This window comes from Aegilops tauschii, chromosome 1, assembly GCF_002575655.3.
Source record: "Aegilops tauschii subsp. strangulata cultivar AL8/78 chromosome 1, Aet v6.0, whole genome shotgun sequence".
Classification (NCBI taxonomy): domain Eukaryota; kingdom Viridiplantae; phylum Streptophyta; class Magnoliopsida; order Poales; family Poaceae; genus Aegilops; species Aegilops tauschii.
In genome coordinates, this window is record NC_053035.3 from 331,363,749 (window position 1) to 331,435,574 (window position 71,826).

The 71,826-nt window shown below is 46.8% G+C and overlaps 2 protein-coding genes and 3 long non-coding RNA genes across 6 annotated transcripts in view; 2 read left to right on the top strand and 3 right to left on the bottom strand.

Moving 5' to 3' along the window:
* Positions 1-1,178, bottom strand: part of LOC109733519 (uncharacterized) — a 2,344-nt gene extending 1,166 nt beyond the window's left edge. The window contains exons 1-3 of the long non-coding RNA XR_006662004.2: positions 755-1,178; positions 516-590; positions 1-319 (exon numbers count right to left, since the gene is read on the bottom strand). The exon at positions 1-319 is cut by the window's left edge and continues 1,166 nt beyond it. This is a non-coding gene — a long non-coding RNA (uncharacterized lncRNA). The remainder of the gene's footprint in view (positions 320-515; positions 591-754) is intronic.
* Positions 1,179-16,714: 15,536 nt separating this feature from the next.
* On the bottom strand, positions 16,715-23,620 carry LOC109733678 (uncharacterized). Of its 2 annotated transcripts, XM_073497406.1 has the most exons (10): positions 23,197-23,620; positions 22,958-23,032; positions 21,657-22,761; positions 19,081-19,236; positions 18,966-19,001; positions 18,753-18,845; positions 18,607-18,671; positions 18,084-18,534; positions 17,571-17,847; positions 16,715-17,487 (listed from the first exon to the last, which is right to left on the bottom strand). In XM_073497406.1, exons 4-10 carry the CDS (start codon positions 19,108-19,110, stop codon positions 17,168-17,170), a joined length of 1,272 nt encoding a protein of 423 aa, XP_073353507.1. In that variant the 5' UTR covers positions 19,111-19,236; positions 21,657-22,761; positions 22,958-23,032; positions 23,197-23,620; the 3' UTR covers positions 16,715-17,167. The 2 variants fall into 2 exon arrangements, with proteins under 2 accessions (XP_073353507.1, XP_073353505.1); XM_073497404.1 differs by lacking the exons at positions 22,958-23,032; positions 23,197-23,620 and having other exon boundaries at positions 18,607-18,845; positions 21,657-21,805.
* Positions 23,621-27,271: 3,651 nt separating this feature from the next.
* On the top strand, positions 27,272-28,135 carry LOC109733683 (arabinogalactan O-methyltransferase 2-like). The gene has a single exon (XM_020292910.4). The coding sequence runs from the start codon at positions 27,476-27,478 to the stop codon at positions 28,133-28,135; it is 660 nt and encodes a 219-aa protein (XP_020148499.1). The 5' UTR covers positions 27,272-27,475.
* A 10,695-nt stretch (positions 28,136-38,830) lies between these two features.
* On the top strand, positions 38,831-44,105 carry LOC120962085 (uncharacterized). Its single transcript, XR_006662007.2, has 2 exons — positions 38,831-40,720; positions 41,166-44,105. It is a non-coding gene; the product is annotated as an uncharacterized lncRNA (long non-coding RNA).
* Positions 44,106-51,781: 7,676 nt separating this feature from the next.
* Positions 51,782-53,814, bottom strand: LOC109733526 (uncharacterized). The gene is made up of 3 exons (XR_012182900.1): positions 53,077-53,814; positions 52,267-52,783; positions 51,782-52,176 (listed from the first exon to the last, which is right to left on the bottom strand). It is a non-coding gene; the product is annotated as an uncharacterized lncRNA (long non-coding RNA).
* Positions 53,815-71,826: the final 18,012 nt, after the last annotated feature.

Sequence of the window (71,826 nt, forward strand, 5' to 3'; positions counted from 1 at the left end):
AAGATCAAGCTTGGCACCACAAAAATTGAGAGGAGAACTGAATATGAATTATCCTCCATTAATCATTCATATGATCCTTAGATCATCGATCTACCAGTACTGGCAGTACATGAGTCTAAACAACATACATCTTGTGTGAGGCAAAATAAAATAAGTTTCATGAGTATCTTATGGCCATACCTGACACATAACATTATCTCACCAAATTTATCAAATCCATGGGAAGCACATTTGAAGAATAACAGGTTGAGGAAAATAAGTGCCAAACCAAATTCTTCTGAGATACTCAATTTCATGAACACAGCACTCCCACTCCTCCCTATATTTGCAGCAAGCAGTTCATGAGAAAATCAACATGCAGTAAATGAGAGGTAGTTGAAGAAATATATCAATAACTTGCGCTGAATATAGCTATCTGATATGGATGTGTCGATCCAACATGAGTTATCTCTGTCTCATGCACTGACTATTGTGTTATAGTTGAAAAAGTCAATTGTGAACCCCATAAAACTAACCACTTGTCATTGACGGGAGCAACTTGAGGCCAAAGTCGGAATCAGCTCACGTGTTCTAGCAAAGGAATATGTGATCTGAACAATGGCAGAGAGATCAGTCCTAGATTTTTTCAAGCAGAACAAATACAAAGATTGCAGAAAAAAGGTGCAGTACTTTCTGACCAGACCAAGAAGAACATTACTTTTTATGACTGTAGATGAAAATTTTACAGAATAATTTGGCAAAAGCTAGTACATACCTCTGGGGTAGCATGTTCGGCAGGGGATGTTCTTCCGGCTCAGATGTAGTACGCTTGGGCGGCGGATTTTCTTCCGGCGAACTCGGCTGAGACGATCCTGGACGACTCTTCAAAAGTTGCGATATGAAGCGATTTAATGGAGATTCCGGTCGAGGGCTCCTTCTAATGGCAGCCAAGTCCCTCTGAAATCTGGGTCGGGCACGCCATGGATTCGTGTTGCAGCACTTATCCTGGGGGAACACGGACTCCGATCCAAATCGGAGACATACGGCAGCAGGAGGTTGAAGATCGTGGTGGTGCGGGAGAAGATTGAGATGGATAGGGAGGGGAACGAGAGCAGGGCGGCGGCGCCGCCAGAGAGGAACGGGCGCGCGGCGGCGGCGCTACCGTACGCATTGAGGAGCCCGTGCTCCTGTGTCCTACACGTATTGTTTTTCTGCAGGCCCATTAAAAAAGGCCCAATCTGGAACGAAACACAAACTTTAAATTGTACTGCGGGTTAATTACCTAAAATTACAGGAGGGTTAGAACGAATCAGGTCGAACGGACGGACGAACATGATATTAGTACCACCTTGTTTATATTACGATTTTGTTCATATAAATCGTAAAAAGTATTATGACATGAGAAAAAAGCGTATTGTGACGGTGAACCCGACAAAGTCAATCCGTGCTTTATTATTATATATATTATTATTATATTATTATTATATTATTATTATTATTGTTATTAAAGTAGCAAAAGGGCCCGTGCGTTGCAACGGGGCGGCATTCAAATCAATCCATCGAGAACATAAATATCATTTGGTCAAAAAAAGAAAGAACATAAGTGGCTGGGAGCACTTAAGAAATAGTCGTGCTAATATAGACAAACTAGAGAGGAGGGGCGCCCGGAACAAAGGGAATTGTATGTCTCTAGGACACCCCTCTTTAAGATATATAGGTGGTGGTGGGGGGGGGGGGGGGGGGTTGGCCGACCTGGGGAGGAGGATTCCCTCCCCTTGGCGCACCACCAGGGAGGAGTCCTCCTCCAACTTGGTTTCGCCCCCTCCCCCCCCCCCCCCAAGCTTGTCTAACAAGATGAGAGGGCGCCACTCTCCCCTATTAGGCCTTTAGCTAATTCTATTAGACCACAACCCCTAAATAAATACTAGGAGCCTCTCAATCAATATTAGAGCCCTCTATTATTTATATTAGGTCCCCGAAAACAATTTCCGCCTATATATATATATATATATATATATATATATATATATATATATATCATTTTTCGGTATTCCCCGAAACATTTCTGGTAACCCCAAAGTGCTTCTGGTTTCTCTCGAAACTATTTCTTATGTTCCCGAAACTATTCCTAGAATATTTTCTCATAACTCTCACTCCACAAACACTCAATTAATTGTGATTCTCTTAAGCGTGTGACCGTATAGGTTCCATAAAACATAGACCTGAACAAAACTCCCTTTTGTTCAATGATCAATAGCAGAACCATGGACATCCATATTTAGCCCTACGAATACACGAATGATATTCGAGTGAACATTTGGTTATCATATGCTATTTCCTTTGCTTCATGATACTTTACAAAACCCGAGGTGAGATATATCGGTATCCTCTTCAGTCATGCTCATGCTCACTATACCAGTCCCCTTGTTACCGGTTTTGTTCTTCTTTCTCGTTGACATCTTCTGGCATCCCTGTGACACGGTCACCCATGCCTGTCCAGACGACGACGGATGCCTTCACATCGAGAGGGCCCTAATAATATATCGACGAGCAAACCCCACTCTTGAGTCATCTAGCTCCTTGTCCAATGAACCTAAAAGTTGTCATTATGATCACCGTGTTACAAATGATGTTTGAGCAACCTCAAAGTCCATCGTCCAGTATGAAGTACTATGATACTCTCATGGTCTAAAGAACTAAAGCATACGTTAACTCTTCATGTTATATCAATAGACTTGTGACGATTACATCTCAAAATATAACAAACAAGTTGGGTCAATTGAATATAATCAGTCTTCTAACACCATACTCTCAATGTTGTTTGGTACCCTTGTTACACTTGACCAAATACCCATGATCAGAAAAACATGATCACACAACACTTGAACTAGTCCTAGAGGCAAGACTAGGAATCAGATTTTACCGTTCCAGGCTATACAACATGGCAACGCGTCTAGGCTATACAAACGTGTTGATTATCAAGTTACATCAGTGAATGAATCCATGAATTGACCAACATATAGAGTAACAAGAAGCAAAATTTATGATCTCCATGATTGACGATCATGATGGCCATATTGTCTCCACTCATGCAATCACACTGCAAAACTTCATGATGAAGTTGGAGATGGTGTACCACCGATGCGCTAGGGACTTTACATTGCGTTCATGGATGATATGCATGTCATAGGGCGTGAAGATTCTTTTGCTCGTGAAATGAAGCATGCACATTTTGCCAAACGGCCCAGCCTTCGCTCATGCCTACAAAGTCTGCAGATACGGCTAACCACGCATCTCACAAAAAGTCATCATCGATCACCGAATACCCCACCATCGTGCCTGCCGGGCGTGATGACTGCCATGGATGGCGTTGGCAGGGGCCGGAGGGTACAACTACAGAGGGAACCTGGGTGGGCGACGGCGTACTCCAAAGCGGGCAGACGCGTAGGTGGGGATTGCGGATGTCCAAAGATGACTGGGCAGCTGCCAGAGAAGTACAATGACGCAGCGGATATGGCGGGTGCGAATGAAAGCAAAGGGGAGCAAGACGGAGTAAAAAAAAGTGGACCGAAAGATGGATTTTAATGAGCCAGGTTGTCAGAGTCCTACGCCGCTTCGGACTCCCGCAAAGTTCCCTCAATTGGCTTCCAGTTAGTGGAAAAACAGACAGCCAGTCTTCAACAGATCAAAGCAGGGCTGCGGTGGATGACAAAACTCGAATTTGAGAGTTCACGTTGAAGATGCCCTGAGCACGGCAAAAGACCTCGTGTCATACGGGATGGGGACGAATCCATCCAGTACCGGATCAGGCGATTTGTTTTTTCTCTCCGCACCGTGACCCTTGGTACACTCCGTGCTTATCCTCTAGAGTCGTCGCTCTCAGAAATCTACGTGTTAGGAATTAATTAGTAGATTAATTAGCACATGCTAATTAATGAATAGTCATTAGAAAAAGGTGTGTCCAACCCCGAACAGTCATGTCCCCTCTCTCTTTCTATTGTCAATACTAGCAAAAGTGCCCGTGCGTTGCAACGGGAGAAACAAATTATCACCCCTAGTGCTTCCCTCCTTGTTGCCACTTCTTTTCTTTATTATCATGTCAGTCACGATGTTCACTACACAGCGAACGTTCCACCTGAGCTTGGAACCAATACAAAATTGCATCGCCTGCATGGAAAGACCAGCGAACGGTCGCGTTTGAGATCCCGGACACATCTGCACAATCTAATGCTTGCGCCTTGTGTTTGTGTTATCCGGATTTACATGGTAATAGTTTTACCAGTCCGTGAAGGACACAAACAACCATCAAATTTAACTTTAGTTTAAAACGATCAACACCTTTTTTTGCGGGCTAACACGATCAACACAAAAAACTGTGCAGGTTATGAGTTAGAGGTCAATGATTTTTGCCTCATATCCTAGACGGGATGGCGGGTTTGATTTATTGGGCCGGGTTGCACGGATAGGTTGGCAGGGCACTGTGTTTTCTATTGGTGGAATGCTACACGGACCAACGGGGCAGAGGCCAAGTGGCCCAGGACAGATGATCGGTAGAATAGCCTAGCTCAATATGAAAAATGCCATGGACATACGAAATGGGAGGACCAATAAGATTATACCTCCATTTATATAAATATAAAAAATAGTACAGATGCCCATGGGTTACAACAGTTGAAACAATTGACATAAATTTAGCGGGGACTGTATGCGCAAATATAACGTTCAATGTGTTATAAATTTGGCGCAAATTTAGTAAGGATTATAAGTGTAAGGAAAACATGTCACACTCTGTTGCAACGAAAGAAAAAATGGCATGAATTTAGTGAGTATCAAGCACGAAAAAGACGCCACGTCGTTTTATTCATAAGATATGAATGGGGCACTACACACCTGCCATTGATATCCGCACCTCCTTCAAAAAAATCTGTAATTGCCATCTATTTACTTCCTTTCTCTTTTCTTCTTTATTTATCATGCAATTAGTGTCTATTTTATTTATCTTTGTTTCCTTATATCATGCATGTGAGGAATCCAAATTGCCGGCCTATTAATTACTCATGCGATTAATATGGCGCTCACAATAATTACAGTCTATTTCCTTTCTCCTTCCTTTTTTATTTCTCATGGCAAAATATCTATTTCCTTTCTTGCCGACTCTACATAATTACCGTCTATTTCCTTCCTCTCTCTTTTCTTTCTCCTTCCTTCTTTATTTCTCATGTAATTAGCAATTAATGTCTATTTCTTTTCTTGCTGGCCTAATTATGCATAATAGCTATTGCTCTCCCCTTCATTTGTTTCGTTAAGGACAATTCTTATTCATGCCATATTCTTTGCTTAATTTCCAAAGCAGTAGCCTGCTCCCCAATGTCTGTACCGTCGGCCACAGCAGTCGGCCGGCCTAGCACGCCCGGGCCCATTGTTTCGGCCCGAGTACGCGTGGTCTTCTATTCTTGAAAGGCCAGATGCCACCAGACGCCAACGTTAGCACACTCACGAGTCTAGCCTATTCGGTATGATGCGTTTGCACACACCTAGCAGACCAAGGATCGAATCCCTGCGTTGGCCAATTGTTTTCTCTGTTTTTTTTATATTCAAACACACGCACACACAGGATCCGGGTGGGCCAGATCTAAAAAAACGACGTCCAACAAAAGAACTGTTAACTACACATACGAAAAGGCTTATAAATAGTACCACCTCGGATAGCGAAAATAATATAGGTGAAAAACTGAAAGCGTAAATTCACAGGAAGAAAGCGTATTGTGACGGTGAACCTGACAAAGTCAATCCGTACTTTATTATTAGGGAGAGATAGCAAAAATGCCCGTGCGTTGCAACGGGAGAATGCAAGGTGCGAGAATCAAGCTAGTGGCATAAATATTGTATTGGTGCAAATACTTATCATGTATTTTTTTACCATTAAATCACTATTCTTTCTTAATTACAATATACCATGAATAATATTTACTCTCCTCCGTAGCTCAGAAATAAATGGTTCAAATTAGCGATTTAGTTCGGGAAATCAGCCAAATAAGTTAATAGTACTCCCTCTGTTTCCTTACGTTTTGGTGGTTCAAATTAAACTACCAAAACGTCATATATTTAACAATGGAGGGAGTACTTCTGAAATTATGTATAGAAAAAATTGCGCCCTTGTTGACATGTTTGTTACCACAAATTATTTTACAATGTAAGATTATACAAACAACAATATATGTCCCAGCCTTTTTCCAACAAATGACAGAGTGGAGGCCATGTACACATTGTTAAAGAATGAGAATATCAGACTTATATATGGTTGGATGGATTGTACCTACAAAAATTCCCTACAAATAAACATATCTTCTTTGCTGAATGTAACTTCACCAATCAAACCTGAAGAATCCCAGAAAAAATCAATCATAGACTTCACATGGAATCAAACTTTTTTTTTCGAAACGGAGGCATAAGATTTCCCTCATCTATTAAATAAGGAGAGAATAGAGTTAGAGTTTTACAGGACACCCCATACAAGCGACATGACAATTACTCACACAAAATTATAGTCCCTAGTTTCTTTGCGCCGGCAGTAATCCATAACTTTGCCTCTCCAATGATGGTTTGGAGGAGAATAGGTGGTGGCGCAAATTTTTGCCGAAATACCCTAGCATTTCGCTCGTTCCAAATGGTCCAAGAGGTGAGCATGATGAGAGAGGTCATGGCATGCCAATTCGGGTTTCGGTCATCGGTTCGCTTGACCCACCACTTCTTGACGGAGTCATCAAGTTGCCATTCGGTAATGTTGACGTGAGGTAGCCCAAACTTCTCGATGATAGATCTCCAAAGCCTAAGTGTGACACGACACTTGAAGAAGAGGTGTGGCCCCGTTTCTTGCCCTCTCTTGCATAGTGGACAAAGACCACAATTGACCCAACCACGCTTCTCCAATCGATCGGCAGATGAATTGATGCCTAAAACTGCTAGAACAAACATGTTCAACTGAATTGTTTTCGGCACTGGATCAACTCATAATCTTACTTATACATTAAAATGTATGATGCTTATAAACCGAGATAATTTTTTAGAGCAGCTAAAAAATAATGTACAGGGACTGCCCGTAGCATAATTGATGGTTACATGAAACATCTAAAATTTTAAGAATCAAACATGATCCAAGGAAGTGACACACATCTGCAAGTATCTAATAATAAAATCCATATGAAAGATAACCTCCACTGATTGAAAAATTGTGAGTTCCACTCCTTTGCTTCAATAGCAACGGCCACTTAGTCCAGCACATCCCCATTGTCATAGATCAGTAGAAGGCAAAAATGGATACACATCTATATGGGCCTACTCCTATCATAGTTTATACATAGCAACAAACTGAGATTACATATGGCTACATAATAAGATTCCTTTGCATCATAGTGTTCTTACTTTGAAATATGGTAGCACCAAATTGGAAGATTCTAATTTGTTAGTTTTGGCACAACGGAAAATTCAATGCATATACCTACTCAACACCAGGATCAAGCAGCAGCACGTTGAGTGAAACTAACAAATTTCAGTCACTGTCTGCTGGATTTTTTTAGCCATAAGAGTAAGGAAAGCATCTGAATAGATCTCAGTATTCAAAATTAAAATTAATAGACCTACAACATGCATGTTTATGTATAACATGTCTGCAAGCAGTATCTTTTTTGAGGATTACATCAAGACTTAGGCCGACGTCAAGGCTGCATTGTTTTCCTTCCAGAGCTGATCATGGAGTTGGTCCGGGACACCATACGCAACCACAAGGTCTCCATGAGCTTTAGAATCATTGGCTAGTTCATGAGCCAGCCCATTGTTTGTCCCTCTTGACAGTTCTGATGTGATAATGCCTAAAAATTACTCAGCGCAGATTTAATATCAACAATAATTGGGTAGGACAACGATCTGCTTACAGAATCAGCCCCTAGCTCATTTCCCCACTGCGTAGTCGATCTCCACCACCAAGGAGCCTCAGAATACGTTATACAATTCCTTCAGTCCAACTGTAATAGCGCTGGCTTCGGCCTCCTTGACAATTATTCATGCATCCAGAAATGCAAACACGCCACCAAGCTCTAGCACCTTCGCCTCCGACATGGCAATCAAGCATACTCGGAGCCCATGCAATGGGCCCCACGATGATCTTGCACCCTTGCGGCTCAACCGGCGACGTCGTCGGCGGGTCAAGGCAGCGGCAGAGCAGGCATGACACAGATGCCACGAGCTGCTTGGCCGCCTTTCCTCAAAATTCAACACAACAACAAAGAGAACTTGGCTAGAGATTGCACTTGAACACTGCAATAGAAATGATTAAAACTTTCAAGAATACAAATTTGGCTGTCCGTTACAATGGGAGATGCAGTGTATACGACGGCGAAAACAGGCAAGGAAAAAAACAGGAAATGGTTAAATGTGCTTTTACATTCTGACAGCATCCTTTTGCCCTGCATCACATATAGTAATGATGTCACAAGCATGCTCTTGACGAGAACGATTCACATGTGCTGGCGATCTGTAGAGGATGGAGAAAAGAAGGACAGAAGAGGGAGGCTTGTATCTATCAAGCATAAATATTTACTGAATAAAATCGATCTGATCCGTACCAACTTGAGCAGGATTGTCGAATAGCTTCCTCTTATATAGCATCTACATCAGAAAATCCGGCACACCAAATATATACATATGTTCAGAGATGACACAGATATCATTCTGACAATGTAAACCGTAATAAGTTACAACCTCCATTACACATGTAATTTTATCAAATTGACAAGGCAAGTTATAGGAATCGTAGCCTCAAAAATGGTATGTTCCTGTTAAGGATATAGACCTTAGAGTCACCCGCCAGGAGGGGCCGGGTTACTCGTACGGTTATTGCCAGAAGCCCGGAGCCAAGTTTCAAGAGATGGACCGAGATGGGCTGAGACCCGGATATGGCTTAAGGCTCGTAGTTATAATTATTATTATAGTAGAACTTGTAGCGTAAGGCAAGTATAGTTTAGAGTCCGGGCCGGATACTCTTATAAGCCGGCCGGGACTCTAAGGGCTACTGGGCGTCAGCCTCCTTATATAAAGGGACGACCCGACAGCGGTTTAAGGGCGACAACAATCTCATCGAGAGCCGGGCTTAGTGGTTTAACTCCTGGCGATCGTAACCCTAATCAATATCACCCCAAACTGGACGTAGGCTTTTACCTTCACTGTAAGGGGCCGAACCAGTATAAACCCTCGTGTTCCTTGTCCCGCATAACCCCTTCAAGCTTCCTAGTTGCGATGGCTCCACGACTAAGTCCTAGCTCAAGGACATCTGCCGTGACAATTCCACGACAGTTGGCGCCCACCGTGGGGCCAGCGCACGGTGGATTTGAGTTCTTGAAGGGCAGCTTCGAAGGGCTCAAGGGATACGCTGTGGGCCGGATGACCAAGAGTCCTCGCGGCAAGCTCTACATCGATGATGCGGATTGGGGCCCCGACGCCGGCTCAATTGAGTACGGGTACCGGGTCCCCTTTGGCGGAATTCATATCTTCATTGGCAAGATTGGTGAGCCGGGCCTCGAGCCGGACCTCTGCGCCGATCTCATCGAAATGGCTCAGCGTGCACAACCCGCCCGGGCCCGGCCTGCCTTAGGGCGCACCTTTGTGGGATGCATCCATGGAGGGCCCTCTGATCCATCTGGGTCTGGTGACGAGGCGGTCGCCGGCTCAGACGGCGAGTCGGCCACCGATGAATCAAACTCGTTGTACCAACTTCAAGATGGCAGGCTCATGGGTTGTTCCGACGGCGACAGTATTCCGGACCCTTTTGAGCCGCCAAGTCAGGTTGGAGTTTTTATGGCTGGTGCGCAACCTGTTCAGAACCCCGCTGCTGGATCGGGAAACTTGGTGCCTTCTCCGGCTCAGGTGCTGATGGATCTCACGGACAAGATGACGGCCCTGTTAACCACCGCGGTTGACCCGGCGAATCAAGCTCAGCATGACGCGGAGGTGGCACAGTTAAAATTGGATTTGATAAAAGCTAAAGAGGATCTTGCAGCGGAAGGGATCAGGCTGGCTGCGGAGCGGGCGGCTCTCGACGCCCGGACTCAGCTGATTCAGGCGCAGTCCTTCCAACTCACGATGGATCAGAACGCGGCCAACGAGGTCATGAGAAGGAGGCATCAGAAGGCCCAGTCTCGACTCCCACCGGTCTACGATCCACGCAATCTCTTCAACACGCCGGGTGCAGGGTCTAGTAACCCGCCAGGGGTCATTGAGCCCGGGTCTGGACCCCTTATTCAGCCACAAGTGATGGGGCCTCCCCAGGTGCCCCCTGCCCCGCCTCAGTATGTGCCAATACCCCCGGGTCATTATGATAACCCGCTGGAGAACATGGTGGCTGCGGCAGCACGACTGGCGGCTCTCCCCGTTGACGGCGACTCTCCGGCGGCCATCGAAACCCGCCGGGTCAGGGAACTCCTGCATACGGCACTGGCACAGCAAGAGGCGTACTCTTACAGCCGGGACAGGATCCACTCGACCCCTCGTCCAGGCCAGAGCCCGAGTTACAGCCGGCACATGGTCTCAGCAACCGGTTCAAGTAATGTCCGACGCCATGACCCGCCCCCTGGCCATGGCCCGGCTCATAATGGAGCCTTCTACGCAGCAGACCAAGCACGGCAAGAGGCGGAGCAGGTGCCTCAATTAACGGCTTACCAGACCCCCCCGGCTTATCCGACGACTTCCGTTGATGTGGGTATCCCTACCAGGACCGGGGGTGTCCCTTGTTTGGTGCCAGCTATCCGTAATGAACGACTACCTAAGGACTTCAAGGGCCCTAGGAAGGTGCCTAATTATACAGCTGACTTACAGCCGGCAGCCTGGATTGAGAGTTATGAGATGGCTATGGAATTGCTAGAGGTCAGCGAGGCGGCTATGGCCAAATATTTCACCATGATGTTAGATGGAACTGCCCGCACGTGGTTGAAAGGGCTACCACCGAATTCCATTGGGTCTTGGGCTGAGCTGAAAGCCCGGTTCATTCAAAACTTCAAAGACACCTGTAGGCAATCTATGTCAATTGTGGATTTGACTAACTGTAAGCAGCAGGAGGGTGAGTCCACGACCCATTGGGTTCGCCGGGTCAAGGAGATCATACATTCATCAGATAAGATGGATGCCGGCTCTGCAGTCTTAATGTTGGAACAGAACTGTCGCTTTGTGCCCCTTAAGATGAAGCTCGGGCGGCTCAAGCGCGACTGCACCGATATGGGTACCCTAATGGCGGCTCTTGTCAAGTACGCCGATTCCGATGGTACCAAGGATCCCCCTTCAGATGATGAAAGGGCAAGGAAGGGAAAGAAGAATGGCAACGGCAAGGGTCCTCAGTTTAACCCGGGGAACCAAGGAGGAGGCAAGCGTAAGGCCGATGGCAGCCTAGAGTTTGTAGCCAACGCCAACTCCCAAGGTAATAACCAGCGACGCAAGGGGAGGCCCCCTCCCCGAGGCGGCGGGTCAGGTCCAACGCTGGAGCAGCTGTTAAATGAACCTTGTCCAAGGCATGGCTCTAGAGAGAAGCCAGTGACTCATCTGTGGAAGGATTGCGCGATCATGAAGGCCTTTAAGAGCTACAATGGCCTGGGCGGCGGCTCAGGCGCCGGCGGCTTTCATGGCCCGGGCGGCGGCTCAAATTCCGGTCCTCAGAACGGTCAAGGGGGCTTTAATCAATAGTCTGGTCAGGGTCATCAACAGCAGCAGGGGGGTTATCAGACCAACCCAAAGCAGCTTAGCGGTGGACAGTATCATGTGTTCACCACTAGTTTGTGCAAACGAGATCAGAAGCTTCACAAGAGGGCTATTAATGCTGTTGAGCCGGCGGTTCCACGCTACTTGCGGTGGTCTGAGCAGCCTATAGTGTGGAGTAGGGAGGATCACCCTCCCCGGGTGGATAACCCGGGCCACTTGGCCTTAGTGGTAGCTCCTCAGGTGGGAGGTTATAAGTTCACAAAGGTACTCATGGATGGAGGTAGCAGCATCAACATCCTCTATTATGAGACTTCTCGCCGTATGGGGCTGGTTGATAAGAACCTTAGCCAGTCAAACACTATCTTCCATGGTGTGGTACCTGGTAAGTTGGCTTATCCAGTCGGCAAGATCGAATTAGAGGTGGCTTTTGGTGATGAGAACAACTACAGGGTGGAGAAATTGACCTTTGAGGTGGTCAAGATAAGAAGTCCATACCATGCTATATTTGGACGGCCGGCTTACGCCAAGTTCATGGCACGGCTGTGTTATGTGTACTTACAGCTCAAGATGCCGGGTCGCAATGGGACCATTACGGTTCACGGCAGCCGGAAAGTGGCTCTCGAGTGTGAGGAAGGTGATGCAGCTTATGCAGAGTCTGTTTGTGCAACAGAGGAGTTAAAGTTTTACAAAGACAATGTTGACCCAACAGACATGACCTCTCTAAAGAAGCCGACTACGGAGACTGAGCCGGCGATGAAATTTAAGTCGGCTGATGAAACTAAGCTTGTTGATTTTGTTCCAGGAGATTCATCTCAGCAGTTTAGTATCAGTGCCAATCTGGATCCAAAATAGGAAAGCGCGCTCATCGAGTTCATCCGTGAGAATAGGGACATCTTTGCGTGGAAGCCTTCTGACATGCCAGGTGTACCTAGAGAACTCGCTGAGCATACTCTCAATATTGATCCAAAATTTAAGCCGGTCAGACAGTTCCTTTGACGGTTTAATGAGGAGAGGCGGAAAGCCATTGGTGAAGAAGTGGCCCGGCTCTTGGCGGCCGGGTTTATTGTTGAAGTTTTTCACCCAGAATGGTTGGCTAACCCGGTGCTCGTGCTCAAGAAGAACGGCACCTGGCGGATGTGTGTGGACTACACGGATTTGAACAAGGCGTGTCCGGCTGATCCTTTTGCTCTCCCCCGTATTGATCAAATCATTGATGCTACGGCAGGTTGTGCACGCTTAAGTTTCTTGGATGCTTATTCCGGGTATCATCAGATTAAGATGGCAGTTAAGGACCAGGAGAAGACGGCGTTCATCACTCCCTTTGGAGCCTTCTGCTATGTGTCTATGCCCTTTGGACTCAAGTGTGCACAGGCGACTTACCAGCGTTGTGTACAGAATTGTCTTCATAAACAGATCGGGCGCAATGTTCACGCTTACGTGGACGATATTGTGGTTAAATCCATTAAGGAGGAAACCCTGATAGATGACTTAAGGGAAACCTTCGATAATCTCCGGGTCTACAAGATGATGCTTAACCCGGCCAAGTGTGTTTTTGGTGTTCCTGCAGGCAAACTATTGGGTTTTTTGGTTTCTGACAGAGGCATTGAGGCTAACCCGGAGAAGATCAAGGCCATCACCTCCCTAGCTAAGCCGGCGTGTATAAATGATGTTCAGCGTTTGGCGGGTCGCATCGCTGCTTTAAGCCGGTTTATAAGCCGTTTGGGTGAGAAGGCTATGCCCTTATATCAGTTGATGAAGAAAACTGATAACTTTGTCTGGAATGATGCAGCTAATACCGCTTTTGAGGATTTGAAAAAGTAACTGGCAGAACCCCCCGTCCTTGCTGCTCCGGTTGATAAGGAGCCCTTGCTACTGTATGTGGCGGCAAACGCACGAGCCGTCAGCGTGGCTATTGTGGTGGAGCGCAAGGAGGCGGGTAAGGAGCATCCGGTTCAGCGGCCGGTTTATTATGTCAGCGAGGTGCTCATTGAGTCCAAGCAGCGATACCCGCATTGGCAGAAGCTCGTATATGGTGTGTTCATGGCGAGCCGGAAGCTCAAGCATTATTTTCAGGGTCATCCCATCACTGTGGTCAGTTCTGCCCCTCTTGGTGATATTATCCAAAACAGAGAGGCTACAGGGAGAATTGCTAAGTGGGCTATAGAACTTGGACCTCATGGCCTCAAATATGTGCCACGCACTGCTGTTAAATCGCAGGCTTTGGTGGATTTCATCAATGATTGGACGGAGTCACAAGTGCCTGCACAAAAGCCAGATAACACTTATTGGACTATTCACTTTGATGGGTCCAGACAGCTGGAGGGCTCGGGGGCTGGTGTTGTATTGGCTTCCCCTAAGGGTGACAAGTTCCATTATGTGCTGCAGTTGATGTTTCCTTGCACTAACAATGCGGCTGAATACGAGGCTTTGCTCCACGGTCTTCGGGTAGCTAAGGAGATGAGCTTAAGCCGGGTAAGGTGCTTTGGTGACTCAGACTTGGTGGCTCAACAAGTATCAGGCACCTGGGATTCTAAGGATCCTCTCATGGCGGCTTATCGCCGCGAGGTTGATGCCATTGCTGGGCATTTCCAGGGATACCAAGTGGAGCACATTGATCGCAGGAAGAACGATGCGGCTGATGCTTTAAGCCGGCTAGGCTCTCAGCGAAAGCCGGTGCCGCCTAACACTTTCCTGGATGTCCTGTATAACCCCTCGGTTAAGTTGCCTACAGAGGAGGACTTGGCTATCCCTGACCCGGAGGCACGACTGGTGGCGGCTCTTCATGTCATACCAGACTGGACAATGCCATATCTGGCTTATATAACCCGGGGAGAGTTGCCTGAGGATGAAGCTTTGGCCAGGCAAGTAACCCGGCGGGTTAAGTCAATGATCGTCATCGATGGCGAGTTACATCATCGCAGTGTTTCGGGGGCTTTTCAACGTTGTATCTCCCCTGAGGAAGGCCAAGAGATCTTGCGGGAGCTCCATGAAGGGGATTGTGGTCATCATGCCGGCTCAAAATCTCTTGTAGCCAAGGCTTTCCGTCATGGTTTTTATTGGCTGACGGCTCATGCTGATGCAGAGGACTTGGTCAGTAAATATGATGGTTGCCAAAGGTTCTCACGACTGGCTCATGTGCCGGCTCAGGAGTTGAGGATGATCCCAATCACTTGGCTCTTTGCAGTCTGGGGGCTTGATATGGTTGGGCCTTTTAAACGGTCCAAGGATAAGAAGACCCACCTCTTGGTGGCAATTGACAAATTCACAAAGTGGGTGGAAGCTGAGCCAGTTAGCAAGTGCGATGCAGCCACGGCGGTTCAATTTATGAAAAAGGTGATTTTCCGCTTTGGTTTTTCGCACAGCATTATAACTGACAATGGCACCAATCTCTCCAAAGGTGCCATGGAAGAATTTTGTTAACGAGAGCATATCCGACTGGATGTTTCTTCAGTGGCTCATCCTCAATCCAATGGTCAGGCTGAGAGAGCTAACCAGGAAATTCTGAAGGGTATCAAGCCCCGGCTTTTGGTCCCTTTACAACGGACGCCGGGTTGTTGGGTGGAGGAGTTGCCTTCCGTCTTATGGAGCATCAACACTACTCCTAACAGGTCTACAGGCTTCACGCCTTTCTTCATGGTTTATGGAGCAGAAGCAGTCCTCCCCAGTGACATCCGTCACGATTCACCTCGCGTGGCGGCTTATGTTGAGACGGATAATGAACAGGCGCGTCAAGATGCTCTGGATTTGTTGGACAAACAGCGTGATGTGGCAGCAGCCCGTTCAGCGATTTACCAACAAGACCTGCGCCGTTATCATAGCCGCCGGGTCAAATCCCGGGTCTTCCAGGAAGGCGACCTTGTGCTCTGGCTCATCCAGGATCAAACAGATGCACACAAGTTATCCCCACCTTGGGAAGGGCCCTTTGTGGTCAGCAAGAACTTGCACAACGGGTCTTATTACCTCATTGATATTCGGGAGCATAAGGATTCGCGTAAATCTGAGGAAAAGACCCGTCGGCCGTGGAACATAGCTCAGCTTCGGCCTTACTACACTTGAGTTACCGGCTCTCGTAGTGTAACATATATATCTCAGCCATGTATATATTATGATAAGCAATAAAGCAGGACCTCTGTCCTTTTTTCTCCTCCAAATATGCGTGTGTTGTTTTTTACATGCCGACTTAAAGGAGGATCCGGCTTATGATCGTATTCGAATCTAGCCGTAAGCAGTAAAGTCACTTGGGGGCTTCCTGTTCAAACATGGGTCGTATTCGAACCAAAGAGAACATAGCTGTCGATACCCACTTGATTGGCAAAGTGCCGAGCTCATTGGGAAGTTGCCTTTGGTCATATTTGAATCACAGTTTAACCCCTCTGAGAACCGACGTGGATCGTATTCGAATCAGCGTCGTTAAACAATTTTAAGAATCACTTGGGGGCTTCCTGTTCAAACATGGGTCGTATTCGAACCAAAGAGAACATAGCTGTCGGTACCCTCTTGATTGGCATCGCCACACCCACTGAGGGCTATATGATCGTATCCGAATCTTAGCTTAACCCCTTGGGGCCAGGTCTCTGGTCGTATCCGAACCGGAAGCCCCTAAGTTCTTCTGCTTTTTCACAAGTTTATTCTGAGGTGTGCATGGCCGGGTCTCACTTGCCGGTTTAACTTTGGTTTACAGTGTTAGTTGCACGTCATGGGTGTCATTAAAGCAAGTAAATCAGAGTCAAGGTGTCAACCTTACTGCCCGGGTTATTTAAACCGGAAGATGCTTACAGGCTGTTAAGTGTGTCATTTTGGCTATGTTCAGAGTATAATTAAGGACCAGTCTTTTTTTTCATATTCCGGGTGATTTATCTCAAAACACCTGATTCTCAGGGCGGTAAGCCGCCTCGAGACTTGTGATTTGCCTTTTCTATGCAGATACTTACAGGCACCTTTTGAGGTTGAGAAGAACAAAGGGATGATTATGACCCGGAAAAACATCAAAGAGACAAATTCAAAGGGCTTTCGCATTCAAAAACGTGCACGATGGCACGGCAGAGATAAACTGTTGCACCTACTCTATTACAATAATTCTTCAAGTCTAAAAGATGGAACAATGTTTGATAAGCCGCCAGCTAACTTATGATGCCCGCTGAGTTGAAGTCCCCGGCTCATTCCTGTCTTCTCCTCCGGCTGATCCTAAGACCTCGAAGGTTGATGATTTCCAGTTGATGCCGCTGAGAGCTTCGAACTGGGCTTCTTCGTCAATTAACCCGGCCGGGTCAATCTCCGGGACGAAGGTGTGCTGACGAGCCGGAGGGATCAAATTGAGGGCTTCATAGCGAGGGGTTGGAATCCTCTGATTCTCCGCATCATAACCCGGCTGGTACTTGGTTAAGTCGGTGTCGTTCCCGATGAGGGTGGCCACCGGGCGTACAACCTTTACACATGCCGCGAAGTCCTTCTAGTCGAAGGCTGAGCCATCTTCCTTCAGGCTTGGGTAACCTAGGGCGATGTCTGCCGGGTCTAGCTCCGGCAGGAATGCTTTGGCCCGGCTCAGCGCGGCAATTGCTCCGGCTCTCGCGGAGGCCCGTCGTAGCTCCTGGATCCGCTGCGGCAGAACAGCGAGCCGGCGCAGGACTTCGGCCAGATGAGTTGGCACCTCGTTAGATAGGGCCACCACAGCTAAGGCACGCTGTGACCCGGTGTAGAGCTGTTCCACCAAGGTATACACGGCCTTTAACTTGGTGACCACGCTCTGGTTGAGGTTGGCACTCCTGGGACCTGCTTAACAAGATCAGATAAGCCGGTAACGAGGAAGAATCATGACATATACAGACTTGATGAAAGCCGGTGAGGCGACTTACCGAAGATAGCAGCCACCATTTGGGAAACCTGGTGTTTTAGGCCGGAGAGCTCGGCAGTCTTCTCAGCGAGAGCCTTCTCCTCCTGTTCCGCCCGGGTCACTAGTGCGGCCTTCTCTTCGACCCAGGCTTTCCTTTCAGCATCAAACACGGTCTTCAATTTTTCGTGAGTGGCGATGCTGGTTACAAACTTGGCGTTTGCCTTCCGTGTCTCCGTCTCCTGCATCTTCAGCCGGCTCTTGAGATCCGCAAGATCCGCCTCTAGTTTCTTGCCAACAGCCTGCATATATTTCCGGGTTAATTGACAGTCATTATATAAGTCCCAAGCGTTTTCCAAGCAAAGACACTTGGCACTTGGGGGCTAATGCATATTGAACGCATCTATCTACATACTGCCGGCTCAGATGAGTAAGCCGGAATCTAAGTCTACAACATATTCAAGTATAAGGCATCGACTTGGGGGCTAGCATGGCAAAGGTAACTATGCAGTAAAGTAAGAAGACAGCAGAAGGGTACCTCGGATTTTTGTTGGATCTGGTTGACCATGGCAACCTCGGCGTCCCGGCTCTTGTGGGCTTGGCTGATGTAGCCAGAGACGAGCTCTCCAATGCTCAAGTCGATGTAGCCGGAGAGGTCCAGGTTCACCCGGTGGGGCTGCAGTAACTCCCCCTTCGCGGAGCATTTGGCCAACGCGGTCGGTCTCCCCGGCTCAACGAATTCCGTCCGGGTGATTACCACGTCCGGGTCGTCTGCTGGTGGGGCTGAGCCGGAGGCCTCCGGGTTAACCGACGCTTCGGTCGTTGTCTTGTTAGTCGGGGCACGGGCCTCAGGCGCCGTGTCCATTGGAGTGGTGGCTTCGGGGGCGGAGGCAGCTGGCGGCTCTTGAGCCGTCGCCTCCGGGTCAGGCAAGTCTGGCACTCCGGCTGACCTGGTCTTCTTTGCTCTTTTGGTGAGCTTTGCCTGGGCACTGCAAAGACAGAAGTGTTAGGCGCACAAAGAATAAGTACAGATAAAGATAGTGTAAGAAGATTGTTGTTACCCAGGCGCAGTCTTGAAGGCCGGCAGATTTGACTGCATGGAGTCACCCGAAGAGGGGGAGGTCTCCTGATAATTGGAGTCAGAAGAGTTGAGTGGCTGACGGATAACACCCGCCAACGGATGAAAAGGGTACAAGTGAGAAAAAACCTCAGTGCGACGCTTCCTTGTTGCGTCGGGTAACCCGGCGGAGAGGTCGGTGTCCTTGCGGGCCCGGGTGTGACGCCGGCTTTCGTGAACCTGCTGCTTCAAAAGAAATTGAGGGTCTTGATGAGCTAATGGATGTGAAAAGCTTACTTTCCGGGTTACTCTTCGGACTTTCAGCTGTGGCAAAGGCTCCGAGTCGGAGAAAAGTGACATTACCTCTTCAACCACCAGGTTACTGGCGCCGGTGTCATCCTGTCAATAAGCAAAGTGTTGATAAGGCGGACAGCAACAAGCAACAAATATAGCAAGAATTTAAAGGTTTAAGGGTTACCTCTGACTCGGAGCTGTCGCTTAATTGCATTAGCTCCGAAGCAGTGGGTCGGCTTCCCTTCTTGCGAGGGGCGGCTTTCTTGGCGGCTTTCTTCGCCTTTCTGGCCTTCTTGGCCGCTTCATGGTCATATTTGACCCGCCAGAACTTATCATCAGCCTGAAAGATACAATGATTGATTCTTAAAACGGTTCAGATGAAGGTTATATGCAGACGAAGATAAAAGTTAAAGTCAGCGGCTTACCGCTGGGGCTGGATTGGTCTTGCAGAAGGGGGCTAGCCCGGTTCTTCCGCAGTCTGCCAGGCTCTCGTTTAGAAGAGCCTTGGTCTCTTCCTCTGCAACGTCTTCTGGAAGATCATTGCGACTGTGCCTCTGCGGGTCATCCTTTCGCCCGGTGTACTCACACATTAAGCCGGGGCGGCGGCTCAATGGGATCACCCGCCATGAGATCCAGACCCGGACCAGATCAATTCCGTTCAGACCGTTGCCTAGCAGGGCCTTGATCTTATTGATAGTTGGAAGCAGAGGTTGGTGTTCCGCTGCAGTCAGTTTGTCCGACAGCGGATGAGTCGGCTCTAGACGGGTTGGGCGAAAGCCGGGCAGCGGGTTCTCGTCAGCCGGGGACGTATCTTGGCAGTAGAACCAAGTCATATTCCAGTCCTTGGGGTGGCTTGGCGGCTCTGCGTAAGGGAACAGACAGTCCCTACGCCGCTGGATGGAGATGCCGCCTAATTCCCGACTTGGCCCGTTGGCACACTCGTTTTGGCGGTTTAAGTAGAACAGCTCTCTGAAAAGCAGTAAACTGGGCTCTTCTCCAAGGTACACTTCGCAAAAGACTTGGAAGTTGCAGATGTTGGATACGGAGTTGGGTCCTATATCCTGAGGCCGTAAGTCAAAGAAGTTGAGCACGTCCCTGAAAAACTTTGAGCCGGGTGGTGCGAAGCCCCGGCTCATGTGGTCTGCGAAGATCACTACCTCCCCGTCCCTTGGCTGTGGTCTCTCTTCCGACGGGTTAGGGGCACGTTAGGCCATGATTTCCTTCTTAGGCAAATATCCGGACTTAACGAAATTGGCCAGGGTCTCGTCGGTGACGTTGGACTTCATCCAGTTGCAAGTAATGGGAGCCTTGGGAGGCATGGTGAAGGTTGGTGGTCTATGATAAAGAGAAAAGTGTCCGGGTTAATTATAAGCCGGAGATCTATCGTTCAAACTAAGATGGCGGCTTATGAAGGGGACTAATGATATATATTCAGATACGGTGGGTTATTTAAGCCGCAGGGGGATTCAGAGTAAATTGGTTATTTACGGCTTTACTACAGTTAAGCCGGAGGATTCTACAGAGCATGGTTCTCTTTAAACCGGAAAGTTCTACGGTGCGTGTTTTCTTTAAGCCGGAAGTGTAAGCCGCCAAGATTCAATGGTTGCAGTTTTTACTAAGTGTGGTAAAACAGGTTTCGCATACTACCGTAACTTTTTTGGATCAAAATGGTCGGAGCAAAGAAAATTTTCTAGACCTAAAATGCGGACGCAGGGGAGTTCTTGAGCTTGAAGGGGATCTTATGCAGTGGAAAGAAGTGCGTTTTTCAGGTAAAATGAGTAATAAACAACTACTGCAGTAAGTCTACACATATCCAAGATCAAACAAGGGTGGCAACTACAAGAACTACTGAAGCCTGCGGACCATGGCGAAGAACACGGATGAACTATTTGAACTCTACCACAGATCTGTTCTAGCAAGGCAGAGGAGACTCACCGGAGTTCGGGAAGAGCGGAAGTCGCCGCCGTTATCTAGTCCGAGTCAGGGTGATGCAGCGGCCGGGTTGATGAAGATCAAGGGCGCGACGGCGGCGGCAGTGGCAGAGCTCGGGCAGAGGAGCGACGACGCGAGGAGGAAGAAGAGAGCGTGAGAAGAGCCTGTTGGGCCGGCCTATTTATAAGGCGAGGTCATAAGTGGGCGCGAGATTCAAGGAGACCACGGCATGGTTATCTCCCCCCACGACGCCTCGATTTTCGGAATGGCAGTAAAAGCAAAGATCCGTTGCGGATCTGGCGGAGTAAAAAACGGACTTAATGGAGAATGATGTCACGGCGGATTATCTGGAGTCTAGAGGATGACGTCACTCCGGGTTATGACTTTCACATGAATGATAATCCGGAGATTTTTTCTGTCAGAAGAGTTGAAGATTGACATGAGCCGGCTCAAATCAATCTGGGGCCTAATGTTGAGGATATAGACCTTAGAGTCACCCGCCAGGAGGGGCCGGGTTACTCGTACGGTTATTGCCAGAAGTCCGGAGCCAAGTTTCAAGAGATGGGCCAGAGATGGGCTGAGACCCGGATATGGCTTAAGGCCCGTACTTGTAGCGTAAGGCAAGTATAGTTTAGAGTCCGGGCCGGATACTCTTATAAGCCGGCCGGGACTCTAAGGGCTGCTGGGCGTCAGCCTCCTTATATAAAGGGACGACCCGACAGCGGTTTAAGGGCGACAACAATCTCATCGAGAGCCGGGCTTAGTGGTTTAACTCCTGGCGATCGTAACCCTAATCAATATCACCCCAAACTAGACATAGGCTTTTACCTTCACTGTAAGGGGTCGAACCAGTATAAACCCTCGTGTTCCTTGTCCCGCATAACCCCTTCAAGCTTCCTAGTTGCGATGGCTCCACGACTAAGTCCTAGCTCAAGGACATCTGCCGTGACAATTCCACGACAGTTCCTGTTTGAGATCTTTTATAGAATCAATAAGGTATAACGACATTAGGGATGAAGCATCAAAGATCAATTAATAAAATCAGGGATTAGGGAATCATACTTACCTTGTTAAGAATGATACTGATGGAGTTAGTGAAGGGATGTGTGGTACGCAGGCCAATGGACCCGTGCATCCTTGATGCACACATGTACGTACACGAAGGTTGCTGGGTTGATACTTGAAAGGAGATCGATTCATCTGTCAGCCGGACATACACGAACACGATTTTGTTTTGTATCTTTCGGGAAAGGCATCCTTTCTTGACTATGTATCCATTACTAAATGAAAGTTATTTTCAGATTTTTTAACTTGGAAGATCAATAATTAGCCTCGATCCATATCGAGTATGTAGCAGTCCCCTGTTTTCCTTGAAAAAGCAAGATTGCGATTGCACATTTTTTATACTCAAATAGTCAAATTAATACATTTTGTTAAGAAAAAAATCCTTTAGGTGTGCCTTTTGTTTCTCGAGGGTCCACTGGTTCTGTAGTATTTGTGTCTAATTTTTTCTAGAATTCATTTTTTACTTTTTGTGTGGTGTATATACAGTCAAACTAACTAACATATGCGTTCAATAGTGATTAGAAGGCACTTTCAGTCAGCTAGATGGATAAGATCAAGCTTGGCACCACAAAAATTGAGAGGAGAACTGAATATGAATTATCCTCCATTAATCATTCATATGATCCTTAGATCATCGATCTACCAGTACTGGCAGTACATGAGTCTAAACAACATACATCTTGTGTGAGGCAAAATAAAATAAGTTTCATGAGTATCTTATGGCCATACCTGACACATAACATTATCTCACCAAATTTATCAAATCCATGGGAAGCACATTTGAAGAATAACAGGTTGAGGAAAATAAGTGCCAAACCAAATTCTTCTGAGATACTCAATTTCATGAACACAGCACTCCCACTCCTCCCTATATTTGCAGCAAGCAGTTCATGAGAAAATCAACATGCGGTAAATGAGAGGTAGTTGAAGAAATATATCAATAACTTGCGCTGAATATAGCTATCTGATATGGATGTGTCGATCCAACATGAGTTATCTCTGTCTCATGCACTGACTATTGTGTTATAGTTGAAAAAGTCAATTGTGAACCCCATAAAACTAACCACTTGTCATTGACGGGAGCAACTTGAGGCCAAAGTCGGAATCAGCTCACGTGTTCTAGCAAAGGAAGATGTGATCTGAACAATGGCAGAGAGATCAGTCCTAGATTTTTTCAAGCAGAACAAATACAAAGATTGCAGAAAAAAGGTGCAGTACTTTCTGACCAGACCAAGAAGAACATTACTTTTTATGACTGTAGATGAAAATTTTACAGAATAATTTGGCAAAAGCTAGTACATACCTCTGGGGTAGCATGTTCGGCAGGGGATGTTCTTCCGGCTCAGATGTAGTACGCTTGGGCGGCGGATTTTCTTCCGACGAACTCGGCTGAGACGATCCTGGACGACTCTTCAAAAGTTGCGATATGAAGCGATTTAATGGAGATTCCGGTCGAGGGCTCCTTCTAATGGCAGCCAAGTCCCTCTGAAATCTGGGTCGGGCACGCCATGGATTCGTGTTGCAGCACTTATCATGGGGGAACACGGACTCCGATCCAAATCGGAGACATACGGCAGCAGGAGGTTGAAGATCGTGGTGGTGCGGGAGAAGATTGAGATGCATAGGTAGGGGAACGAGAGCAGGGCGGCGGCGCCGCCAGAGAGGAACGGGCGCGCGGCGGCGGCGGCGCTACCGTACGCATTGAGGAGCCCGTGCTCCTGTGTCCTACACGTATTGTTTTTCTGCAGGCCCATTAAAAAAGGCCCAATCTGGAACGAAACACAAACTTTGCGGGTTAATTACCTAAAATTACAGGAGGGTTAGATCGAATCAGGTCGAACGGACGGACGAACATGCTATTAGTACCACCTCGTTTATATTATGATTTTGTCCATACAAATCGTAAAAGCGTATTGTGACGGTGAACCCGACAAAGTCAATCCGTGCTTTATTATTAGGGAGAGAATCGTAAAAGCGTATTATGACATGAGAAGAAAGCGCATTGTGACGGTGAACCCGACAAAGTCAATCCGTGCTTTATTATTAGGGAGAGACTAGCAAAAGGGCCCGTGCGTTGCAACGGGGCGGCATTCAAATCAATCCATCGAGAACATAAATATCATTTGGTCAAAAAAAGAAAGAACATAAGTGGCTGGGAGCACTTAAGAAATAGTCGTGCTAATATTACACATTTAGTAATTGACTACACACAAGCTTAGAGGCCACAATTTATTCTAAAAGCCTTAGTTTAATTTAGCGATTGAAACATCTATTATCCAATGTGTAAATACAAACAATGATTATATTGCAAAGAATGTATTACTGGTACAATCCAGTAGCTTACTCAATCAAATGTTTGCCACTACTTTCCATCAGTTTTCATTAATCAAATAGTATAGCGTACAAACCCGGCATCAAAAAATAATTCAAATCTCAAGCAAATCTGCTTCACTCTCTCAATCTTATACAGACTTCCGAGTAATAGAATAGAACAAACTTGGACAAGAAAGAAGAATGTACTTAGTTAATTTGATGTAGCAGCTTCTATAGAGAAGACGATATGGGAAAACAGGAAGAACTTGAAGAAAAAAATGAAGTAAGATGCAAGTAACAACAGAAAAGAATTCGTAGCCTCAAGCAAATCTATGTCGCTCACTCAGTCCCAACTCCTCCATAAAGACTTCCGATGAACATAATAGAACAAACTCACGTGTTTTGCCATGGAACAATGGCTAGTTTCTAGAATTAGTATTTTTTTTCCTTCCCTTTCCTTATCTCCCGCTCTCCACTAATAATAAAGTGAAACTTCTTATAAAGCCAAATTGCATAGTCTGGCTTTTGAAAGGAAAAAAATACACTACAACATGAAGCGATGTTTGACACACAACCTGGCAAACAAATAAAGATTAATTTGGTCAAAACTAAGGTCAAATTCTGCCTGACTCCGTAATATGATTCTTCATACACAATTATCTTTTACTCTAATGTGTTAATGCACAACACTTAAGAAATGACTTACACAACAACAGAACCATTAATAGTGATAGCAGAAGACCTTCATTCAGTATTAAATATATGTGCACAATGATCATGTCACAAACATGCAGAAGATTGCTTGAGAAACTACATGTTGTAGATATTCCCACCACTTTTTTGGATTTGCAAAGATTCATCTATATTTAAACAGTTTAAAAATTCAAATTAACACTTCTGAAATAAAAAGTCATTTTCATAAGATCTAGAAATCTAAGATTTACACAAAGAGAAGTAACATAATTTGATATATAGGTGAAGAAATTTTGCTGGAACTATCACATTGCATCAGATGATTATGATTATACTGTGAGCAAAGTATGTAATATACTACTTACTACTGCTTGAACTTTGCGGCCATTGAGAAATATAAGCAGAGTTAAGTGCAGTTACATGTAACATGCCCGTGTGTTGCAACGGGAGAAAAACATATAATGAATACGCAAACGGAGAAACAATATATCTAAATCTCATACTAAAACGTGGAAATATGATGTAACTTACAAAGCTTATTTTTTCCGATTATCCCAAAATTAGTACCTGAATAACACATCGAATAAGGGCAACAGGTCATAGAGAAGTCAAATGAAAAACAAACTGAATTTCCTGGCCTTAATACATTGCATGGAGCTCCTTAAGAATCAGAGGGCCCTAATGTCTCATTTCCTGGATCTCCTGCAAGGCTGCAACAATCAATAGAGGCTTTTGCTTCTCTTATAGTATTGTAGTAGTCACGATAGCAGCGAAGACCACTGTGACACTAATATTATTATATCAGCCAAGATTTTAAGATTAGACAAAAAAAAGTACCTTCGGTTATTGAAGGCACAAATTATTAGTTTTGGGAATGCTTGGATTGAGAATTATATTTGTGGCCCATTGATCATGTGGATGGAATAAGATGGACATGACACACACTGAAGTAATTCTCAGGTAAATTTTGGGTAAAAAATAACTCTTAATCTTCATATAAATTAGATAGAAGGAAATATCATGAAGATGTATGCAGAATTGCAGACATATGTTCTCACTTAGCAAAATAAGCAATGCAATTCGAAGTCAACATTGGTGTCCGCCCATATTGTAGTATAACAGATAAAGTAATTCGTCTCATGTTCTAGTATTGAAATAAAGTAATCTTCAGAACTGATGTACCATCCTTATCCCATGAACTGCATTTGACAAGATAATTAGTAAAAGAACCAAGCAGATTCTTTCTGGTGAAATAAAATATATTTGCATGCTTAGACGTGTATTGAACCCTGCATGTTTAATTCAATCGTGCATCATGTTTTCTGCTAACCCTGCTACATCCCTTGTCAAAGTTTCGACTTTATTAAATCATCAGGAAAGTAGTTTAAACTCTGAAAGAGGACAGGAAGTACCACTGTTTCCACCAAAACATTAATATACGTTAGGCATAATTACGCATAAAAGAGTGAGAAAAATGGTTTCTTGTTCACTATAAAATATGAGCCTGAAAACCATTAGAGTACCAGGTTTGTGGTTTTTGACATTCAACTCCCCTTAAACATTCTGGTGCTTCTGTTTTGCTAACTGTACATGCTTTGTTTCTGTATCAGTACTGTTACATCTGTACCATGTGACATGCTTTCACTGTTCTGATGTTTCTCCTATCCTCAAGTTTATTAGTAAATTTTATTTGTACTAATAAACCCAGCAGTCATAAAAGAACTGAAAGATTGAAAGACACGTATAAAGATGATCTTATAAAACTTGTTCAAAGTTTTCCTCATGGCATCATTTTCTCTTAACTCGGTAAAATACGTTTCCAGTTGTACACATATGGTGCCAGCAGTGTGAATACTTTAAGACGGAATGATAAAATCACAAGTGCTGCAACATTTAATCCTACAAAAACAATTCAAGACATGTTTGTACTGAATATGTTGGATGTCAATACCAAGAGCATACCAATTTATCAAGAAGGGTGGTGAATTGTGAGCAGAACACGCTAGAAAGACAAAGCCTTTAAGATGTCCCTTTGAACATGAGATGCGGATCGTTTGTATTTACTGAATAGGTTCTGCTCCTGCCATTTACCTAACAAATGATTCAAGTTCCCCAGTTGCATCTAATTTTTTTAAGTAAAGATGCCAGATGTTAAGTTACTCACAGGGAATACAAATCTGCATCTCAAGCTCAAAGGTGCGGCACACAAGATTTCGTTCACTCATAGTCACACAATTTTTACAGAATTCATACAAACAATTGGTCGAATGGCACGCTCATTGAACGAGGCATTATCAAACACAATCATAAGCACAGAAGAAACTCACCTACATCTATCTCTGTGAACCAGCAAAGACATCCAAAATCCCACAACAATTCCACCATATTGCCCAATGCCATGCAACAGCCATAAAATCCCAGTCACACATATGCAGATCCGCAATTGTAATTAGCGTTCATGATCCAGGGGTCAGTGGAGAAACATCCCTGTCACATACTTCCTGAGTAGTCATTAGAGTAAATCAGTAAATCTCTTTGAATTAATTGCATACATACCTGGCCTTCATCTCTGATTGATGCGCAGGATGCACCTTGGCTGTGTCCCGGACCACCACCTCCTCGCTCTTCACCTCTGGTCCACGGACGGCCTCAACGCCAAGGAGTTCGCGCTGCTCCGCTCCATCGTGGCCGCGCGCGCGCCCAGCAGGCTGCTTGTGGTCGGCCTCTCGCCGCAGCTCCGCGCGCTCGCCGCGGTCAACTCCGAGCAGGGCGTTGCCACCGCCTCCGACAGCGCCGAGGACGCGCGGGGCGTGCTCGTTGGGCGTGGCCCCAGCAGCTCGGCGGCCGTCCATGTTTCAAGGTACCCCGACCCGGCCGGGGAGGCGTGGGCGGTGCTGCGGCGCGCGAGGTCGAGCCCGGTGTGCCGGCGCCCGACGGGGACGGTGCGCAAGTTGGGCTGCCGGCTGGTGCTGACCTACTTGCCGCGGGAGGTGCTCGACGCGAGGTGGGACGTGGTCGTCGTCAACGGGCCGAGCGGGGCAGGTCCCGGGGAGCCGGGGAGGATGGGCGCCATATACACCACGGCCGCGCGCGTGACGGGGGGCGAAGCGGTGGACGTGACGGTGCACGAGATGAACCGGACGAAGGGAAGATCTGACGCCACCGCCAATCTTCTCCACCCAGCGGCGCCATGGATGCCGACCGACGAGCGCCTCATCGCGGCTGCTGGCCGATGAGGACAGGGGAGCTCAGGTGCTGGGATGGAGACGCACCTACAGGGGGGCCGGGGACGCCGGAGGCGGAGGAGAGGCCGAGAGGGCCAGAGGCGGAGGGGAGAGCCGGACGGCCGACGAGTTCGCCAACGAGAGCCCCGCCGGAGCCGTCCCCCCTTCGACCTTCTCTGCTCGGCGGCGCAGCTCACGCGCGTATCCATGATGGCGTCCACGATGTTCGATCGGCATGGTTCAGCGGTCTCTCAGATCTCTCTACTTATAGGTGTGCCGCTCCTATCCCGATGGCTACGGAGGTGAAGGAGTCTCCGAAACGTTTTAAGGAAATTTTAGCCAGAAGTTTGGGCACGTAAAACATATAGTACCACCTCGTGTATATGTTTTTAATTCAAAGTAAAAGCGTAAACTTACGGGAAAAAGCGTATTGTGACGGTGAACCCGACAAAGTCGATCCGTGCTTTATTATTAGGGATAGACTAGTATAGTACTAGTACTAGTAAAAGGGCCCGTGCGTTGTAACGGAAAAAAAATAACACACGTTCAAGATTTTAGCAATCCAATCACCGACTTGCATATGTCTAGTTCATTCAAGCACTGGCTCTTCTGCCATAACCTCTAAGCTCATCATCGCTTCACTGTGAAGTTGAGAGAGTATCCATATCAACACATATGCCAGATTATTGCTATATCTCACCCTTAGTCTTTTTAATTTTGAGAGGCTTGTTGATTGCCTATTTGGGAACATATATAAATTGATGGGATCATATGTAAATTTGCGAAGTGGTACGCTTTTTTTGGAGTAGATGATACTTCTAATTAATAAAGAATTTTTTATGGTATCGAAAGCTGGCCAATGACCCAATAAAGAGAATAGTAAAATGGATGTGGCTGAATCATCTTCTAAAAAAAGGGATGTGGCTGAATCATAGGCAGCCCGTGGCACTGAAATAAAAGGTCGCTTTCCATTAAAAAATGAAATAAAAAACATTCTTTCTATAAAAAGGCAGCTTGTAATGCGCCCAAGCGAGGAGAGGCCGAGCTCTTCCCCGTGATGCCATCTCCGCCGCCTTCCTCTCGGCTCCAACCGGCGAGCCCAACTGTCTGCTATAACCTCGCGTGGCCGCCCTTCTCTATGCATTCTCCATTCCCTTCCTCCCTCTCCATGGTCCCCTTCTTCTCCCGTATCTCTCCTCTCTCATCTCTCTCTCCTCCCTGTTGTTCCTTATCCCTACTGCTCCTGTACAATGAAGCAATTTGATGGGTAAAGAAGCGTGTCTATCGATTGGAGAATAATTTTATTTGATCGGTGATTGATGTAAAAAAATCATATTCGGTGAGTGCTCTCCCGTGTCCAGCCCGCTCGTGTACCCATCGCATTTGCATCTGGCTGTAGACAACGATTCCATGAGCCCTCTCGCACGGACGACGAGTGTCGTCTGACCCCCACACGCATCGTTGTTTGTCCTCCGATATTATCTTTCTTCTTAACCGCCCTCATCCTCGTCTCTCCCCCCATGCCTTTTCTCCCCACACTCTTGATTCTCTCTTCCTTCTCTCCCCTTTTCCCTGTCCAGCGGGGAACTACCACCGTGCGCAGCACTCCCAGTCCCCCCTCAACGGTCGCCACTGCTTCAAGACCTTCCCCGTAGGCTCTCATTCCAGATCGGATCGGATCGAGGCCACCACCGAGCCTCCCGAGCGCCTCCTTTCTCCTTCTTCCTCCACCATATTTCTTTTTCGGTTGGCCATGAGCCAGCCAGCAGGGGAGCCTAGCCGCTGCCTTCCAGGTCGCTGGAAGCCGGCACCCGTCCCGTCGTCCCCCCTTCGACCGACGCCGATAGAGCTGCCATCGACCGTCCGGAGCCATCCCTCGCGCGGGGGGAGGGGGGGTTGTGTCTCTGCTTGCCATCGATCGTCCCAAGCCATCCCTCGCGGGCGGGACGCCTGTGTCTCTGCTTTTCCTGTGTCTCTGCCAATTATTTGGTATTCCCAAGGTTTTCCATCTGAGTCGAGGGATTTGTAACCTCCCCCTGCGTTGCAACGAAAGAAAATAAAAACACATACCTCTAGTACAATATAAGCACAACTTAAGATTCCTCCACAGGTTCATCTTATATTTCAACATTGGCCACATCCGTGTTGTCGCTTATCCTCTTTCCTGCCAACCATGGTCGTGGTGTCCACCTGATCGCAATGTGTCTGAACGTGGCCAATCCCAAGGTGATGGTCCCGGCCACTACCTAAACGCTAAACCCATACACACTTTCCGTTGAATAACATCGTCGCAAGTGAATGTCTAACAATTCTAACCTAATATCGTCGAGCTGGACATGCCCTTCCCGAGCCACGGCCTGCACCTAGTACATACACCATCTCTCATACGCCCATTCACTTTTAAATTGTATATTTGTTTTTAAAAATGCATCGACATTCTTTTTGAAATACATAAATATTTTTTAAATCACATGAATTTCTTTAATTACAAAATATTAGTAAGCATGTGAACACTTCTTAGAATTTTTTTTGCGAATAGAACACTTCTTAGAATTACATGAACAAACTTTTCTTGATAAAAAGGTGAACAAATTTCAATTGGTGTGAGCATTATTTTGATATATGAACACTATTCTTAAAACTACATAAACATTCTAAAATTCATGAACGATTTTTAAAAACTACTACATGGCATTTTTTTAAAGGCACGACCACATAAAATTAGTACATGCGTAAATTGGATTTTAGATGTGTGGCAAGTGATCAGATTACACGTCTGCACGTCTAATTTTTTTTCTTGCTATAGTGAACGGGAGGAGAGCTATTCTCAATGATTTACTCTAGTTGTGCCCTGAGCCTGTGCAATTTTCTCGTTCGTGACTACGTGGCTCAGTAAGGAAAAAAAGGGCACTACGTGGAGTGCTACACGAAGGATATTTTGCTTTGACTGGTCAAAGCCCATCGCCAAGCGAAGCAAACCGTACAGCGCCGGAGCATTGCGCGACTGCCGGCGTCCTCGCCGCGCACGATAGTTGGGCTTGATTTGCTGTGCCAGCTCATGGGCTTCGTTCGCTAGGCCTATTCTGGGTATGGAAGGAAACTGAAACTGTGACAACGAAAACTGGACGGACGAAATTTAGTACCACCTCATGTATATGTTTTAAATTCAAACTGAAAACGTAAATTGATGGAAAGAAGCATATTGTGACGGTGAACCCGACAAAGTCAATCCGTGCTTTATTATTAAGGAGAGATTAGGGAAAGATTATACTAGGAAACATGCCCGTGCGTTGCAGCGGGAGAAAACCTAAGCAACGGATGGGAAACTCATCACTCTCTCCTTAGCCCAATAAGCACCCACATCAAATACTCCAGCATGAAGAAGAATTGTGCTTTCAGTGAAAGCATCTTTGCAAAGTGGCTATTTAGTGTATGAATTGTTTAGTTCATGGTTTTTCTTGTAATCATAGCATCACATCCTAGCCATCTCTGCAAAGCGGCTACGAAATATATAAATTTTTCAGTTCACGGCTTTCCTAGTAATCAATATCACATGACATTCTAACCATGTGTTTTTTCCATCTTGATAACACTAATTCATAGAAGAAGGCATATCATTGGGTGGTATCTTATTTGATATTTGTACTCCCTCCGATCCATATTAATTGTCGCTGACTTAATACAACTACAAAATAAATATGAGAGTTTGTGTGGTATTCGGGAGTTTGTCTGTCATGGTGAATAATATGGCCAACGTCGTATGTGTAGCAACGCTCAATTTATATTTATACTTTCCCACTTTTAAAATATGATAGCCGGAAAGTAAAAAGTTTATACTGCTTGGCCCTCTTTAGTTGACACGTTGCTGCCAGTATTAGTAGCACATCCTTCACACCAACATGACCACTTCCCTGGACATTATCAACGGGCCCCGATGGGTACGCAGAGCTACGGTATAGATGGTACAGTGAAGGGGAGTGTTCCCCCCTCCCAACCCTCGTGCATGGTGAAACAGGACGCGAGCAAGATGCACCGTTGTCGCACTATCTCTCTCTCTGCTTTTCATCCCTCCCTCTCTCCTCCATATCTCATCAAGACATTGATGACATCGAAAGTTGAGGAATATTTTTTTTCAATATTTCACTCATTTTTTAAATATCATATCTGGTATGTATTTGTAAGATGTGGCATTAATATTAAACTATGACATCCAACAGCAAGTAATAATGGGTGCTCATCCGAAAAAAATGTAATCGATGCATGCATCCAGCAGCTTCCGGTCCAGCACTACATCTAGCCACAACACCCACCGCCGCCCACTACGGGCCCCCTTATCCACACACAACAGAACCCCTCAAAAAAATCCACACAACACAATCGTCTTCCTCCTCTTTTTCTACATGCACCAGACGCTCTCCCTTCTTTTCTTCTCTATCCAGGACAGCAACCCCCTGTACTGTCGCTCGATCTGGCCTCCCGCTTAGTCGCCGCCTAGTGCTCCGGATTCAGCACCCTCACGCCCGACCAACAACAGCCCCCGCGCGGTGGCCGGGGGTAGCGTCCCCATGCCGTGGTGGTGGAGTGAGCGCGGCCTCGGCTCGGCCTGCGGCGGCGGGCCCAGCGCACGGTGGCCGACAACGGTGATTGTAGACTTGGCGTTCGTCGGCCGGTTGCGGCGTGGCTGCGTGTCCTGCGAGGCGGGCCTGTGGCGGAGGCACGTGAGGCTGTCCGGCATACTCATGCTTGGTGGCTGCCTCGGTTGCTGGTGTCGCAAGCTCGTCGGCGCTATCAATCTTTTTCTGAGATCCTCCGGCTCTGTCTCCTTATTGGCACACCCCAGCCTACTTTATTGGATTCAATCGCTTCTCCTCTTTGATTGGTCGTATCTCACCCTTTGGCTTGTTGATTCTTGCAATTTGGAAGGTATATAAGTTGCTAGAATTTGATACAAAGTGGCGGTGTGGGACTATTAATTCAAATCTGAAATCTTAGCACAAACTCTGGTTTCTGCAGTAGAAAGGGAGTGGAGGGCAGGTCGCGAGGACAAACTTTTTTAGCGGCCCATAATATAAAATTCTGGCCCGTTGACTTTTGCAGCTGCAAACGATGTTCGGAAGCACAGACGAAAATTAGAGACAAAATTTAGTACCACCTTGAATATGTTTCAAATTCAAACTGAAAGCGTAAATTCATGGGAAGAAGTGTATTGTGACGGTGAACCCGACAAAGTCAATCCGTGCTTTATTATTAATTATTAATTATTATTATTATTATTATTATTATTATTATTATTATTATTATTATTAGGGAGATACTAGCAAAGATGTCCGTGCGTTGCAACGGGGGAAACAAATTCTTGCACACTCCTAATGACACATATGTGTTTTGCCGTTTCTCCTTTTTCGTGTCCCTTGGTCATGTTAAAAAATAGACACACGGGAACATCGAGCCATGAAGACCACATTAAAAATTATTTTTCTTGTATGAGTAAATTATTAATTAATGTATTTCACTAAACGAAGGTGGAAATTAATAGATTAATTAATTTATGATCCACAACCTATACAAAATAAGAAACTCTTACAAAGCATACCTTATAAAGAAATCTGCATAAAATCTCAACTGAACAACAAATATATAGCAGTTTTAATAAGATGGACGGAAATCAATGGTAAACTGATGCAATTATAAAGAAAGGTCAGGTAACAGCACCAATTGATCAACTGGTCAACATGTATTGTCGGTTCTACTTTGTCTTGGAATGGAAGCCGTGGCAATAATAATCCCCTCGCAAAAAAGACACCGATTGTCGGTGCAATGCGCATAGTCAGTAGTTATTTGAACTGACAATATTTCCCTATTTACTTTATTAGCAATTGATTCCTGATTGAAGCCATATGTTCAGATAGATAATCCATGCCTTAGGACTGAACCCGTGGCAATAATAATTCCACAAACATATTGTCCTACAGCAAAAAATGTTGAGAAGGGATAGAAGCCTGGAATGATTGAACCTAAGGAGAGAAGGTAAACGGTACCTTTGCTATTGGCCAGACAGAGCAGTACAGCTCTAGCAGGTCAATCTCATCCGCGTCGAATTCATCGAGCATGGTGTGTCCGTTATTCCCTAGCAGGGTCGGCCACATGAACGTGTGCCTCTACAATACAAAGCACATCTCTATGCCTTGCCTCCACTGTTTTAAGTTTAACATGGAAGCTATATGCCTGTAGCTCCCCTCCCTTTCCTCCTGCAGTCCACCATGGAGTGTGTATGCCTTTTCTGTGTCTTCATGAGCCCCTCCGTCAAAGTTATGTACGTTGAACAATCCCTTTTGCATCATCTCATCCAAACTAACATTAGCTTCTTTGAATTGCTCGCCGGTGCATAGCTTAGTATCATACTTTGCACTCTTCTGGTCACCCTACTTCAGATGGGCAAATAATGCAACATTGTAAGTAAGTACATCAGGATGCAATACTTGGCCAGTGTGTTCGTACTGCCGTTCCCTGGCTGCGCCGTCCACATGAATGCAGGCACATCCGGATATGCACGATGGTCTTCGCCCTCGGCCACTAACCTGGGTTCAGATGGCCGCTGCTGCAGAAGGGTTGCCCTTCTGGAACTTGGCGGCGGCGAGCCTCAGGTTGACGGCCTTGCTGATGCATCCCCCCTCGGCGTCGTGGAACACGATCGCTAGGCTTGGCAGCAGGAGTGTTGCCTTTCTGGAACTCGGCGGCGGCAAGCCTCGGGTTGATCACCTCGAGGATGCATCCCTCGTCGGCGCCGTGGCAGACGACGCCCAGCAGTAGCAGTCAGTCCGCGTGGGCCTCCTGAAGCTCGCAGGCGGCGAGACTTGGGTCAGGTGCGTCGAGGATGGACCGGCGCCGTGGAGGTTTCGCCCAGATTTCTTTTGATTCGATTTTATTATTATGGTGCGACGTGAGGGAGGAAATCGGGGCGGTTAAATTATTTATAGCGCTTCGATCAGTTTCCGAGTTGTAATACAAGCTTCGTTCTTCGATGGAGTCAGACATGAACTCATGCTATGGACGAACAGATAGGCGGTGGGCTGGAAGCAACGGGCTGGGTGGGCCAGATCAGGCTGGACGTGCGGACATATGCGGTCGAACGATTTTTCTGTTGAATGTTCAGGCCGAAGCAATAGCTGCTTTATTATTAGGGAAATATTAATACCACCTTGGATATAGAAAATAAGTATAGATATGTTGAAGAAAAAAAACTGAAAGCGTAAATTCACGGGAAAAAGCGTATTGTGACGGTGAACCCGACAAAGTCAATCCGTGCTTTATTATTATTAGGGAAAGAAAAAAACTGAAAGCGTAAATTCACGGGAAAGATTCTATGACATCCGGTGCACCAGTAGCACCATAAGTACGCGTGCACCGGATACATATCCCACCGGACGTCATTCGGCAAAAAAAAAAGGAAAAGAAGAGAGCAACACACCGGACGCCCACGTCTGGATTTTCTTTTTCTTTTTTCAAGTCCCGACCCTCCTTGCAGTTTGCGTGAGTGCGCGTGAATAAATGGAGAAACCGAAACGCAACCGTAGCCGGCTCTCACAGCTCTCTGTCCAACTCCAAGGGAGGAAGGCAGTCGACATCAACCTGCAGCAGCGTCGACCAGCTCCAACTTCCAACGAAATCCTGGCTCGTGTGGGGAGAGCGTGCATGTGCCGGCTCGGCCCTCGCGGCACCGTGCTCTCCGCTCGTCTCAACAGAGCGCCTACGCCGTAGAGACTGGTGGAAAAGCGTGGAAAGCTCACTCAGGTCCTTTTCACCGCCCAAGAAGAAGAGCTTCGACTCTTTGTTTGCGCCATTGCGGCCTTGAAGGAAAGCATATTCTCGTGATAGCACATGCCAAAGACCCAGGAAATGGTTAAAACTTACACGTACGCCATTCTATCGACCCACCTGCTTCGATGGGAAATACCAGCATGTATATCTATGAATTGAGATGACATGCATATTCATCTTATTTTATTTTTTGCGAGGGAGCACTGTTAAACATGTATCACGGGTCACGGCTCCACACGGCTCCGCATAGAGTAGTTAGGAGATATATCTTCAGGTTGTTAGCATGGTTATCTTTTATCTGTTTATTCTTCTCTATCTCCATGTATTTCTCTGGCCGGTCTCACCCTAATCAATACATATATCATGCGGGCTCCCATGTTACGGGAGTTGAGACGCTTCTACAATTTTCACATGGTATACAGAGCAGGCCTCTTCCATAGCATCTAGCTCATCTTCCTCCATCCTTTCCATCTTCAATCCACCACGCCCCAGCCATGTCCTTCTCCACCGCAATCATCTCCTCCGGCCTCAACTACAACACATCAGAACCCCTCAGCCGGACGAACTACGTTCTCTGGCGAGCCCAAACACGATCCCAGATACTGGGCGCTGGCTTGTTTGGCTACATAGATCAAACCATAGAGGAGCCTCCCAAAACAATCACTAGCAAAGACAAAGATGGTAAGGAGCAGGTAGTTCCCAATCCTGCCCATAACCCCTGGTTAGTTCAAGATCAACAAATCGTGGCATATCTCCTTCGTAATCTGTCCAAGGAGGTGCTTGTTCAAGTGGCTTCGCTTGAATCATCACATGCGATCTGGACTGCATTAGCAAATATGTTCTCTGCAGTTTCCTTGTCCCGCGTGAACAACATCAGATCTGCCCTTACAAACGCCCAGAAGGGATCTCAGTCAGCCTCCACCTACTTCGGGCAGATGCGCGCCCTCTCTGACGAGCTTGCGGCGGCGGGCAAACCGCTTGGGGAGGGAGAGCTCATCTCCTTCATCGTCGCCGGGCTTGATATGGAATATCAACCGATCATCTCTGCACTCGACGTCCGCACCGAGCCCATCACCGTCGACGCGCTCTTCTCGATGGTGGCAAACTTCGATCAGCGCGTTGAGATGTTCAACGGCGCTTGTCGTGGAATTGTCACGGCAGATGTCCTAGTGCGAGGACTTGATCGTGAGGCCAATGCATCTTTGTAGTAGCTTGAGAGGGGTTGAGCGGAATCGAGATACGCAACACAAGACAAGGATTTAGATAGCTTCGGGCCCCGGGAAACATCATCCGGTAATAGCCCTACATGCTGTTTGTGGCTAGGTCTCATTATGATCATGAGGGAGTCGCCGGTAAGCCGGCTCTTTGTGTCTAACCCTAGAGATTGTTTCTTCTTGCTTGTCCCTTCTTTGGGGAGCCCTGCCCCTCCTTATATATGTTGAAGGGGCAGGTTACATGACTAGTCCTAGTAGGATTAGGATTGCTCTACTACAATTGGAGTCCTAGCCTTGCTTCCTTGGTAGGAGAATATTCCTTATGCCTTTCCTCATAAACCGGCCCACCATAACATGAGCCGGCCTTCTGGGCTTTGGGCCTACTCTTCTGTCTGACCCGCCGTTAGGGCCATCCGTGAGTCGCCAGGCTCGTGAGTCGCCACTCCGGCGGGTTACCAATGAAAACGCCAAGCCCGGCCAGGTCATACTTCCGGCCGGGTCATACCGCGGGGTATATCCCCAACATGAGCCCCCAATTTAATTTGGATTCATCCATATTAAACTGATCCTGTAAAATAAACACAAGAACAAACTTGATAGGTTGTGCTACGGGTTAAATATTTTCCTGAACCGACACCTGATCATCTTTAAGTCCTTGTCGTTTTCCTCCTGGATGCATACTCAAGATCTTATAGCAAATCTCTTTTAACAGATATGTCTAAACCTCGCCAATGCAAAAAATCCAGGCACTTCTTCTAAAAAATCCGGGTCAATAAGCCAACTTCATAACCAATCTGCTGACATTGGCTCTTGTAGAGAAATATTATAAGAAATAATCCATTTGAGTCGGCCTTCAATGCTCTGACTTGACAAAAATATTGGTCTTGAAATATTCAACTGATATTCAGCCGGCTTAAAGATGTAGATCTTGCCGATGATTGCCAAAATTGCCGGGTTATAAATAACTGATGCCGGGTCATGATTGTTGCAGACACCGGGTTAATCTGGTCTACTCCAAACTGGGAATTAGTCATAAACTGAATATTCCACATATGTAGCCCCAAGTGCCGGGTTGTCATGCTTGCAGCAACCTGGGACTTGTAATTGTCTTATGCTCATAAAAACTTCAACCAGTGGTCATTATGCAATAATGAGCAGGGACTTTGTAAATATGATCATGTAAACTTGACCAACAACGTGTAGCCCCCAAGGGCCGGGTCAGTAAGATATTACCGAGCTGGGACTTTGTATATGATTCATTGATAATCTCTACTCCTAATGGACGACTTGGTGAATAGTCCGCGCGGTTTATTTTCGCTGGTTTTTTTCGTCATCCTCCCACCTCCTTTTTTTTTCGTCACTCCTCCCACCTCCCCATCGACGCTGGTTTCTTATTCACCGGTTTATTTACCCCTCAGCTCTTTCCTTGCAAATCAGCACTTTCCAAATGTACACGCAATCACGGATCTAACTTTACTAACTTACCCAAATCAACCGATACCTCCCATTATTGCAAATTTCTTTAGGAAACAAATAATAGATTTTAAAGAAACAAATAAAAGATTTTAAAGACGCATCATACACCATAGAAAAAAAACTCATTATGAAAGCATTATGTACCTACTTAATTTGTTATGAAAGGTTTTCAGGATCCTCTCTATCCCATATTCCCATCCCTATGAATCGAAGTCCCAGCTTCGTTGCCGCCGCCGACGTACGAAGTCCTTCGTTGCCGCCGCCGACGTACGAAGTCCTTCGTTGCCGCGATCTCGTTCGATCTCCCTGCCGCCGACCCTTCGTTGCCGCCGCCCACGTACGATCCCCTGCGATCCCACGTCCGGGATCGCCACCACCGATGTAAGGGATCTTCGCCGCCAATCTCCCACAGGAACGCCGCCGCCGCCGCCGACCTTCGAGGGGAGATGCCGTCGCCGCCTGCGCTAAACCCGAGGCGCACGATGATGCAGGGGCGCGACCTGGCGACCGTCGGAGCATGGCGGCGCCCGATGTGGCGCGGGGTTGAGGAGCTACGAGGGGTGCAGCAGATCCGGCTGGAGTTGTGCACGTGGTCTGGTGATGGTGGCCTCCGCCTCCGGACCAGAATCCGCCACCGCGACCTCTCATCTATGCGTCGAGCTCCTCTTCCCGTCTCTCTGGTATCCGTTGGCGCAACTGCTGCCATGGCCACAAGCCCGCAATGAGGACCTCCGCCGCAGCCGTAGCCATGTTGAGGAGGTCAGTATTCTTCTGCTAGCTCCGCGCATGGCAAGCAGGTTGGTTGGCGGCTTCCTTGAACAAGCAGGAACCATTCCCATCAGCAGAACAGAGTTTGTTGGCTTTAGCATTCGGGTCAGTTAACCTATTTATGTTTAGGCAATTCGTTCTCCCATGTAACCATTGATACAATTTGTATGTCTTGCAACTCATGCAGGGTGAGTCACCAATAGGAAAAGAAAACATCCGATTCAGATGCTAACCTATGTTTATTGCTGATTTCACCTACCACCTGTGTTCAGGCAGAGATGTAGCCAACCTTCTCTAATTTTGTTCTTGGAAACCATGAACGGCCACTGATGGTGATGAAAAAAATAAAGAACGGAAGCAGGTAACTGGACCTATCTTCAGGCCTGGACTGTTACATTTTGTCATAATCTGTCTTATTGGTACCTTCCTCTTTGTTTCACAATGTCATAATCTGTCACCATTGTTACTCTGAATCTGACCGCAGCCAGACGGTCTTGATATTTGCACCAGTCTGTGTGTCGTCTCAGGGGACTGCAAGCACGAGGAGGGTGTCAAGCCCCGGTGCGGCACCATCAACAACAACACCTCCCAGCTCCTCACTTACGGATCATCATCGCCATCTTCTAAATCTTCCTCTTCCTGCCAATGTAATGCTCAGTTAGATTATACAAACTTAGCAAATCTCTTTGGTATACTGACGCGCTGAACAAGAACATAATGGTGCTGAATAGTTCTCAAGAATTTTTTCGTATGATATGTATATACAGTAGCTGGTTCGTCACGTGGTGAACTGCTTTGTAAATTTGTGATATTGTATTAACTGACGCTGATTGATTGAGAGATTGCAGGGGGTGTGGTCAGACAAAGTGCAGGAATGGGAGGAGTGCGCCAAGAATGAGACGGCGTGCCCTGACATGTACATATGCTTGTTCTTTTTTTCATTTTTTCAAAGGAAAAGGAAAAAATGTTCACTAATTATTCGGTTGTGTATAATTAGGAGCGCTTATTACCTCAAAAAAATAGGATCGTGTAACTGTTTATTTATGGTACAAATTATCATTTGCCGTTCTATATTGCCACAAAAGTTTCTTGAAAATCACAAAAAGAGGGCCAGTGATGCTTATGGGAAGAAGGAAATAAAAGCACGTAATGTGACCTACCATTTTGTTCATATTCTTTGTATTCTTTGAAGTAACTGCCTTTCAGAACTCGAGCGAATGTGCCTGGAAATGCATCCACCCTTCCCTAAGGACGAAGTCCAACACTCCAACCCCGGCTGGTGTACGATGGGAACAACAGGCTATTTCATCACAGACTCACGGTAACATACTGATTCTTCCTCTTTTTAATCAACAGTTTTCCGTTCATCGACGAGAAGGAGCTATTTGCATTCCTAATTATTGTGTGTGCGAGAAGTAATTGAAGAACAATACATCAGCTAATCTTAGTGAATTTCATAATGCATGACGACAAATGCAACCATTTTTAGATAACAAGATGCATGTTGTTGCGGTACACAAAATTGAGAACTAATCCTACTTAAGAGAAGCAAATTACAAGATAGCAAGACATGAACTACTTGATGTATATCTGAACAGTATTATAGGATGGACAATTTAAATCCATTGCTGGACTTTTGGACCAAGCGATATAGGATGTCCAATAAAAAGCTTGACTGAAATAAACTTTTGGCTCGGTGGTCTTTTGAGACCTAACTTACAAATTGTATAACTTTTGGCTCACTGAACTTGGTGTTTTTTTTGCAGCATGATGATTTCAGAAGTACAGTTGAAACATTCTTCTATATGTTACCCTCTGCTATGAGACTGTACTGTTGAAACTGAGCAGCAAAACTTCATTGATAATGCATTGATATATCTTATTAGGATTATCGTGTCTCATGTGTTAGCTTATTAGTTATGATAGTGGAAAATGGTTCGTTTATTTAACCAACCATCACACACCCATTATTCTGGTGTGTCCATATGCATTTCTTCTTTCTTTAGGCTTGGAACTTTATACATGAAAATAGATGTTGGCCAGAGTTAGGGTTGCTCTACTAGGCACATCTTATTTCAATGAGTATCTATAGTTTCAGCTCATTAGCTTGTGATTTTCTCTAAAATAAAGTATGGTACCATGTCATGTAATGAATGTAATATTGGTTGTTTTTTGTTGTTCCTTTCCTTAGACATCTTTCCTCTTCAGTGATTTACTGCAAAAGTATTATTGATCTCCTATGTCGAGTGTCGACAAATAAGCAATTTCAATGCCTTTCCAGTGATGAATCTCAATGAAGTGGAAGGAGAGAACATGATCTCGGTAAAGATATTGTACAATTTTTTTTGTAGAGCAATAGCAGATTTTATTGCTTAGTTTTTATATTCTCTTTCGAATGTATTTTTACGCATTATTGACTTGGAATAGACGACATCTCACAATCATGTTTGAAGTAACTCTACAAAAATCATAACATGGTTGCCTGTTGTTGTCCAGTACATTATGTTCCATTTTCTCCATAATTATGCTCCCTTTATGTGTGGTTCTATTCTGTTTACCATTTTTTTAATTCATTCATCCAATATTTGTTCTCGGGTCATTGTCTATTCTATGAGCAATAGGACCATAAGCCCTCCATGGATCTAATCGTGGGTACTACTTTTTATTGTTACCCAACTGACAATATCCTAACGAGCTATACATGGTAGCTATTATATTCAAGCTCCCTGAGTTTTTCCATTCGACCTTTAAATGTGTGTTATTTGTGGTAGATGTATCATTCAAAAGAGTATTGGTCAAGATCGTACATTGCACGTGCAAACTTAGTAACTTACTAGGCAAAAACACTTAGTCACAGTCGGATCTTTGTACTGCAAAAAAATGATAGTTGGATAATTCATGATAAACGTGTATTGATGGCAAAAACATTTAGCTATCTATACTTGCACTTAATTTTTGGGTTAATTGTAAAAATTGGGGGGGGGGGGGGGGGTGGCGGGCATGGTTCACCTATAAAGAGGTAGCGTTTCAGACTCTCGCATGATGACATACAGAAAAGTGTCTAGCTTTGTTGCAAGTCAGTTAAATTTCAGGTTTCTTCTAGCGCTTCCGATAAACATGAGGAAGGACTCCCCACAAAAAAAATTGAGAAGGATTACTATTGTTGTTCATGGGAAATTATCTTCCTTCGACATACACAGGCACTCATGCAACCATGAAATTATCTCTCTGACAAAGTACATATGTCAGCACGAGAAGTATCTTTCTTAGGTGTGCATTCGAAGTCTCTACTTAATAATGTTTTTTTATGTCCCAACCTGAATGATGAGAGTCCGCAAGTGAATTTTATAATAATCCATTTTATATTCTACTTACAAGTTCAAACAATAACCCTAATTTATCATGTAGTAAATTAGTTGTACTACATATACTCCATTTTTCTTATGTACCTAGCTTGCTCAATTTAAATAAAGGACACCATTTTGTTAATTTTCTTGAGCTTTGAAATCTAGATTTATTTGATGGAATATGTTGCAAATAAGATAGGAATGTGGAGGCGAATGGAGTGAGTGCAATAGGGGACAAGATTGATGGCGGGGAGAAGAGGTGCCACCCAATGCTATGGAGGGCCGGGAGAGTATCAAGGGAAGTGAGGCTGTAGGGACAGGAGCGGATGGGCTCCGCCAGTGGCGTGGAGAGGAGTGTTGCTGCCGTGGAGGGGAGAGGAGCTTGCGGTGAAGTTGTCGAGGGAAGGGAGGCGGCAAAATTGATGAATCATTTCATGTTCGTTTTGCAGTAATTTGTACATATTTAAGTTGAAGGGCCACCATCTTACTAACATAGGTCAAAAGGATTTTGTTTGCCCACATCCAGGTTGTGCTAAGGTAGGGATTCACTAAGTTTCCATTTGTATATATTTAAGTTGAAGGGCCACCATCTTACTAACACAGGTCAAAAGGATTTTGTCTGCCCACATCCAGGTTGTGCTAAGGTAGGGATCACTAAGTTTCCATTGCATGAAAACATATTTGCTCCTAATTCTCACCATACATCTTGAGTTCATAGCTGCAGTGTTCTTCTATCTAATGATGCTATCAATTGTACCCTGCCTAATATGTTTCATTGATTTGATTAGATGAAATAGCATGCCAATTCTATCTAACTGAAGATGTTTCACTGATTTGATTACATATACTTTCCTCTGACGGGTGATGGTGATTCCCAACTCCTCCTGGACCTGTTTATTGATGGCTATTTTTAAAGAATCATGATGTGATATCGTCCTTTCATTTGTTTCATGGATCTTTATTGCAGCGGTTCAAGAACCTCGAAGATGGCTACCTCTCCTTCCTCAAGATCGTGGCGAGAACAAGAGGATCAAAGTTGAAGATACATCAGCCACTGCATATGGCGAGGGGGCTGGAGAAGAAGTGACCAATACAACATGATGGGGGGCTTGTCGATGATGGACGAGATGGTCTTGATTCGGAGAAAAACAAGGACGACAACACAACAACGCAGGGGTTAAAGAGAGTAAGAGAAACATGAGGGCAGGGGGACTTGATGTTCCCGATGGTTTGCGTGCTTCGCTGTTGTGTGTTTGTGCTTGATGTGTTTGCAAAGGCACCTGATTTTGTATTGGCACATCTAAAAGTTTTTAAATTTTGTTTAGTAAATTGGCCACACACTCGCATCTTTTCTAACAATTCTTGACCACCTCAATACCGTTACTGATAAAATTATAAGTATTTGCTGAAACAACGTTTTTTACTAATAGAAATCACTTTCTAAACACAGAAGGCTTGCTTACGTTTTACTAAAATAATATTAGTTCACTTGCTTATAATTGTTAGGACACTAGGACTGAAATATTATCCAAAAATGTAATCGAGAGGAATGCCATCCATGCCGCAGCAAATGGTAGGGTGGGTGGGATGGGCAGGGCGAAGCTAAGAGTCAGTGGTGTTAATATAATATTCTGGTGGCCACAACACTCGGAGAAGGTGGTGACGCTATGGTGAGTAGAAAGTTGCTTTGCCATGACGGCCACCCTCGGCACAACGATGTGCACTCCATGGTACTGGGAATTGGCCAGGGGTCTCCTTGCCATGGAGATTGATGGCGCGACAACGCGACTATGCTTGGCGAGGCGAAGCTCGGGTAGAAGACCGAGACCGACGATGAGGGCGACGTCCCACCTTCTTGCCATGCCACATGGCTGTTCCCGTGGTTGTCCAACCCACATACAAACATGTCAGCTACGTTGCTCGAACTAATGGGGAGCTGTGAGCCCTTCTCTCCCCCCCCCGACTGGTGGGTAAGCTGGCTCGGTACCGATGCTGCGAAACACTGGCTCAATGCCGAGATGGCGAACCAAGAGGTTGGCGGGGAGAGAAGGAGGCGGGCCACACTATTGTGGGGACAGGAGTGGCCAGCAAAGCCGTGGATGGGGGAGGCGTTGGAGAGAGGAAGGGCGTGTTTCTACATGATGTGGATAGGAGGTGCCAAGGAGAGATGGCGGCGTTCGGTGCATGGCGAGGAGATGAGATGCGGCGACACTCGGTGGCTGGCTAGCTCTACGAGGTGAGCAGGAGGCAGCTGTGTGGTGAGTTACAGTGAGGGTGGCATTTTTCCTTCAAGAAAGGGAGAAAGGGGTAGCTGCTATGCACTGACATAATGTCACATAGCCTAACAAGTGATTTTTAGAGAAAATACCATCCATGTGATATATAGGTAGCCAACAATTTATAGCTCATTAAAATCGGGATGCAACTCACATCGTACCATGCAAATAAACCTCGCCATGGCAAACTCTGCCCGGTCGACCCTGCCCAGTCTTGCCCACGGGTTGGGCCCGAGCCTAGGTTTTGAGCCCGAATGACACGATGGGCTAGGCCTGGGCTTGCCATATTTGTGTTTTAGGGAAGAGGCCCGGCCCGATGCACGAGGGCCGACGGGCTTTTCACTGACGGGCCAGGCTTGGGCTTAAAATATAGGCCCGGGTGGCCGGGCCAGGCCCGGGCCTAGGTTTTCCGCATCGGGCTTTGTTAGGACGAGCCCGCCATCCATGGATGGCCACTATACATGCAAATGAAGTTGGACATATTTTAAACCCATCAATTAGATCTAAGTTTGGGACAAACAATTAGTTGAATTATGGCTCTCTATATACACAACTTTCTATTAGATTTCTTATCAATTACATCGTAAGTGAAATGGATTTCAATAAATTTTGGATTGTTAAGGGCAATCATTTCTATAGATACAAATTTTTGCATAAATTATATTTATATATGCAACTAGCGAATCAAATTTCCATGGCCCGTAGCAACGCACGGGCATTCTACGAGTAACATCATATGATGTAATCTCCACCATGGGGCTTGAACCCACGTCCACAAGGTTAAGAGCTTTGTACTCTACCAACTGAGTAGTGGATCTTTCAATATAATGGATTAAGGCTTGTGTACCTTGAATTTTCGATAGGAGCAATTGGTAGCCCCCAAGGGCCGGCTCATTACAATGGGATGAGTCGGGTCTTCAATAAGTTGATCAAAAAATGACTTTACATTAGCCCCCAAGTGCCATGGTGCATGCTGGCAGTGACATGGGACTTGCATATTTGATGTAATATCAATTTGAATAATGTAGCCCCCAAGTGCCTGGTTGTAAGCCTGCAGCGACTCGGGACTATTCCTTCCATTGTAGAATAATCATATCCATTGATAAAATAATAGCCATTGCGCTTAAAGCGACTTTGAAAACCTCAATCATAATACTGGTTATTGATAACCATAATAAAAATTCAGCCGTGTTGGCTATTAAATATTTGAATAATATAATCCGGTTTGGAAAACCGGTTCCTGTGATGTTGAATCATACTGCCAGTTTAGGATACCTGTGCAGTAAGGGTGATAACCCAATCTTTAGAAGACAAAAACTTCCAAATGTTTATGATTGTCATATATGGCGATTTATCATCCAAAGTCAAGCCGGGTTAAATAGAAACCACTCATATACACTTTAGATATGATCAAAAAAGCTTCAAGTAAAATCCAAAAAATTGTTTGCAAAAAGAGACTTCAAAAATTTTGAGGCTTCTGATTCGAATATGATCAGAAAACCGTTCCAAAGGGGTTAAGCTAAGATTCGAATACGATCGTATAGCCCCCAGTGGCTTTGGCGTTGCCGATCAAGAGGGTACCGACAGCTATGTTATCTTTGGTTCGAATACGACCTATGTTTGAACAGGAAGCCCCCAAATGACCTTGAGAATTGTTTAACGACGCTGATTCGAATACGATCCACGTCGGACCCAAAGGGGTTGAGCTATGATTCGGATACGATCAAGAAGCCCCCTAGTGGGTTTGGCAGTGTGCCAATCAAAAGGGTACCGACAGCTATGTTCTCTTTGGTTCGAATACGACCTATGTTTGAACAGGAAGCCCCCAAATGACCTTGAGAGGTTTTTAACGACCCTGATTCGAATACGATCCAAGTCGGACCCAAAAGGGATCTTCATTTTGAGCCGGAAATTTTCTGACGGCCTTTAAATTTGCACCAATGTGGCAGTAGCCTCGGGTCCGGGTTATTTTTCCCTCCAATGACCCGGAGTTCTTGAATTTACTGAAAACCGGCAACATTTGCTGAGTCATGTCATCATAGCCCCCGAGTCCCAAGAGGATTCAAGGAGTTGTCATGAGATTCTCCACAGTTGACCATGATATAGACCGGTTTGAGTCCTGCATGGGAGAACTTGCAAACCGGAGTAATTGCTCTTTTAAAGAAAGTAATATGTAATATAAAATATACTGGATGGATTTCACCTGATATGTTAGGCCAGAGATTATCCGCCGTGGAGTTGATGATCACTACGGTGAAGCTGAAAGCCATCACGGGCAAGTCAGCCGAAGGTACAGATGAGTCAGCCGCGGCGGTTTAAACCGGAGCGGCGGGCGAGTCAATCGCGGGCGCGGTAAGCTGCGCGGACGGGCAAGTCAACCACGTCGTGTTGATGTAGCGAACAATTGTCCTGCATCAAATATCACCAACCCAGAGTAATTGCTCTTAAAAGAATAAAACATGTATTGATGAAATTCATAGGAAAAATAACACCTGGTATTTTTTGTCGGATGACTGTGCTGGATAATGCATAACACTGCTTTGGCTTTTGACAGAAGAATTGCTCTGATGTGTGCAAACATAGTGATTGGAGACTGAAATATGCCAACACGTCTCTTTTGGTTCCCTTGAAAACCGTGCCATATTGAGAGGAGTAGTAGTACTGGTTCTCCTATCTTCAAGTGCCTAGGATGATTGAGTTCTCTGTACGTAGTCTTTTGGTCTGCGACTAGTACTTGACCGTGAAATCTTTCGCACGAGCAGTGATAGGAGAGACTGATGGAACTTGTTGCTTTTGTCTTCTCATGCATGTATGGCAGATATTTCTTTCCTTTCTTCATCATTAAGTCATCCATGCAAATTGATAAACCAGTCTCTCCAGAGCTCGAGAGGCAGCGGCTTAGCAGCAAATGCGAGGCGGCTCTCCTGCTGTAGCTTGAGGCAGACGGCTCAACTCTCCCGCTGCTGTGGTTGAGGCAGCGTGAGATGAAGCGGAAGCAACCAGAGCACATGTGGGGTAACATGACCCGGCCAGGCGCAGCGCGAGATGAAGCAGAAGCAGTTGCAAGGCCGAGCGGCTCATAGCTAGCGGAAGAAGCGAAGAAAACATATTGCAATGGTGACTCGATGACGACTCACAGTCCGACCATAGCAGAGGTGGACTCGGGCAGAGGGCGACGACGGCTCAGCAGGGTAGCGGCCTGACGCCAGCCGCAGGGGCGGAGTCTGAGCAGACCAGCATGAGGCGAGGGGGCGGCCGAGGTAGCTTGCTCACGCGGAGGTAAGGCGGTTCAAGGCGCGGCGGGTCACAGCGGCTTGGCGCAGCTACGGGAGCGACGCCGGTGGAAATAGCAACCCACAAGCAGGGGCGGTCCGATGTCTGCTCTAGCAGAGGCCGCGGCGGCTCTTGGTGGAAGAAGTGAGGCCGGCGGCTCAGGGACAGAACCCGACGGGAGCGGCGATCCGAGGCGAGGCGGCACTGCAGCCAGGGCGGCTCGGAATAAAATCGAGCGGATGCAGCTCGAGGGTACCCCGGTCGAAACAAAGGCAGCAGAAACAACTTGCAATGGCGGGTCGCGAGGGAGGCCAGGCGACTCTCGGCGCGGGGCGGTTCTCAGCGCGGGGCAGCTCTCAGGCGGCTGTTCATCACAAGGAGGCCCGGAAACGGGGGGCGGCTCACCAGCGGCGATTTAATGCGGCATCGTCTAGAGGTGCACGGCGGCTCTCCAGCGGCTTGGCCGGGGCCAGTAGCAGTGGGCGGCCCGTGGCGGCGACTCAAAGCCTGGTCGGCGCGGCGGCTCTGCAGTGGCTCACGGCAGCGGCTGTGGACTCAGCAGGGACCGGGTCTTCGTGCAACCATGGCAGCAGTTTTAGGCAGCCCGACGGCGCGCGACAACGACGGTCGAGCAAGGAGAGGTCAACAGAGACGCAGTAAGGCGTGGCAGAAGCAACGCTCGCAGGCGGCGGGTCAAACTTGAAGCAGGACGAGCACAACGGCGGTTTGGAACACGGGACAGCCCGGAGGGTGACCGGGCGGCTCACGGCGCTGGGCGACTCAGCGGACGACGGGCTGCTCGCGCCGGGGCGGCTCAGTGGCTCGGCGACCGGCGGTTCGAACGACGAGGGCGCGATGGCGGCGACCGGCCCAAAGGTGATGGGAGGCCGTGGCGGGTTGGCGAAAGCGATGGCGCGGCCGGCTTCGACGAGGTTGGAACGAGGGAGGCGCCCGGTTCAGTGGCGGTGACTCAGGGCCAGCAGAGCGGCGCATCCGACGGAGAGGGCTAGCGGAGCGAGCCGCGGTGACGGGTTGAATCAGGTCGCAAGAAATCAACTCCCATGGCGGCTCAGTAAACAGGCGTGGAGGCGATGCGGCGACTCTGGCGGAGGATCGAATCCACGTCCGCTTTCCGTGTCGTGGCCGGCTTAATCGACTCTCGTCCGTGTCCTCCTTCCAGTCGTGGTTGGTTTGACTCTTTTTTTTCACTAGTAAGTGTGCACGTGCAACGCACATCTACATAATGATGATCATAGACATCTGAAATTGCCAGGTTTCCATAAATTGGCCTATTGGAATGTTGAACGTGCAGTTGCCCAGTCACAGTATATATGCATCAATATATGACTGAATTATTCATGAAAAATAGGACTGTGCCATGAGGATCAGATATATACAAATTAATAGCATGGTGTTGTGTCATGTTCAGGAAGTCAATGAAACATACCTTGAATTACTTGAGCAAAGAAGATTGTTGCGGAGGGAAGTCCAGCCCTTGTCTTATCAATTATACCATTATTCCTCAGTCAGATGTTGCAAAAAATGGCCATCCATCATCTATTGGTTCCATATTAAGAATCTAGACAGACATGCAGGTCTCCTCAGTATTGTTAGACAATCCATTTGACAATTATCATGCTCCAAAATGTGCACGGTTAATAAGACAATACATGTGCAATGCATGCCTTCTATTAGCATTGGTTTCCACACTTGCCCATTATATGAAAGAAACAATATAGATATCAATTAAAATCTGAAAAGACCGTACTCTTCCTAAATGTCTCAAATGGAACCACCTGCTTAAATGATGTGCAGAGAGAAATATTAAATATGCATATATTGGAAAAGGTAATAACCGAAGTTATAACAGTAAAAGTTGGAACTATCAATCACCCTTTAATTGCTACATAGTGAGTCCGTGAATTAGTGTAAAGCTTCGCAAGCTGTTCCACTTGCCCAAACAAAATAGAAACCAAATCAGTCCTAATCAATCTGCTAAGAAATTATAAGAACATAAAATTCAAGATTCACATCTCAAATAGTTTCAAATGAGAACACGAGTGAATCAACAGAGGCCCTTTGCTTAATCCATTGCAAATATATCAAGGCCCTGCAAAGGCGGGACTACCACGTGCATGAAGATGGGATGAAATATAGACTCAACAGGTTCATGGCTGCAATAATCATTATCTGTGTTTACCTGATATTTTTTTTTAATTTTCACCAGGGGAGGAGGGGCCCCCCTCAACCACCTGAATATATTCCATCGAATTTGCCTAGAAGCCTCGCAGCTCCATACAAGATAGGTTCAAGTGAATCAGAATACACGGGGGAAACAAGAGGAGACACAACCAAAAAAAAAAACACACACACACACACGCACGCACACATCCAGTCGAACCTCCGGAAGACCCGCCGAGGAAAGGGCACAGAAGAAGGCCTTTCGAAGATCCGAAGCCGGACGCACCAACACCACCGACCGCCATTCCAAATATCATCAGCACAACCAGCAAGGAGGAGGACCTCAACTTACACCTTCATCCGACCAAGCAAGGAGAAGAGCCTTGAACGTTGGCCGGCTGGTTGCCACCCAACAGCACCCCGCAGAGGTAGAGGTGCCATATGGGAACGAGGAGATCCATTGAGTAGGATAACGACCCTGCTAACCCGGCTTCGGATGAAAATCAAACCCAATCCGGCGCATGGCTGAGCCACGATCTCGCAGACAGAGCACCACCTCCTCACCAACAAGGCACACACCACCGTCGACCCCAAATTGGCCGCACCACCACCACCATCGAACCCACAGCGAGCAGCCCCCACATAGACGAACCAAGCCGAACCTAGATGATGCCTTCAAGAAGGGATGCGACACAAAATGCGCCGCCATCACCTGTTCCAGGAGAACCTGAAACATGGGTTTCCCCAGGTTTTCGGAGGAGCACTCACCATGACAGCGCCGCCTCCACAGAGGTACACGGCGCCCGCAGGCGTCGCCGTCGCCGGCTCCGGCAGGAGCAGAGCTTTCGCCCAAGTGAGAATACCACCTCCTAGAAGCATCGACAGGTCGTGGAGCACTGCCCCCTGCACATTGCCACAGAGAAGGGCCACTGCAGCCCCGCCGCCACACATGACCGGATCCGGTCCACCGCAGGCCAGATCCGGCAGGATCCAACATGCCCCGCCCGCCCCCAATCGGATCGGAGCCAAATCCGCGGCCGGCAGGCACGTCGCCCAGGCAAGGGGCGAGCACCACCACCCCGCGCCTCACAGAGCACCTCCGCCGGACCCCCAACCAAAACCAGCAGATCCCCGACGCCCCCGAAGCACCGGGCGCCAACGCAGCGGGGAGTCGCCGGTTCGAGGGAGGCCAGCGGGAGGGAGCCACAAGCGCACCCACCCCCACCGTCCCCGGCCACCGCGCTCGAAGAAGTGACGCGCGCCGGAGTCACGCCGCGCCGCCCGCGCCACACAGAGCTCCCCCGGCTCGTGGGGCGCTCTGCGCAAAGAATGACGCCCCGCCGCCGCCAGATCTGAGCGGGCTTTGCCCGGCAGGAGCTTTTGGCGGCGGCGGGAGGGAGTAGCGGGAGGGGGGTTTCGGCCGGGGGGAGGGGTCGCCGCCCGAGCCGCCCTGGGGAGGACGGCCGGGCCGCCGTTCGTGAAGACTAAATTTAAATCACTCCGAGCGAACTGTTTACTTGATATATCAAGAGCAGTGGGCAGCATCAATCGGACACTGTGGTAGATCAGAGTACTCTGATGCTCCGCCTTCAGTCCAGTCTGCTACGTACCGGCGCCGCTGCCTCCTCTTCCCCGCGACACACCAAATCAAATCTAATTGCAGATAATGATGTCGAAACTGTTGCAGTCTGAACAATGACCTGCAAACACTCTTAGAGCTCAGGTTGTAGTGTAAATTTCAAAATCAGTTCTTTGGGCCACTCTATTGAAGTGAGAAAGCAAAACCGAACCTAAATTTGGGTTATGGTCTTTAAGTCGTCAGTCCTGTAGTCAAAATCGAAGTGAAGATTTGATGTCCACGCAAGAAAAATTATCAGACTTCATTAGCCCGTGAATTCAATTACTGAAATAACAAGGTAGATAACAGAGTATATCTTGTTGCAGACTTTTCTGCACTTCATTTTCCCATTGATAGGACTATATAGTACGGAGTAGTAATGAAGGGGAGGATGTAGATACCCGGAACATCTTGTTGCAGTTGATAGTACAAAACTATTCGCCCGCATTAGCGTGTTGCAAATAATTCTAAGTACATTATCCAATAATAAACATTTATTTTCTGAGAGTAAAATATTGCCACTAATCCTGCATATGTAAGCCATGTTGTGAATAATACGGACTGTCCCAAGCATATTACAAACATGAAAAAAATACAAATCATACGTACAATTTTATCCAAACTCAGCAAAATAATTGTGGACTGTTTGAATCCACATCACCAACAGCTAATGGCAAGTAGTTCAGTACCTTACAAAAGGATGTCGTGAAAGTTAGGAACCAGCTAAAAATGTTCAGATTTCTTTGGAAAGAACACAATGAAACCAATGGAAATTATGCATCCTACTCGGTGTCATCCGGGAACTCACGTTGGTGTGGCAAACAAGCATTATTGATGTCTGAGTCAAAAGATTCAACAAACAACTGTAGGTTCTGAACGTACAGTCTAGGTATGAATACACAAGATATGAATCCATCAAGCAATATCGATGCACAAGAGTCTTGGTTTGAATAAGGTATAAGAAAATCATGTCGATTCTTACCAGTGTCATCCTCTCCGGGAGGCCAGCCATCTCCTGTGCACAGCGCCTTTGCGTGCTCAAGATTACACCGTGGTAAGAAAATCATGTCGATTCTGATCGGTGTCTTCCTCTCTGGGAGGCTGGCCATCTCCCTGTGCACAACGCCTTTGAACGCAGCCGCACGGGTGGTCGCCTCTGGCCGTCGGTGCGATCTGCAGCCCCGCGCGGCCAAGGACGACGGCGCAGGGTCTGCACCATGGAACGGCACGATCCCTTTAGACTCCAAGCTACTGGGGCCGAGGCGGCGCATGGACTTGGCGGCGCCCTCGTTGTCTCCGTCAACACGGCCAACTGCGACGGCGGCGTAGCCCTCTCGCGCCAAGAACGGACGGCGCGCGGCACAGAAAGAACGACACCTTGTTCCGGCCCGACGCCAGACCAGCGTCCTGAACGGAGAGGAAGCAGCCTCGATGCTCTTGCCAGCCATGGCAACGGCGACTGTGGTTATCCTGCGCTCCCTGTGGCGTGGACTTCTGAGGCGGACTACCCGCCGGGCATGCCCCCCGTCCCGCTCGCTCGGGTGAGATTAGATAGGAAGTTAGCGTTAATTGAGGGTGGGATTACGTGGTTGCCCAGCGAGCCTTTTTTTTAACGTCCGCTCGCTCATGGCAGAGTTTTCGTCCGCACCTCAAAATTGCTAAACGTACTGTTGACGAGGTTAGTTGTTATGTTAACAGTTAGATCTAAATAAGTGAGTCTGATCGTGAGGCTATAATTGCTTTGATTTGTTGTGTGTACATTAGCTGGGGTGTTTAGAGAAGAAAATGTTTGCTTGTTTAATAGTAGTATAGAAGTATAGATCCATTCCGTTTTTCTGTAAGTGCACGTCCATTGTTTTAAGAGTGTGGCCTTACCTCCCTGTAGGAGATCAAGATCCCAGTCCTGTCCATTCTGTCGCGTCAGCCTCAGGAGAGTCAACTCCACCGACCTGTGGATATACACTGATAACAGAGACATAGTCGACTGTTCAACGATAGAACCTGAGGCAACCGCAGTGATCCCTGCATCTGTTTTCGAGGAATATGATTCCCACGTCAAGCGAGCCTGCGCTCGGCGCGGCCGAGCCCGCTGTGTCCCATGCGGCCGCCTCTGCTCGTCGGAGGAGAGGGACCCGCCGCCGCCGACGCAGATCGATCGCGCTGTGTCCCCCGCCGCCGCCGCTGCTCGATAGAGGAGAGGAACCCCGCCGCCAACGATGGCCGAGCCCGCTGCGTCTCGTGCCGCCGCTGCTGCTGGAGGGAGGAGAGGGACCCCGGCGGCGTCCTGTGGCGGCGGCGAGGAGGAGAGGGAAGGGGGGAGGGGAGTGGGGAACGATGGAGGCGAGGCAGGACGAAACGTGGCCTCTCATTTTCTTTTTTTTCGGACGACAGACGTGGGCTCTCCTGATTTTTTTTACGGGACACGTTGGCTCCCCTTTTCGTGCCGATTCGGTGGATGGCAGAGTTTTCGTTCGCTCCTGAAGATGTTCTCTTATTTAATAGTAGTATAGATGATACTAGTAGTACTTTGGAACGGTCTGCAGTTCCTCCTTTCCTTTGCCATGTACGTACTAATGGGGAACAGTGGAAGTGCTTGAGGACTCTTTGGACTTGGCTCGATCATCACGGCGCTACTCCAGCCCTTGGTTTTTTTAAATATGTGGGACTTGCAATCCATGACGCATCAGCGGAAAAGCCAAACTAATTTACCCGGTCGCGGCAGAGATCTGTTTTCTCGGTGGAAACTTGCCATGGACCGATTCCACGGCGTATGGCACGCCGCCTAATCAAATGAAAGATCCTCTGAATTCCTGTGAGACTCAACAATGTGCGGTAGAAGTGGTCTCCTCTGATCTCTGATTCGATGGCGGCTCACGGTGGAGGCGATTCATGGTAAAAGACAATCAGCAGAGGCAACCTACGGTGGCGGCTTGGAACAACCTGGCCTTGCGCCTGTTGATGAATTGCACCCATCGGATTTTGGTGAACCACCGAACAAAAACAAAACCTTAGGGATTTCCTCTAATAACTAGTCGACCGGATGAACTCCATTAATCAAAAGTTTCTGATCTTGATCAGGGCCGGAGTAGCTCCTTCCAAAACCGACTTTTCTTCATCCCGAAACTCGCGAACTTCTCGAAACCCTTGTTAAGATCCCTCCAAGAACTCAACACCACCGTGCGCAGGCCCCACGGTGGGCGCCAACTGTCGTGGAATTGTCACGGCAGATGTCCTAGTGTGGGGACTTGATCGTGAGGCCAATGCATCTTTGTAGTAGCTTGAGAGGGGTTGAACGGAATCGAGATACGCAACACAAGACAAAGATTTAGACAGCTTCGGGCCCCGGGAAACATCATCCGGTAATAGCCCTACATGCTGTTTGTGGCTAGGTCTCATTATGATCATGAGGGAGTCGCCGGTAAGCCGGCTCTTTGTTTCTAACCCTAGAGATTGTTTCTTCTTGCTTGTCCCTTCTTTGGGGAGCCCTGCCCCTCCTTATATATGTTGAAGGGGCGGGTTACATGACTAGTCCTAGTAGGATTAGGATTGCTCTATAACAATTGGAGTCCTAGCCTTGCTTCCTTGGTAGGAGAATATTCTTTATGCCTTTCCTCATAAACCGGCCCACCATAACATGAGCCGGCCTTCTGGGCCTTGGGCCTACTCTTCTGTCTGACCTGCCATTAGGGCCATCCATGAGTCGCCAGGCTCGTGAGTCGCCACTCCGGCGGGTTACCAATGAAAACGCCAAGCCCGGCCAGGTCATACTTCCGGCCGGGTCATACCGCGGGGTATATCCCCGACAGCGCTGGTGGCTTCAAGTCATCGGCAAACGCGGCCTCCAGAGGTCGCTCGGGCGGTGGCAAAGGCGGCTACCGAAACCAGAAGAACGGCGGTCGCGGCGGGGGCTATCCTGGCGGTGGCGGCCAAAACCCTAGCGGCGGCTATCCTGGCGCGGGTAGCGGTGCCTACAACCATGGTGGTGGCGGCGGCTACAACAACCACGGCAACAACGGTGGTCAAGGCGGTGGCCACCGTGGCGGCGGCGGCGGGGGCTACTACAACAACAACGGCCCCCCTTGCCACTACTACAACAACAATCAAAGTGTTCGCTTCGCGGGGTATGAGGAGTATGAAAACAAATGCCAAATCTGTAAGAAAACTAACCATATTGCGAAAGAGTGCAAGTGGCGCTATGCAGAGGACAATTCTCGAAGGAGGCGTGTTGCAGCTGCGGCAGATGCCTCATACGGAGTTGACTCCAACTGGTATCTTGACTCTGGCTCGAATGAGAACATCACCTCTGAGCTGGAGAAGATGACCATGCACGAGAAGTATCAAGGCCAAGATCAAGTCCACACTGCTGAAAACGGTCCAGGTATGATGATAAGTCATGTTGGCAAGTCTATTATTCAAACCCCACATCGTGATATCTATGTAGATGACGTTCTGCACATTCCCAATGCATCAAAAAATCTTCTGTCAGTTCATCGTATTACTCTTGACAATGGTGTTTTCATAGAGTTTCATCCCTTCTTCTTTTTGATCAAGGATCAGGTCACGAGGATGGTGCTTTATCGCGGTAGATGTGTGCAAGGCCTCTATCCGTTGATCCCCACAATTTCCAAGTTCAATAAGCAAGCCTATGGAGTCTTCAGAACGATGGCATAATCGTTTAGGCCACCCATCTTTTTCCATTGTTTATCAAATTCTTAGCAAAAATAAGCTCGCATTTGTTGACGAGCATGACCGTGAAACTATTTGTGACTCTTGCCAAAGAGCAAAAAGCCACCAGTTACCATATCCTATTTCCACTAGTGTTTCAACAAAACCTTTGCAGCTTGTGTTTTCAGATGTATGGGGACCGGCCCCTTCCTCTGTTGGTCGGCACACCTATTACGTGAGTTTCATCGATGATTTTAGCAAGTATACCTGGATATACCTCCTTAAGAAACGCTCCGACATTTTTCAAGTCTTTCTTAACTTTCAAGCTCTTGTCGAACGACAATTTGATTGCAAAATACTTGCCATGCAGTCGGATTGGGGAGGGGAATACGAGAAACTCAACTCCTTTTTTCCAACGGATAGGGATTTCTCATCATGTTTCTTGCCCTCACGCTCACCAACAAAACGGTTCAGCGGAGCGCAAGCATAGGCACATTGTTGACATTGGTCTTTCCCTCCTTGCCGGAGCATCCATGCCACTAAAGTTCTGGAATGAGGCGTTCCTCACCGCGGTGCACCTCATAAATATTTTACCTAGTTGTGTCATTAATCACGAGACACCCACTGAACGTCTACTTCATACCAAACCCGAATACTCACATCTTCGTGTGTTTGGTTGCGCATGTTGGCCCAACCTTCGTCCCTATAATAACAGAAAGCTCATGTTTCGATCAACACAATGTGTCTTTATAGGTTACAGTGCACAGCATAAAGGTGTCAAGTGTCTTGATGTAGCCACGGGACGTGTGTATATCTCCCGAGATGTCGTCTTTGATGAAACGGTGTTTCCCTTTGCCAAACTTCACCCAAATGCCGGCGCATTACTTCGCAAAGAAATTCTTATTTTGCCCTCCACCTTATCCGGCGTTGATCATGGGGGAGAGAATAATAGTACTGACCAACTTGCATCTAATCATCATATTATGCCTGAGATTACTGCTGCTGATTTAAGTTCAGATGGAGAAGAAAATCGCAGTCAAAACAGACGTGATTTCATGTGCCCCCTGACCGGCGACACATACACAAATCGAGAAGGATCTGCCTTGGGATCCCTACAGCCGGACCCAATATCTCCTCCGGGATCCGGGCGAACAGCACTTGGTCGCGCCTCGAGCCCCGAGCGCCTCAAGCGGGCGCGTGATCAGGACAGTGACGTCGTCGCTCCGCGCCAACCGGCTGACGACGCGTGGCGGACAGGCACTCGCGCGCCTCAGCCCAGCTCGCCTGGTTGGCCCGCGTCGGCTTCGCCAGGGCCCGCCACTCCGGCTGGGCTGCATGCACCAGATTCGACCGGGCCCGCCACCTCGCCTCGGAGGCGGTCGCCCATAGGCGCGACACAATCCTCCTCGGGATCTGAGTCACCAGCACCTGAGGCTGATGCGGCTGACGGATCCCCTGCGGCTTCGCCCCCTGTGGCCTCTCCTGTGGCGCCGCGCACAAGGCTACAGAAGGGAATCAGTACTCGTTTAAATTACAAAAATTTCTCTAAAATTGGTATGTCCTGCACAACTGGTGAACCTAACAGTTTAATGACAGCACTTGGTGATCCTAGGTGGAAGGCGGCCATGGAAGATGAAATCATGGCGTTGCGTAAAAATAAAACATGGCACCTAGTGCCCCCTCGACCAGGCAGAAATCTAATTGATTGTAAGTGGGTCTATCGAATCAAGAAGATGTCTGACGGTACCATAGACAGATACAAGGCAAGACTTGTAGCCAAAGGCTTCAAGCAAAGGTATGGAATAGATTATGAGGACATGTTTAGTCCTGTTGTTAAAGCTGCAACAATCCGTCTTGTGTTGTCAATAGCTGTGTCCAGGGGATGGAGTCTGAGACAGCTAGATGTCCAGAACGCATTCCTTCATGGTGTTCTGGAAGAGGAAGTGTACATGAAACAACCTCCTGGGTTTGAAGATAAAGATGCACCATCTTATGTCTGCAAGCTTGATAAGGCCCTGTATGGTTTGAAGTAGGCACCCAGGGCATGGTATTCACGGTTAAGTATGAAACTTCAGTCACTTGGCTTTGTTTCATCAAAATCTGACACCTCCTTGTCCATTTATAACAAGCACAAAACATCCATATTTGTTTTAATATATGTTGATGACATCATTGTCACTAGCTCTTCTGATGGAGCCGTGACAGCATTACTTAAGGATTTAGGCTCTGAGTTTGCTCTCAAGGACTTGGGAGATCTGCATTTTTTCTTGGGTATTGAGGTCAAGAAACATAGTAATGGTATTCATCTATCTCAAGCAAAGTATGCCACTGAACTGTTAAGTAGAATTGGTATGCAGAATTGTAAATCTTCACCAACACCCTTGTCCAGTTCAGAACCTTTATCCTTGACAGAAGGAGAGTCTCTGCACCAAGAGGATATTACTGGTTACAGAAGTCTAGTTGGTGGACTTCAGTACTTGACTCTTACTCGACCTGATATTTCTTTTGCAGTCAACAAGGTGTGTCAGTATCTTCATGCACCTACCACAGCTCACTGGACAGCTGCAAAACGAATTCTCAGGTACATAAGAAACACTATACACTTGGGCCTCACATTCAGCAAGTCATCTTCCACACTTGTCAGTGCCTTCTCAGATGCAGACTGGGCTGGTTGTTTAGATGACAGAAGGTCAACAGGTGGTTTTGCTATCTTTTATGGATCTAACTTAATATCATGGTGTGCAAGAAAGCAAGCCACTGTTTCCAGGTCAAGTACAGAATCAGAGTATAAAGCATTAGCAAATGCAACGGCAGAAATCATTTGGGTTCAGTCTATGCTCAGAGAACTTGGAGTGGTTCAGACTCAGCCTCCTTGTGTGTGGTGTGACAATCTTGGTGTTACGTATCTATCTGCTAATCCAGTTTTTCATGCCAGGACAAAGCACATTGAAATAGACTTCCATTTTGTAAGAGAACATGTTGCCAATAAACAGCTTGAGATCAGATTTATACCTTCCAAAAATTAGCTTGCAGATGGGTTCACAAAGGCATTGTGTAACACCCCGGATGTAACTTTCCATATTTGTAACTCCAACTCTTGCCATTTTCGGCTATGTGTTATGATATTCCCTTCGTGGTCGGGTTTTGTTTTTCGTTTTGCATTTTGTTCATGTCATGCATCTCATATCATGTCATCATGCGCATCTCATTTGCATACGTGTTCGTCTCATGCATCCGAGCATTTTCCCTGTTGTCCGTTTTGCAATCCGACACTCCCACATGCACCGGCGCGCCCCTCTTATCTCTTTTCGTGAGCGGGTGTTAAACGTTCTCAGAATGGACCGAGATTTGCCAAGTGGCCTTGGTACACCACCGGTAGACCACCTGTCAAGTTTCGTTCCATTTGGAGGTCGTTTGATGCTCCAACGGTTAACCGGGTAACCGCATAAGCCTTTTGAGTGTGCAGCCCAACACCCCTCCAAAACAGCCCAATAACCCATCTAAGCCCCCTCCATGCTCTCGGTCGTTCGATCACGATCGTGTGGACGAAAACCACACTCCATTTGGAGTCTCCTAGCTCCCTCTACCTATAAATAAGTGATCCCCCGGATTTTTCGCGCAGACGAAACCCTAACCCCTTCCCCTCTCCGCCGCCGGACACGTCCGTCCCGCGCCGGACGAACCCGCGCTGCCGCCCGCAGCCAAACGGGGCGTGCCACGTCAGCACCCCGGCCACCCACCACCGCGCGGGCCGCCGAGCCCATCGCCGGCCCCGCGGGCCCGTACGCCTCCGCCCCCGCGCGGCTCCCCGAGCCCGCGCCCAACGCCTTCGTCCTCCGCCGCCGGACCTCGTCGCCCGTCCTCCGCCGCACCTCCGCCGACCACCGCCGCCTCCGCCCGCTCCACCGCGCGCCCCGACCCCGCGGCCCGCAACCTCACCGGATCCGGCCGCCCTCCTCCTTCCCCATCTCCGGCGAGCGCCCCGGTGAACCTCGAATTCCGCGCCAGATCTGGATCTGACAAGGTTGTTTCCCCCCTCGTTTTTCTGCCAAGTCCCGATTATATCCCGTTATGTTGCTCTGTTCATCATGGCATATCTCATTGCATACTGCTCCGTTTTGCGGGCATGATAAATTGAAATGTTCATCACGAGATGCTCTTCATTTTGTTACATTGTGTCATGCTCATTTGAGTTCATCTTGATGCCCAAATCTCTGATGCAAGAGTGTTATATGATGTTTACTGCTGTTACTTATCAGAACTTGATATTTTGTTATTTTTGCTACATTTGAGGTGTGCATCTTTTGGGTATGAGATCTACATGTGTTTCGATGTATGCCATGCCATCTTTACAGGGGTGTATGCCATGTATTTTTATGATCTATGTGGTGACTAGCACAAGCATGCAAACTAGGCTTCGTGATGTTTCTGTTTCCAGGGACTTGGAATTTTGCAGTGTCTTTTACCTGCTGTTATTTTGTTGCCATGTATCCATGTGTCTACAGTGAGATCCATGCTTCTTTTGGGCATGTTCAGTAAGGATGTTATGTAGATATAGTTGTGCTCTATCCATCTATGCCCCTGATTGCAATTATGGAGTTCCCTATCATGTCTCAATCTTGCTCTACTTTTGCTATAAAATGTTCCTGGCAGGATGTTAACATGATATTCAATTTTGCCAAGGTTGTTGTAGTTGATCCATACATGCTATGCACTTGTTCTTGCCATGGTTAGCTTCATGAACATGCCATCTTGCTGTAGGTATGCTTGTTTTGTCATGCATAGCTTTGTGATGAGTGAATCGAGCTCACAAATATGCCTTCATAATTCTGTTAATGCCATGCTCTGTTTTCTGCTAAGTCTGAAACCTGTTAACGAAACTTGCTATGTTTACATGGGTGCCATCATATCTTCTGTACCTTTTTGGCTCATGATCACTAAAGGACTTTTGTTCTATGAATTTATTAGATTCATTCCATACCTTGTTTTGCTATGATAAGTTCCTGTAGGATGTTGATTTCTTGCTCTGAACATTGCTACCTGATGCTGTTTCAGCCATGTTCAGTATTTTTCACCAAGTCTGTGAAGCTGATATCTTTTGCACTTTTGCCATGCTTGTTTGAACCTGTTATTGTGTGATCTAGCCATAGCTCAGTGTTCATCTTTTATCAAGAATCTTTTGTAGATCACTGCCATATGCTTTGTTGCTATGTTGGGGTGCTGTAGCATAGTTACTTGATGTATTCTAATTGCTATCATGCTGTTAATCGCAGAATCGTGTCATTCTTGTTTTGCTTGCCATTTGCAAACCGTGCATCCGTTTCCGGTGATCTTTATATCGATTTCGACCGAAATCAACTCATCTTTCCAGTGGCATACTTGGTTTGCCAAGTTTATGCCTTGTTCATCCTTTTTCTTCCGGAGCACGCATATGCATCGCATATCATATCTCGCATATCATGCATGTATTGCATCATGTTGCTTGTGCATTTCCCGTGATTGATTGTGGTTCCATTGCTTGTGTTCTTGCTGTGGGTAGAGCCGGGAGACGAGTTCGTGAACGAGGAACCTGTTGAGTACGCTTACGAGGATCAAGCTTTCGACAACTCTGAGAACCTTGCAGGCAAGATGACCATACCCTCGAAATCACTTCTATCTTTGCTTGCTAGTTGTTCGTTCTATTGCTATGCTGCGCTACCTACCACTTGATATATCATGCCTCCCATGTTGCCATGTCAAGCCTCTAACCATCCTTTCCTAGCAAACCGTTGTTTGGCTAAGTTACCGCTTTTGCTCAGCCCATGTTGGTTCCATGTTGGAACATGGATATTTTTTGACATATCACAATATCTCTTATTTAATTAATGCATCTATATATTTGGTAACGGGTGGAAGGCTCGGCCTTATGCCTGGTGTTTTGTTCCACTCTTGCCGCCCTAGTTTCCGTCATACCAGTGTTATGTTCCTTGATTTGGCGTTCCTTACACGGTTGGGTGATTTATGGGACCCCCTTGACAGTTCGCTTTGAATAAAACTCCTCCAGCAAGGCCCAACCTTGGTTTTACATTTGCCTACCTAAGCCTTTTTTCCTTGGGTTTTCGCGAGCCCGAGGGTCATCTTTATTTTAACCCCCCCGGGCCAGTGCTCCTCTGAGTGTTGGTCCAAACTAGAGCACCGTGCGGGACCGTCCCTTGGCAACTTGGGTTACGTTGGTACATGTACGCTTCGCTTATCCGGTGTGCCCTAGGAACGAGATATGTGCAGCTCCTATCGGGATTTGTCGGCACAGTCGGGTGGTCTTTCTGGTCTTGTTTTACCATTGTCGAAATGTCTTGTAAACCGGGATTCCGAGACTGATCGGGTCTTCCCAGGAGAAGGTTTATCCTTCGTTGACCGTGAGAGCTTATAATGGGCTAAGTTGGGACACCCCTGCAGGGTATTATCTTTCGAAAGCCGTGCCCGCAGTTATGAGGCAGATGGGAATTTGTTAATGTCCGGTTATAGAGAACTTGACACTTGACTTAAATTAAAATACGTCAACCGCGTGTGTAGCCGTGATGGTCTCTTTTCGGCGGAGTCCGGGAAGTGAACACGGTTTGAGTTATGCATGAACGTAAGTAGTTTCAGGATCACTTCTTGATCATTTCTAGCTTCGCGACCATTACGTTGCTTCTCTTTTCGCTCTTATTTGCATATGTTAGCCACCATATATGCTTAGTGCTTGCTGCAGCTCCACCTCATTACACCATCCTTTCCTATAAGCTTAAATAGTCTTAATCTCGCGGGTGTGAGATTGCTGAGTCCTCGTGACTCACAGATTCTACCAAAACAGTTGCAGGTGCCGACGATACCAGTGCAGGTGACGCAACCGAGCTCAAGTGGGAGTTCGACGAGGAACGTGGTCGTTACTATGTTTCGTTTCCTGATGATCAGTGGTGGAGCCCAGTTGGGACGATTGGGGATCTAGCATTTGGGGTTATCTTATTTTCATTTGGATTTGACCGTAGTCGGTCTATGTGTGGATTTTGGGTGATGTATGAATTAATTTATGTATTGTGTGAAGTGGCGATTGTAAGCCAACTCTCGTTATCCCATTCTTGTTCATTACATGAGATTGTGTGAAGATGACCCTCCTTGCGACAATGCCCACAATGCGGTTATGCCTCTAAGTCGTGCCTCGACACGTGGGAGATATAGCCGCATCGTGGGCGTTACACATTGCCATCCAAAAGTTTTGAAGAGTTTAAACGTAATCTCAACTTGTCATAGTTGTGATTATGGGGGAGTGTTAAACATATGTCACGGGTCACGGCTCCACACGGCTCCGCATAGAGTAGTTAGGAGATATATCTTCAGGTTGTTAGCTTGGTTATCTTTTATCTGTTTATTCTCCTCTATCTCCATGTATCTCTCTGGTTGTTGAACAACCTAATCTTGTATGCCTCTGTGAGAGCCGGCCTCACCCTAATCAATACATATATCATGCAGGCTCCCATGTTACGGGAGTTGAGACGCTTCTACAATTTCCACAAGCACGACAATGTTAATATTGCTCCCTCGCAAAAAGTGAATGTACCTGACTCGGTGGTTTTCATTGTTATGCAATGAGAACGGGGCTTCGGGCCCTTTTCCCTAAAAAAGAGATACCGATCGGGCAATCGGGCGTGCCTCGTGTCGGTCGCACACCCATCGCCCGATGGTGTGATAGTACGTTGTTTTCGGTTACAAAACCGTTCGTGCCTACGGGTCCTAGGCATCAAGCTTATCCATATGCAGGTCTCTCCCAGTCATATTCTTCCTTCTTCCCCCGCACCGAGGCATGCGTGGCCGCATCGCTCCCTTCTCTCCCCACATCAAGGCCTGCGAGCTCTCGGGGCTGGGCGCGACTCACGCGGTTGTGTGTTGCAACCGCTGTGGCCGCATGCTAGAACCAGCACGACAAGGAGTTACGACTTACGACCAGCGTGTGGGGACATGCCGATAGGTGGTGCTGGAGATGACACGCCATCAGACGCCTCGTGCTGCAACCGGCATCCGCGGGGGCTAGAGACGTCACAAACCGGTGGTGCAACCAACATCCGTTGGTGTTGGAGAGCAACGCCATCCGATGTTGCGAGTTCGAGCTACGCGTGCTGGAACTAGCCGTCGGTGATGCTAGAACCGATCTCCGGTGATGTTGTGACCACATCGACTACATGCGGGAACCGGTCTCCGGTAGAGCCGCAACCTCGATGGTATAGCTGCAACCAGTGCCAACATAAGCTGCAAAGAACCAGTGGTCGTGCTACAACCGTTGAAGCGGGGGAGAGGTGCTACGAGCGACCCCTAAGGTGATTTTGCTAAAACCGACAAGTCAGGGGTTGCAACTGTTGAGTCGGGGAGCTGCGAGCCACCCGATGTGAATAATGTGCGGACGGCTCGAAGCACCGCTTGATGGTTGAATAGGGCTTCAAATTTTCTTCAAGATCATATAGTAGCAGATTGTAACTCTATTGCCATGGAATAAAACTCTCTGATTCCCCGCCAAATAAAAAATATCAAACGTTTGTATATACCAGGGATCCGACGAAGTTAGGCGTCTATTGTGACTTCAGTTACTTTTGTAGTATATCCGCAACTTGAGTCGTTAGCAGAAAACCTGTGGGTTCATACTCATGTATCGTTACGTCTATGTTAGAGCATATCCAACACTAACCCTTAAATTTCCCGCATCCGTCCAAACCGAGTGGTTTGGACGTGATTTGTCATCCAATGTGTTGCCTCATCGGTCCATATCTTAGTCCGAACGTCCGTTTTCTCGCAAACTGAAGACAAAGCAGGAGGGCACTACGGGCATCCAGACCGCTGCCACATACATGATGAACACCCTGGACCATCCAAAATCCTCTTCTCTCCCACGTGAAGCGGTTGCCACGCATATGTTAGCCAACCTCTCTCTAGAGAGACAATGTGATGGCCTGCAAGACACATAGTGTTATGTAGCATTTTCGTGGAAGTATTCCAATTAGTTATCGTCCCAACGAAGAGTATAGAAGAGTATTTTTATGAGCGCTTCTGTCACACACAAGATGTCACAATTCTTACGTGAAGTAACTGCCTGTGATTTTGTAAATATTGTTATTGTCCTAGTGGATGGATGAGGCAGAGTGACAAAGATAAAAGGTTTAAAGTAACAACAAACTCTTAAAAGTAAATAACATATATAAACGTGAAAGTAGGGTTGTGTTTCTTGCAATGGAGAGATTAGGCGCGGAGAGAATTCGGTTCATGGTATATATCAAGTGTGCTAGTGCGACGATAATATCAATTACCTTGTATCATGTTCATAGCATTTGATATGTTTGTTTTGTAGGCGAATCACCCTAAAGTTATGAAACTCCTCGTGGGATTACATTCCATTCTATGGTCCTGTTTCGTCGTTGCCACAGGGTGGTCGTCTCCACAATTAAGGTCCTCGGACCGGAACCAAGTATTAAGTTTGATGGATCACCGTTAACTCATATTGTCGTCGGTCCTCATATTTGTCTCCACCTGTCACGTCAGAGATTACATATTTTCTAAACATTATGTGTTATCTGTGTAGTTCTTGAGATCATGTTGCATGGGCCCTTAAATTAGACAACATGCATAGGGTTCACCACAGTATAACAACTTACTAGACATATCATAAGTCTACAAACACAAATGATGACATATATATTAGGAACAAATGAATCTTACCACTTACCTACATCTCCGACGCCTACAGGGAATTACACACGCATCATAAGAGAGAAGTCAACCACATCAGAGATTAAACCCATGAAAACCATATCGATAAAACCGTGAAGAACCACAATAAGATGAAGTGGATAATTCAAATGGTCTCGATCTCCAGTTGAGTATGAACAGAGTTACAACTTGTTCACGCAACTTAGAGTTCCTCTTACAACAGTGAAGGATAAGATGATGATGGAGATGTAAGGACCAAAACTAATATATCTGATGATTCTTTGGACCACCTCCCTCTCTGTTCTGGATGCGGTGGCGGCAGCTAGGGTTCTCTCCTCCCTTGGGTCCCTTCACGAAAGTGTCTTGTATAGATGTGGTGGAGCTGTTGGCACTTCATACTGATGGAAATATGCCCTAGAGGCAATTATAAAATTGTTATTATTATATTTCCTTATTCATGATAAAGATTTATTATTCATGCTAGAATTGTATTGACCAAAAACTTAAATACAAGTGTGGATACATAAACAAATACCGTGTCCCTAGTGAGCCTCTACTAGACTAGCTCGTTGATCAAAGATGGTTAAGGTTTGCTAACCATAGACATGAGTGGTCACTTGATAATGGGATCACATCATTAGGAGAATGATATGATGGATAAGACCCATCTGTTAGCTTATCATATGATCATTCAGTTCATTGGTACTGCTTTCTTAATGTCAAATACATATTCCTTAGACCATGAGATCATGCAACTCCCGGATACCAGAGGAATACCTTGTGTGATATCAAGCGTCACAACGTAACTGGGTGATCATAAAGATGATCTACAGGTATCTCCGAAGGTGTCTGTTGAGTTGGCGTGAATCGAGACTGGGATTTGTCACTCCGTATGACGTAGAGGTATCTCTGGGCCCTCTCGGTAATACACATCACAAGAAGCTTGAAAGCAAAGTGACTAAGGAGTTAGTTGCAAGATGATGTATTACGGAACAAGTAAAGAGACTTGCCGGTGACGAGATTGAACTAGGTATGGAGATACCAACGATCGAATTTCGGCCAAGTAACATACCGACAGACAAAGGGAACTACATATGTTGTCATAAAGGTTCAACCGATAAAGATCTTCGTAGAATATGTAGGAACCAATATGGGCATCCAGGTTCCGCTATTCGTTATTGACTGGAGAAGCGTCTCGTTCATGTCTACATCATTCCGGAACCCGTAGGGTCCGCACGCTTAACGTCCGTTGACGATATAGTATTATATGAGTTATGTGAAATAGTGACTGAATGTTGTTCGGAGTCCCGAATGATATCACGGACATGACGAGGAGCTCCGGAATGGTCCGGAGGTAAATATTGATATATAGGATGATGCTATTTGGTCACCGGAAAGGTTTCAGAGCGTACCGGGTATTCATCAGATCACCGGAAGGGGTTCCGGGAGGCCCCGGGAGGTTATTGGGCCATATGGGCCAAACGAGGGAAGCACACCAGCCCACAAGGGGTTGGCGCGCCCCACCTCTAGGCCGCCGGCCCTAGGGAAGGAAAAGGGGGAGGGCTAGCCCCTCCCGCCTTCCCTCCACATGAGAGAAAGGAAATGGGGGGGGGCACCCCTCTTGCCTTCCTCCCCAGCACCAAGAAGGAAGGGGGGCGCGGCAGGGCAGGAGCCCAAGGCGGCCGCCGGCCCTCTTGGGGGTGCCCTAGGCTGCCTCCCCTCCTCCCCCACCTATATATATGTGAGGAGGGAGAGGGGCAACACACACCACGATCCCCAAGCCGTGTGCGGTGCCCCGTTTCCCTCTAGTTCTATTTCCTCATCTGTCCACATCTGTTGTGCTTGGCGAAGCCCTGCGTGTAGTTTCACCATCACCGTCATCGCACCGTCGTGCTGCCGGAACTCATCTACTACTTCGCCTCTCTTGCTGGATCGAGAAGGCGATGACGTCATCGAGCTGAACGTGTGTTGAACGCGGGGGTGCCGTGTGTTTGGTACTTGATTGGGCGGATCGTGAAGGTGTACGACTACACCAACCGTGTTGATAAACGCTTCCGCTTAACGGTCTACGAGGGTACATAGACATACTTTCCCCTCTCGTAGCTATGCATCTCCATGGATAGATCTTGCGTGTGCGTAGAATTTTCTTTTGTTTTTCATGCAACGTTCCCCAACAGTGGCATCATGAGCCAGGTCTATGCGTAGATGATATGCACGAGTAGAACACAAAGGAGTTGTGGGCGGTGATGTTCATACTGCTTACCACCAACGTCTTATTTTGATTTGGCGGTATTGTGGGATGAAGCGGCCCAGACCAACCTTACATTTCCACGTACATGAGACCGGTTCCACCGACGGACATGCAACTTGTTTTGCATAAAGGTGGCTGGCGGGTGCCTGTTACTTTAGTTGAATCGAATTTGACTACGGCCGGTCCTTGAAGAAGGTTAAAACAACAAACTTGATAAATCACCGCTGTGGGTTTGCGTAGGTAAGAACGGTTCTTGCTAGTTGCGTGTAGCAGCCACGTAAAACTTGCAACAACAAAGTAGAGGACGTCTAACTTATTTTTGCAGGGTATGTTGTGATGTGATATGGTCAAGACGTGATGTGATATATGTTATTGTATGAGATGATCATGTTTTGTAATATTGACAATGGCAGGAGCCTTAGGGTTGTCTTTTAATTATTGTATGACCTGCGTGTCAATCATTAAGCGCCATGTAATTGCTTTACTTTATCACTATGCGTTAGCAATAGTTGTAGAAGCAATAGTTGGCAAGATGACCCCGACGCAACGATGGAGATCGAGGTGTCACACCGGTGACGATGGAGATCATGCCGATGCTTTGGAGATGGAGATCAAAAGCACAAGATGATGATGGCCATATCATGTCACATATTTTGATTGCATGTGATGTTTATCCTTTATGCATCTTATTTTGCTTAGAATGACGGTAGCATTCCCCGCAAAAAAAGGAAAGACGGTAGCATGATAAGACGATCCCTTCACTAAATTTCAAAGATAAAAATGTTCTCCCCGAGTATGCACCATTGCTAAAGTTCGTCGTTTCGAAGCACCTTGTGATGATCAGGTGTGATAGACTCTACGTTCACATACAACGGGTGTAAGCCAGTTTTGCACAAGCAGAATACTTGGGTTAAACTTGAAGAGCCTAGCATGTACAGACATGGTCTCGGAACACTAGAGACCGAAAGGTCGAACGTGAGTCATATAGTAGATATGATCAACATAGAGATGTTCACCATTGATGACTACCCCATCTCACGTGATGATCGGACATGGGTTAGTTGATTTGGATCATGTATCACTTAGATAACTTGAGGGATGTTAATTTAAGTGGGAGTTCATTAGTAATTTGATTAACTGAACTTAATTTATCATGAACTTAGTCTTAATAGTTTTTGCATATCTATGTTGTAGATCAATGGCCCGTGCTACCGTTCCCCTGAATTTTAATACGTTCCTAGAGAAAGCTAAGTTGAAAGATGATGGTAGCAACTACACGGACTGGGTCCGTGACTTGAGGATTATCCTCATTGCTGCACAGAAGAATTATGTCCTTGATGCATCGCTAGGTGACAGACCTGCTGCAGGAGCTGCTGCAGATGTTATGAACGTCTGGCAGGCTCGATCTAATGACTACTCGATAGTTTAGTGTGCCATGTTTTACGGCCTAGAACCGGGACTTCAAAGACGTTTTGAATGCCACAGAGCATGTGAGATGTTCCAAGAGCTAAAATTGATATTTCAAGCTAATGCTCGGGTTGAGAGATATGAAGTCTCCAACAAGTTCTATAGCTGTAAGATGGAGGAGAACAGTTCTGTCAGTGAACACGTACTCAGAATGTCTGGGTACCACAACCACTGACTCAGTTGGGAATTGATCTTCCACCTGAGAGTTTTATTGACAGAGTTCTTCAGTCACTGCCACCAAGCTATAAAGCCTTTGTGATGAACTATAATATGCAAGGGATGGAGAAAACAATTCGCGAGCTTTTTGCAATGCTTAAGGCCACGGAGGTAGAAATCATGAAGGATCATCAAGTATTGATGGTTAACAAGACCACTAGTTTCAAGAAAAAGGGCAAGGGAAAGAAAGGGAACTTCAAGAAGAATGGCAAGCAAGTTGCAGCTTCCATGAAGAAGCCCAAAGCTGGACCCAAGCCTGAAACTGAGTGCTTCTACTGCAAGGGAAATGGTCACTGGAAGCGGAACTGCCCCAAATATTTGGCAGATAAGAAGGATGGCAAAGTGAACAAAGGTATATTTGATATACATGTTATTGATGCGTTCCTTACTAATGCTTGTAGTGGCGCATGGGTATTTGATACTGGTTCGGTTGTTCATATTTGTAACTCGAAACAGGAGCTGCGGAATAAACGAAGATTGGCTAAGGACGAGGTGACGATGCATGTTGGAAATGGTTCCAAGGTTGATGTGATCGCCGTCAGCACGCTACGTCTACATCTACCTTCGTGATTAGTTTTAGACCTCAATAATTGTTATTTGGTGCCAGCGTTGAGCATGAACATTATATCTGGATCTTGTTTATTGCGAGACGGTTATTCATTTAAGTCAGATAATAATGGTTGTTCTATTTATATGAGTAATATCTTTTATGGTCGTGCACCTTTGATGAATGGTCTATTCATGTTGAATCTCGATCGTAGTGATACACATATTCATAATATTGATGCCAAAAGATGCAAAGTTGATAATGATAGTGCAACATACTTGTGGCACTGTCGTTTAGGTCATATTGGTGTAAAGCGCATGAAGAAACTCCATGAGGATGGACTTTTGGAATCACTTGATTATGAATCATTTGATACTTGTGAACCATGCCTCATGGGCAAGAGGACTAAAACTCTGTTCTCCGGAACAATGGAGCGAGCTAATGAATTATTGGAAATAATACATACCGATGTATGCGGTCCGATGAGTGTTGAGGCACGCGGCGGGTATCGTTATTTTCTAACCTTTACAAATGATTTAAGTAGGTATGGGTATATCTACTTGAGGAAACACAACTCTGAAACATTTGAAAAGTTCAAAGAATTTCATAGTGAAGTAGAGAATCATCGTAGCAAGAAAATAAAGTTTCTACGATCTGATCGTGGAGACGAATATTTGAGTTACGAGTTTGGCCTTCACTTAAGACAATGTGAAATTGTTTCACAACTCATGCCACCTGGAACACCACAGTGTAATGGTGTGTCCGAACGTCGTGACCGTACTTTATTAGATATAGTGCGTTCTACGATGTCTCTTACCGATTTGGCTTTATCATTTTGGGGTTATGCATTAGAGACAATCGCATTCACGTTAAGT

Excerpts from the sequence above, each read along its gene's own strand:
- LOC109733678 (XM_073497404.1), bottom strand. The coding sequence starts at position 19,110 with ATGCAATTAAGCGACAGCTCCGAGTCAGAG. Across the intron at positions 17,848-18,083 it reads AGATCCAACAAAAATCCGAG|GCTGTTGGCAAGAAACTAGA; the intron begins GTACCCTTCTGC and ends AAATATATGCAG. Across the intron at positions 17,488-17,570 it reads AATGGTGGCTGCTATCTTCG|GTCCCAGGAGTGCCAACCTC; the intron begins GTAAGTCGCCTC and ends CTTGTTAAGCAG.
- LOC109733683 (XM_020292910.4), top strand. The coding sequence starts at position 27,476 with ATGCGCAGGATGCACCTTGGCTGTGTCCCGGACCACCACCTCCTCGCT.